Below are 72,089 nucleotides of genomic sequence, written 5' to 3'. Positions count from 1 at the left end.
GCCTCATGCTGAAGAGGAAGAATTTGTCTAGATAATATTTATTTCAACAGCCAAGTAGCATCTCACGACCCTTTGTTTTGTCACGTTCATACATTAAATCAACAAATAGAGTTGTAATGAAGCTCATTATGAAAGCGAGGCTAAGTGCAAAGTTTAGTTATAAATATTAGTTTTCATTCATATGCAAACAAAACTAATTTGCATATGAAAAGTTTTGTACTTAGCCTCGCTTTCATAGTGAGGTTCACAGCAACTCGGAAAGGGCCTATTCGATTTGCAATTGCCCCTTACACTTAACCAGAATAACGTCTCTGCGCCCTGTTGTTTGGAAGACAATCATCCTTGTTGATCGCAATTCCACAAACAGGACTAATGTTCTTGTCGATGTCGATTCATTACGACTTTGATATGAACCACCACAATACCGAAACACTGACCGGACTGTCGCGGTATCTTTCGCGCACTCGCCGGTTCACAAACTGAAGAGGACTGTATCTAATTTCCTTTCTTCTGCACCACATGCCCGCAAAGACTGAGGAGGCGAAAGAAATGGATCGATTTTGTGCTGGAGCGGAGGAGGATGTGGACGCCTGGAAGACCTCGTCCTTGTGCTCGATGCACTTCAATGACGAGGACTTCACAAAGCTGATGAATTCAGGTTTAAACTGAAAACAAATAGCCGCCAATTATATCCTACAAGAGAGTACAATCTCTTAAACATGCTCGTTAGGGCAAAAATAAGGCAGCGTTTATAAAAATGTAAACAACATAACGCAGTGAGTCGTGCAGGCCTGTTATTTCTATCACAGGTCACCAAAGCGTATATGACACAGGTTACCATGCAAGCGTGATTTAAGAGTTTGTATGGAGTTAAAATTAAATCGAAATTTAGACAACAATTTTCCCTAAAAAACCCACAAAAAATATACTTCAGTCTGAAAAAGCTTACCCGGTGTGTTTTGCTGTGTTTTCAATGCTTCTCAGTGCTTCCAAACGCTGTTTTGAGCGGTTTTATCTCTCAGCAGCTAGTCCACGTGCATCACTGTATTATGTTAATGACAAGGTAGGAAACTACGAGTCGAATTTCAATGAAATTTGACCCGTCATTTAAGGAGAGCACTTCGAAAACCTCGCTAAAATTTGCTTGAAACTTAAGCTCTCGCTTACCTGCCTCAACATATGGCAAGAAGGATGATGTGCGGTCCCTCCTGGGTAGCTCATTTACGGAAGAGTTCATTTACTGAGACACGGGCCTTCGTTGAAAACAAAGTTCATTTCAAATCGGGTGCCATTTTTGCCGCCGACAGAGCCGTGTCGCTGGAATGTTGGAACAAACTCACGGTCAAACCTAGGCACGAGTACTAAAATGTGCCCAGCCGGGGAAATCCACGGGAAGCCTTTGGCACGTAACAAACCACACACACCCCCTCACGGCTAAGTGCAGTTCTGTACCAGCCAGCCGACCTTGTTGTAGCTTTTTTTCAGCAACGCGTAAAACATTATTTCGTTCATCAGTTAGCCTGCAAGATGGTATATATAATTGAGCTAGGTTCGCATTAACGTGACGAGAGAATATAAATAAATATACAACTTATACCAAATTACCTCGACATATTTGCTCATCCACGAAAGTAACTACATCTTCCAGCGGATGTAACTTCGTACCAAAATTTGATTGTATTGACTGTAACCTACCGAAAACGACTAAACACTCATCGCCAGATCTTGTCAAACGACTTAGATTATGTTTTCTTCCTGCCCTCCTGCTCGCAAGGAATAAACCGGTAATGAGACTTCGAAATACAAAAGGTTTAATGAGCAAAACATTGACCTTACACGTTTTTTAAAAAATGTTGCCGTTCTCGGCAAAACAACAACTTTGCGAAATTCAAGATTTTTTTGAGAGCGTGTATACAAAGAAAAATTTTCAGTTTCTTTCAGTCAGCTTTTATTCAATAAAAGCCAACTCGTAAGTTAACGAGTTGGAAAATTGCGAAGTCAATTCATAATAACAAAAATTAATAATACAAAAGTCAATTCGTATTCTCAAGAGACGTTTCTTGCTGTCACGGCAAGCACGGCTGGCTGCACTTAGCTGGGAGGGGGTGTGTGTGGTTTGTTATGTGCCAAAGGCTTCCCGTGGATTTCCCCGGCTGGGCACATTTTAGTACTCGTGCCTAGGTTTGACCGTGAGTTTGTTCCAACATTCCAGCGACACGGCTCTGTCGGCGGCAAAAATGGCACCCGATTTGAAATGAACTTTGTTTTCAACGAAGGCCCGTGTCTCAATAAATGAACTCTTCCGTAAATGAGCTACCCAGGAGGGACCGCACATCATCCTTCTTGCCATATGTTGAGGCAAGTAAGCGAGAGCTTAAGTTTCAAGCAAATTTTAGCGAGGTTTTCGAAGTGCTCTCCTTAAATGACGGGTCAAATTTCATTGAAATTCGACTCGTAGTTTCCTACCTTGTCATTAACATAATACAGTGATGCACGTGGACTAGCTGCTGAGAGATAAAACCGCTCAAAACAGCGTTTGGAAGCACTGAGAAGCATTGAAAACACAGCAAAACACACCGGGTAAGCTTTTTCAGACTGAAGTATATTTTTTGTGGGTTTTTTAGGGAAAATTGTTGTCTAAATTTCGATTTAATTTTAACTCCATACAAACTCTTAAATCACGCTTGCATGGTAACCTGTGTCACATACGCTTTGGTGACCTGTGTTTCTATTTATAATCACAGTTCAACACGTGTCGTTCCTGTAGTTCCGTGAGAACAACGTCGCTAGTCAGCACTTCACAGCAGCCTTCGAGCTGCTTGAAGCAGTAGCACTCGCTGATATTTACTAGCAGATCACGGCTACAGTTACCAGAAGTACAAAAACATGGAAAATAATTCGATCGAAGATATGTGAGTACTTGGCCATAGTTTTGACAGATGATAATGAGGAGCGTGTATATGCAAAATGCGAAAAAGGTGAGACGGTTTACCATTCACCAACACGCACTCTATTCTCCAAGGGTTTCGTTAAATTTTCTTCGAGTCGTCGCTTCTCCTCTTGTTCCTTGCGATATCTTTTTTAGCCATTCTTCGTCTGCTATCGGCTCGTCCGCGTACGGTTCGAGTGTATCATCATCTTCACACGTATAACTTGTTTCGTGGACGCCATCTATCGCCTCGACTTCGACGCTTTCAAATTCGTCCTGGCTGCTTTCTTCAGCGGTTTGCTCACTTTCCGTGTCAGATGAGTTCTTTGCCATGGAATATATTTATTTGGAGCTAATTTTTTCCTTCCTACCGGTGAATCTGCGATTTTCCTTCTGCCGCAAAAGGACTTTACTGAAGGTCATGGACCACAAGCGTGAATCTTGTTAGCAGTTGATCATGACTGTATCATGCATAAGATTATTGAGATCAAAGAATTAAAAGTTCTTCGATTTATTGGTGTCACGAGTCCGCTTAAATTAGTTGAACATCATCATGTATTTGTGGGAAACTCCAACAATCAATAAAATATAACACATATAAGATTACCAAGGGGGTTGCATAAATTAGGCGTCTCCGCATTATTTACGGTATGCACGTGACCAGCCGATGCCAGGGTCTTTTCTCGTTCTTCAGTTCACAGTGGAAAAGGCCTGGGAACAAGGTTGCGAGAAAAGGAACCTGGTTGCAGCTGAGCGAAGACCCTAAAGCGAGTTTAGGGGAAAACGCTTCCGAGAAGGTGACGATTTGTTTTGGCTTTGCTTCTCGTTGGTTCAGAAAACGGGTTGACTTTGCTAGCCTCTTAGAGAGCGTGAAAACGCAAATCTGAACACTCGATTTAAAGCCATTGAGGGCTATTATGTAAGCTACTGAGACATCAGTAATTGATGTCACCCTCATTAAAGAGAGTGTTATTATTATTGTTATTATTATTATTATTATTATTATTATTATTATTATTATTATTATTATTGTTATTATTATTATGCGCAGTTGATAACTTTATGGATGCTAAAATAGAACCACATAGGGTGCGCAGCGTAACACGAAGTAGAGGGCGATGGGACGAAAACGACGGGGGTGGGGGAGAGGAAAAGAGGGAATGAAGAGGAGCCTGTAGTCATTTTCTTAAACACCTCATGCCGCCCACTTTTACCAAAAATGTGTCAACATGTCAAAATGTCAAACTTTTCGTTGTCCGGGTTTCGACTACTCACGCGAGTTCTCGAGTTCGCGCGGTTGTCCTTACATCGCTTCGATGTCGCGGACACCGAAAGGTTCTCCGGGTTTGAGATTTCAACCCTCAAAATCCTGTAGATTTTGCCAAAAAAATTTGACGTGTCTTGGAACGAAAGTTCCCCGGCTGTACTTGTTCAACGCCGTTCGAAATAAGGAACTTATTAACGCGACGTTATCGAGCGACGAGACTCTAGTGTTGGCAGATGTTGTGTCCTCGCTTGGTTGTATCTTCGCAAGCTTTTAAGAAACGAAGAGCTTTCCAGCGTCAGCTGCCTCATTTGTGCGAGGATCCTGGCCAGAATTTATGGCATGTTTAAATATGTTAAAATGCGGTTGACAGACCTGCACGACTCCCACTGTGTGTGCGTTGTTTTGATAAAAGCTTTTACAATGCAAGCATGTCTTTAAGCAATTTTCCTATTGTATAAGAGCTTCTTCCCTTTTGATCAAAACGTGATGCGACCGCTCTGCTTAATGGTGTTTATCTTAATCGTGAGGGGGGATTCTCATATATATTGAATGGAGAGTTTCTTACTGATCATTCTGAGCCGTTAGGATTAGATTTTGATATGCCATTGTGTATGCTAGCTCTGTGGCATTCGTTAAAGTTTAGCAGCTAGGATTAACTGCAAGATTTCAGGTAGCGCTAAATAAATTTTATCTGTGAAGATACAGGATCCGTGGATTTCTTTACTCGTGAATTCATGCTTATGCTATTGCATATCACTGCGGGGAGATTGAAACTGCCGCAGGATGTTTGTTTATCACGGATATGAGTGTCTAACAGGTCCTCGTCTTTCAAAGCTTATCATTGTTGTCTCTTGCTTTCGAGAGCTATAGCATTTGTTATACATTCGTCGCCAATTCCTATTGCTGCGGCCGAGAACCCTAGTTGTTTTAACTGCTCGACCTGATCTCTCATCACTGAAACCAACGGAGAAACCACTATAATGGTTGACAACGGCTTGACTTCACTTGAGCACAAAGCACTCGAGACTCGAGGAAACAGTTGAAATATCAAGCTCTTCCCGAAACCGGTGGGTAGAACGGCGAAAACGTCTTTCCCACGAGCTAGATTGAGAAGGCACGCTTTTTGCTCCTTCCTGAGTACTTTAACTTGCGGAAAATCTCGAAGACAATTCTCTAAAACTGCATTAAACTCAGTCTCATCAAAACCACGCGCGTGTGACACACTCGCCATTTTGACTCTTTCAGATTCTTTCGCGATATCTTTTGAGTGATGTCTGAACTGTCAAAACTGAGCAATCAGAGGGTATACCAGGAGCTGGTATACCGGCATGAGGTGTTTAAGAGAATGATTACAGGCTCCTCTTCTTTCCCTCTTTTTCTCTCCCCAGCCCCCCTCGTTTTCGTCCCCTCGCCCTCTCCTTCGCGCTTCTCTCTAGGAGCCTGGAACAGGCTACAAAAATCTACGGTTATCATAGTGAGTTTCACGGAGGTAAAGATGCAGAGACTGGCACTTAATTGAAGTATGCTTTAGTTGGAATGTTCTACACCTTGGGTAAATCGATATACTTAACAAATCGACGGCAGTCTTCTATGGTCTATACTCTTATAGACCATTAAATGACGTCAAAAAAATGTTCAAAACTCAAGTGGAACCACGAGCCGCAGGCGAGTGGTTTTACTGCCAACTTTTGGACATTTTATGGCGTCATTTTATGGTCTATAAGAGTATAGACCATAGAAAACTGCCGTCGATTTGTTTTTTACAATAACATGGAAAAAGTACGAGCGGAATTGGCAATTTTTTTTTGTTGTTGAGAAAGCGCGCGCGTTACATTTGACGTCATTTTTATTGTCTGTACTCTTATAGACAATAGCTACGAGCCAATCAGCGCGCGGGAATTTGGACAGTTATTGTAAAAAGTAGAACTGATGCCAGAAATTATATATGGAAAACGTATTTATAACTGAAGTAAGTTTATTGGCCTTTTTACTTATGTTAATCCTTCACTAGCAGCGTCATCTTTCGCCGTGGTTAATGCATAGACGAAGATACAACCTTATTGCATCTCGTATGTGTTGTATTTACAGTAGTTTCGCCATGCCTACTTTATTTGGTTATTGCTTTACTGCGAGAGAAAAAGTAGTCATCTATCTTGATCTGCTGTCTGAAACAGGTTTTGGTTTAACTCTTAATAATTCTAAAATAGCAGTGAAAGGAATAAAATACTTGTTCAAAATATGTCACTCCACTTTCAAGAGGACTGTATACGTTCTTTAATACACTTTAGGTTCGGTCAACAGTACAAAACACGCGCATTTACAATCTCGTTCGGACTCTAACACTCGGTCGCACAAATCCTTTTAGCTTTTTACTTGATACTCGTCAAAGTCATTCACATCATTCAAGCTACATGTCAATTAAGTTCACAGTGAAAATTCTCTTCATGCCATTGTCGCTAAATATAGACGGATAGGTGAAGTGTGACCAGATTGCGCTTGTGTATTTGGCATTGCGTGACGCTAATGTCTATCATAACTTTTGAATTCACATACCACTTGTTTCGGTCTTTTGACATTGTAAATCGATTGATTTACGTCATTTCCCTTACAATTTGTTGCCGAGATGAAGATTTTTCTCCTCTTTAGCTTTCCATTTCGAACTTTCCTTGTCCTTGTCTGATTCTGTTTGTGTTGTTATTCGTTCGTCTCTCACGAGCCATTGCGTTGGCGTTCCGAAATGGGGGTTTTGGATTGCTAACATGTTGACCGAGTGGGAAAAATCTTGAACTTCCCCCGAAACGAAAGGATGGTGAGGTACCCCATCTAGCCTTCACATGTAACCCCGGGGCGCTGGGGTGAGGTTTAAAAAGCTATCGCGTGGTCGCTAAGTACATATATCAACAAAGATGGCGGATGGAAGACACTTTTCGTTTCTTTGTTCTTACGGGCACGGCTTCACCTTCATCCAAGACCGGTAGATCAGCTTGATTATCAGACTCGACAAATGCACCTTCAACTCCTTCAGAACTTTCTTCAATGGCTTTGTTGTCGATGTTTTGAAGGTGATATCTGCAAAAAAGCTCGCCACGCTTGTACTGAATTCAGAGACACCTGCCCGGATGAACATCACCCCACCCCACCTCCAGCATTCACATGGAGAAAACTCACCCCAGCTATGCGGTTAATCCGCCTCGGTGAGGTACCCCACTTCACATGTGAACGTGATCAAGAAATAAAGGGAGATTGTATGGAGAGATTGGTAACCCCACCCAGGCGGGGTACCTCACCTTCCCGGGGTCCCCCACCTCCAAGTGGACAGGCCCTAATACAGGGATATTTTAGCGCGATTCAAAACTATGCGGGGATAGCAGAACTTAGCAAGTGCTCTTGGTATCCAAAAAGAAACTTTGGGGGTAGCCATGCATTTTTTCAGAGGTAACACAGTAGAGCTTCAATTTGAAAAAAAAAAAAACGCCATCCATTGCCTTGTATTTTACTATTGTTTTTTCTTTTCCTTTTTTTTTTTAGAATAATTGTTGCTTAATTATCTCTAAAAAAGAATGCATGTTTATCCCAAATGTTCGTTTAGGATTTCGAAAGCCCTTGCTAAGATCTGCTTTTCTCCGTAAAGTCATAAACCACACAAAAATACTTCTTTATTAGTTGGCACCCTCCTTAAGTTGGTTTTAGGACGGTGCCTTGTTAGACAGGTATTTTCGCGCGCTTTCAAGGAGAAAATTATGGGCAACCTGCGCATATTTCAGAGAAAATTAATCACAATATTTCTGATCAGTTTTAAAATACGTATTTATTTGCAAATTGAAGCTTGAATATCTTTGAAAAATGCATGCTTACACCCAATTTCTTTTTGAATTTCATTAGCTCTTGCTAAGGTCTGCTTTTCTTGCATAGTCATAAACCACGCAAAGATACAAGTGTATTGGTGGGCACATCCCTGATGCGTAGAACGTATGTGCAGTAGCAGAAGCAGGCACCATCCTTAAATTGTGCTTCAACATCGCTTTAATCCTTTAACCCCTAGTATCTAAGAACAAATTCTCCTATCTTGTTCCCATACTTTTCTTATAAAAGTACTGGGGAGAAGATAGTTCACTTACGGTGATCATATCCTTAATTCTCATGACCTAAGGGGTTCAATAAGCATTGATATTACAAGGACAAATTTTATGCTTATCAATGTTAGGGCTTAAAGGGTTAACATGCATTTAAAGACGCTTCAACTAAGTCGAAAGACTTTTCGAAACGTACTCGAAATTAGCTTCAAGGATTTCGACACAGTCATCCAACCGATTTTTGTTGGTAACAAAATCCAACAAGAACTAAAGATAAAGGAGAGAAAACCATCTATTGTAAATCAGAATTGTGTTGTTTATAAATATCAATGTGACTTGTGTGATGCAAGTTATGTAGGATTTAAAAATGTTGAGCGAAAATTGAAACAAATGGTCAAGTAGTTTAATCGTGTCAGAAATTTCTATTTAACCAAAGAACGAGTTGATCAAAAGGTTATTTATTTTCATGAGATTTGCGATGAACAGTAATGTATGTTCGTTAACCAGACTATAAACGTTTTTCATATAATCTGATGATTCTTAAAAAAAATGTATATTTTATTATTTTCAAAGGTGCAAAATGAAATGGAAAGACCCGCACAAAATTTATAGATCTGGCACTTGGTGGACCCTTATTTGGAGTTTTAACAAAGTAATCTATGTGGTCTGCTGTGGGTAGACTGTTGTAAATAGCTGAGCTAAACGGACGAACTTTAATTATGATCTTGTATCTTTTTTGAAGTCCGTGCAGGATTTTTCATGTCTTTAACATGTTTCTAATTACAAGTATTTGTCATTCGTTACAATCTTAATATATATATAATATTAATATTCCTCTGGTTAAAAATGAGCACTGTAAATGCTGAAAATGTACGTGTTAAAACCTGTTAGAATTCTTAATTTGAAGGTATTACCAGAATTTTTCTGAAGGCTCAATTCGTTTGGTCAGTTTTCAGTTCTCACGTTTCGGTGAACTTTACTCCTTATTGGCTAAAAGAAAAAAAATTCAGGCCGTAAGTAAGTCAAGTAGCATTTTATTAACTTCCTCTAAAAACAACCGTAGGTTCTCCTTTCGAGCTGGGTTGAACGTTGAGCAATATGGAGACCTGTAAAGTGCCGAATCGAGTACCGTGCCGAAAACAGTATGACGCATAAATTATGACAAATTATGAAATACCGGAATTGATGACCTCGCAATAGGTCACGACAGCTACTATAAGCTGACGGACCTGACGGCATTTTCTATTCAGGATGATATTTTAAGAAACTAAATTTAACCACAGCTCAACGCCATTTAGTAGTTTGATTAATACAAACTAAAGAAACCTTTCGTTCATTTGTCAGTCTCCTACTAAAATTAAAACTACAGAATGTAAGTCCTATCAGCAAAAGCCTGAGGTATAGTAGGTCGAAAACTTTAATCTTAACAGTACAAGAGTCAAAAACCGGCATACACGTAGGAACTGATTAGCCTGATTATTTTTCGGAGGGAGAGAAGCGACGATCGGAATACGTCTGCTGTTTGCAGGCTAAGGAACTGACAGGCAGACTGATCAGACCGCGAATTTGTCACGATATTTTGCTACTGTTTTATCTTTTCTTATCGAATCTAACTTCTACAACGCACATTCATAATGAACGATTTAACTTGTGGTTTTTATGAAAATCATATGAAACGCAAAACAAAAAGCAATGATAACGCCGTTTTGCGAGAAATTAGTGGTCTGAAATTTCAGAAATTTCTAATGAATTTCCAGTTGTTTTGAAATGAATGTAGCCACATAGAAAATGCGCTATATTGCTTTGGTTTTTTGAGTATTCCGTCTGCTCATCGTTCCTCTTCTAAAACCCTAGAAAGGTCTTTAGAAATATCAAGAACTAAATCAGTTATCAGTTCCCGATCTTTAACGGCGAGTATGCTGTCATAGCGGGAAAAAAATTTGTCTGGATGCCAGAAGAGGACAAGGTCCTTGATCCGTTTCCGTTTGGGTGCCTTGTCCTTCCCTGACAGCATGACGGCAACCATATCTTGTGCTGTTCCATCGCATGGCCATGGCACATCATCAAATTGATTGTAAGTGGCGTGTTCTCAAGGAAGTTCATCACTTTCACGTCATATGCTGCGCGAGCCTACACATCTGCCATGGACGGTACTCTTGCTCTTGGAAGAAGTTCGTACCACTTCTCATAGTACAGGGTATTTAACGGCTGGTCATGTCCAAACGCTAGACCCGTAGCAGTCTCATTACCGCAGTTTTCTCGCTCCATGATTAAGATAGTAACTACTTCCTCGGCAAGGACCTCCATTATATAGCTGCAAAAAGAGACAATTGTATTAGTTTTGAAGACAACCTATGGGTTATTGCAGGTGATTATAGGTGATTGCAGGCATCAGCTGCAAGACAGGTGGCGCAGTCTCCGTCATGAAGTTTGGAGATAATGGTTTCTTTTTCCAGTCATCCAAAACTTCCAAGATGATGCTATCAGGACAACGTATTCTTTCTTTTTCCCACAAGACAGATCCGATCAAAAAGAACTTGAAGTTCCTTTCTGTTAAGCTTGAAATGCCTATTTCATATCTACTCTGATATCTTGTGACCTCGTTGCAATCACCTTTTTCGCCGTATAAAATGCAGCCAGCTACTCCGAAGTCTAACGCCAACCGTAGCCTTTTCATATCCTCTTCTATTTCTTCGAGCACTAGCATTTTTTTTACGGTTGGGTTTGTGTTTCAGGCGAAACGAGTACGCAAACGATGACACTTCGACTGCAACGTCCCCAGGGAAAATGGTATTGGCTGGTGATTTTTTCCCGTCTCGTGATTTTGTGTCTTCAAGGTATTTGTTTAGCATACCTGCGTACAAAGTGGACAGTTGGGGTTTACCATTCTTCTCCCACTGCACTCGATAAAAGTCAAGAGCTCTTCTATCTTTCACGACGTCCAAAGCGTTTCTCGCCTTGAAAGGATCTTTTGCATTTTTTTTTTTTTTTTGCTGGTATGTTTTCTGGATCTTTAAAGATGACAACTTCACCAACAGAGAATCGCGAAATACGCTCCCCTGAAACACGAAAACGATGTCTGGTGTTGATGGCAATCATGCGTTCTGCTCCCTCGAGAGTTTGCAATCTCGTCTTCTCCCTTAGACGCGAAGGGCTGCACTCAATCTCCAATCGGTCAGCAAAGGATAAAACGGCTTCCACCGAGCCATCGTCAAAGGCACCATGTTCCTCATCATCGTTCTCTTGATCACTGCATCCACGTGTACACGCTTCGGATTCAGACATTACGTCATCTTCTCCAAACTCGGCGTCAGCTCCACAAGGCACTTCGTCAAAAAAGTCTTCGTCGACTGGATAACTAAACTCGCGAGTAGTACGCCCTTTAAACACCTTAAAGGGGACATCCTGAATGGTGTTATGCCAAGTTGTATTAATTTCCTTGGCAACAAGCGGTAGCAGATAGGGCCATAGTTTGGCTTGTTCATTCGCCGATCTTCGGCAAAGTAGTTTCGCGAGTTTTTTCTTGACCATTTTGTTGAGATTTTCCACCTGTCCTTGGCTATCTGGGTGGTACGGCCTTCCATGGATGATTTTTACTTCTAAAGATAGACATAGATTCTTGACCACCTCGTCAATAAATTCCGTGCCATTATCCGTCTGCAGGTACTTCGGCGGCCATTCATCATAACAGAAGAAATTATGCAGAATGGAATGCACCTTGCTCGCAGATTTCGTTTTTGTTGGTATCAACCAGCAAAACGTCGAGAAACAGTCTTTGATGACTAAAATATATCTATATTGGCCTCTGTTGTTGGTCATAAATGACCGCTTCTTGCCAGGGGCCATATCAATAATGTCAGCCTGTATCCTCTCCAATGGCCCGTAAGAGTGGATAGGGCGGGGTGGTGGGGTATGGCTGGAAAGGAAGTATGCATTTGGCATGCAGGGCACGATTTCAGAAAATCTTGATGTCGTTGCAATAGAAGCGAAGACAGAACTGCTTCAATAAGCTATTCAGACCGACAACCTTACAAACTCCAGATGAGGAAGAATGAATCTCTCGCAGTCGTTCTAGCGCTGCATCCTTAGAGAGAAAGGACACTGCTCCGTCTTGTACGAGGTCACCATCCCAAGTGTACTGTAAATATAGAATGCTTTGTTCTTCGTGAAGTTCAGTTGAGAGCTTGTACCTCGGCTTAGTTGTTTTCCCCTTCCAAAACAACCTATTTCTGTGTTAAGAAAAGAAAGCACGCACAACTTGCCACTCACTTTCACTAAAAGAATCGGGCTAAATTGCTCCGCTGCCTTTCAATCTCTCAGAATGGGCAAAAATTGAATCACTTTAAAAAGTGTCGACCAGCAGTCTGAACAAATTCGTCCTACAAAGGTACCACACTCCTTGCACCCTTAAATGGAAATACGCAATGGCTATTAATAACAGTAGGTCCGAATTAACTAAATAGTATCCCACATATACACGCATTGGGGTACCGATAATTACCATACATTTTCCGCTACAGACTGCTAAACTTTCAAAAAAAAATCATATAAATTATTGAGTTAACTTAGTCTCTATCTCGTACTCTATTCGGCACGCACTAAAAACCAAATTATACACTATCTTTTTCATAAATGTGACTGCCCACTGTAGTCTTAACTTAGTCTCTATCTCGTACTCTATTCGGCACGCACTAGAATACCGACATATAAAGTATCTTTTTCACAAAAATGACTGCCGACTGTAGTGTTAACTTAGTCTCTATCTCGTACTCTATTCGGCACACACTAGAATACCGACATATAAAGTATATTTTTCATAAAAATGACTGCCGACTGTAATGTTAACTTAGTCTCTATCTCGTACTCTATTCGGCACACACTAGAATACCGAAATTTACAGTATATTTTTCATAAAAATGACTGCCGACTGTAGTGTTAACTTAGTCTCTATCTCGTACTCTATTCGGCAAAAACTAGAATACCGACATATAAAGTATATTTTTCATAAAAATGACTGCCGACTGTAATGTTACCTTAGTTTCTATCTCGTACTCTGAACGGCACGCACTAGAATACCGACATATAAAGTATATTTTTCATAAAAATGACTCCCGACTGTAATGTTAACTTAGTCTCTATCTCATACTCTATTCGGCACGCACTAGAATACCGACATATAAAGTATATTTTTCACAAAAATGACTGCCGACTGTAATGTTAACTTAGTTTCTATCTCGTACTATATTCGGCACGCACTAGAATACCGACATACACAGTATATTTTTCACAAAAATGACTGCCGACTGTAATATTAACTTAGTTTCTATCTCGTACTCTATTCGGCACGCACTAGAATACCGACATATAAAGTATATTTTTCATAAAAATGACTGCCGACTGTGATGTTAACTTAGTCTGTATCTCGTACTCTATTCGGCACACACTAGAATACCGACATATAAAGTATATTTTTCATAAAAACGACTGCCAACTGTAGTGTTAACTTAGTCTCTATCTCGTACTCTATTCGGCACGCACTAGAATACCGACATATAAAGTATATTTTTCATAAAAATTACTGCCGACTGTAATGTTAACTTAGTTTCTATCTCGTACTCTATTCGGCACGCACTAGAATACCGACATATAAAGTATATTTTTCACAAAAATGACTGCCGACTGTAGTGTTAACTTAGTCTCTATCTCGTTATCTATTCGGCACGCACTAGAATACCAACATATAAAGTATATTTTTCATAAAAATGACTGCCGACTGTAGTGTTAACTTCGTCTCTGTCACGTACTCTATTCGGCACGCACTAGAATACCGACATATACAGTATATTTTTCATAAAAATGACTGCCGACTGTAGTGTTAACTTAGTCTCTATCTCGTACTCTATTCGGCACACACTAGAATACCGACATATACAGTATATTTTTCATAAAAATGACTGCCGACTGTAGTGTTAACTTAGTCTCTATCTCGTACTCTATTCGGCACAAACTAGAATACCGACATATAAAGTATATTTTTCATAAAAATGACTGCCGACTGTAATGTTAACTTAGTTTCTATCTCGTACTCTAAACGGCACGCACTAGAATACCGGCATATAAAGTATATTTTTCATAAACATGACTGCCGACTGTAATGTTAACTTAGTTTCTATCTCGTACTCTATTCGGCACGCACTAGAATACCGACATATAAAGTATATTTTTCAGAAAATTACTGCCGACTGTGGTGTTAACTTAGTCTCTATCTCGTACTCTATTTGGCACACACTAGAATACCGACATATAAAGTATATTTTTCTGAAAATTACTGCCGACTGTGGTGTTAACTTAGTCTCTATCTCGTACTCTAAACGGCACGCACTAGAATACGGACATATAAAGTATATTTTCACAAAAATGACTGCCGACTGTAGTGTTAACTCAGTCTCTGTCACGTACTCTATTCGGCACGCACTAGAATACCGACATATAAAGTATATTTTTCATAAAAATGACTGCCGACCGTAGTGTTAACTTAGTCTCTATCTCGTACTCTATTCGGCACGCACTAGAATACCGACATATAAAGTATATTTTTCACAAAAATGACTGCCGACTGTAATGTTAACTTAGTTTCTATCTCGTACTATATTCGGCACGCACTAAAATACCGACATACACAGTATATTTTTCACAAAAATGACTGCCGACTGTAATATTAACTTAGTTTCTATCTCGTACGCTATTCGGCACGCACTAGAATACCGACATATAAAGTATATTTTTCATAAAAATGACTGCCGACTGTGGTGTTAACTTAGTCTCTATCTCGTACTCTATTCGGCACACACTAGAATACCGACATATAAAGTATATTTTTCATAAAAACGACTGCCAACTGTAGTGTTAACTTAGTCTCTATCTCGTACTCTATTCGGCACGCACTAGAATACCGTCATATAAAGTATATTTTTCATAAAAATGACTGCCGACTGTAATGTTAACTTAGTTTCTATCTCGTACTCTATTCGGCACGCACTAGAATACCGACATATAAAGTATATTTTTCACAAAAATGACTGCCGACTGTAGTGTTAACTTAGTGTCCATCTCGTACTCTATTCGGCACGCACTAGAATACCGACATATAAAGTATATTTTTCATAAAAATGACTGCCGACTGTACTGTTAACTTAGTCTCTATCTCGTACTCTATTCGACACGCACTAGAATACCGACATATAAAGTATATTTTTCAGAAAATTACTGCCGACTGTGGTGTTAACTTAGTCTCTATCTCGTACTCTATTCGGCACACACTAGAATACCGACATATAAAGTATATTTTTCTGAAAATTACTGCCGACTGTGGTGTTAACTTAGTCTCTATCTCGTACTCTAAACAGCACGCACTAGAATACGGACATATAAAGTATATTTTTCATAAAAATGACTGCCGACTGTAATGTTAACTTAGTTTCTATCTCGTACTCTATTCGGCACGCACTAGAATACCGACATATAAAGTATATTTTTCACAAAAATGACTGCCGACTGTAGTGTTAACTTAGTGTCCATCTCGTACTCTATTCGGCACGCACTAGAATACCGACATATAAAGTATCTTTTTCATAAAAATGACTGCCGACCGTAGTGTTAACTTAGTCTCTATCTCGTACTCTAAACGGCACGCACTAGAATACGGACATATAAAGTATATTTTTCATAAAAATGACTGCCGACTGTAGTGTTAACTCAGTCTCTGTCACGTACTCTATTCGGCACGCACTAGAATACCGACATATAAAGTATATTTTTCATAAAAATGACTGCCGACTGTAGTGTTAACTTAGTCTCTATCTCGTACTCTATTCGGCACGCACTAGAATACCGACATATAAAGTATATTTTTCACAAAAATGACTGCCGACTGTAGTCTTAACTTAGTCTCTATCTCGTTATCTATTCGGCACGCACTAGAATACCCACATATACAGTATATTTTTCATAAAAATGACTGCCGACTATAGTGTTAACTTGGTCTCTGTCACGTACTCTATTCGGCACGCACTAGAATACCGACATATAAAGTATATTTTTCATAAAAATGACTGCCGACTGTAGTGTTAACTTAGTCTCTATCTCGTACTCTATTCGGCACGCACTAGAATACCGACATATACAGTATATTTTTCATAAAAATGACTGCCGACTGTAGTGTTAACTTAGTCTCTATCTCGTACTCTATTCGGCACACACTAGAATACCGACATATACAGTATATTTTTCATAAAAATGACTGCCGACTGTAGTGTTAACTTAGTCTCTATCTCGTACTCTATTCGGCACAAACTAGAATACCGACATATAAAGAATATTTTTCATAAAAATGACTGCCGACTGTAATGTTAACTTAGTTTCTATCTCGTACTCTAAACGGCACGCACTAGAATACCGGCATATAAAGTATATTTTTCATAAACATGACTGCCGACTGTAATGTTAACTTAGTTTCTATCTCGTACTCTATTCGGCACGCACTAGAATACCGACATATAAAGTATATTTTTCAGAAAATTACTGCCGACTGTGGTGTTAACTTAGTCTGTATCTCGTACTCTATTCGGCACACACTAGAATACCGACATATAAAGTATATTTTTCATAAAAATGACTGCCGACTGTATTGTTAACTTAGTCTCTATCTCGTACTCTATTCGACACGCACTAGAATACCGACATATAAAGTATATTTTTCAGAAAATTACTGCCGACTGTGGTGTTAACTTAGTCTCTATCTCGTACTCTAAACGGCAAGCACAAGAATACGGACATATAAAGTATATTTTTCATAAAAATGACTGCCGACTGTAATGTTAACTTAGTTTCTATCTCGTACTCTATTCGGCACGCACTAGAATACCGACATATAAAGTATATTTTTCACAAAAATGACTGCCGACTGTAGTGTTAACTTAGTCTTTATCTCGTACTCTATTCGGCACGCACTAGAATACCGACATATAAAGTATCTTTTTCATAAAAATGACTGCCGACCGTAGTGTTAACTTAGTCTCTATCTCGTACTCTAAACGGCACGCACTAGAATACGGACATATAAAGTATATTTTTAATAAAAATGACTGCCGACTGTAATGTTAACTTAGTTTCTATCTCGTACTCTATTCGGCACACACTAGACTACCGACATCTAAAGTATATTTTTCATAAAAATGACTGCCGACTTTAGTGTTAACTCAGTCTTTATCTCGTACTCTATTCGGCATGCACTAGAATACAGACTTATAAAGTATATTTTTAATAAAAATGACTGCCGACTTTAGTGTTAACTCAGTCTTTATCTCGTACTCTATTCGGCACACACTAGAATACCGACATATACACTATCTTTTTCGTAAAATGACTGCTGACTGTAGTGTTAACTTAGTCTCTATCTCGTACACTATTCGGCACGCATTAGAATACCGACATATAAAGTATATTTTTCATAACAATAACTGCCGACTTTAATGTTATTTTAGTTTCTATCTCGTACCCTATTCGGCACACACTAGACTACCGACGTATAAAGTATATTTTTCATAAAAATGACTGCCGACTTTAGTGTTAACTCAGTCTTTAGCTCGTGCTCTATTTGGCACGCACTAGAATACCGACATATAAAGTTTATTTTTCATAAAAATGACTGCCGACTGTAGTGTTAACTCAGTTTTTATCTCGTACTTTATTCGGCACGCACTAGAATACCGACCTATAAAGTATATTTTTCATAAAAATAACTGCCGACTGTGGTGTTAACTTAGTCTCTATCTCGTACTCTATTCGGCACACACTAGAATACCGTCATATAAAGTATATTTTTCATAAAAATGACTGCCGACTGTAGTGTTAACTCAGTCTCTATCTCGTACTCTATTTGGCACGCACTAGAATACCGACATATAAAGTATATTTTTCATAAAAATGACTGCCGACTGTAGTGTTAACTTAGTCTCTATCTCGTACTCTATTCGGCACACACTAGAATACCGTCATATAAAGTATATTTTTTATAAAAATGACTGCCGACTGTAGTGTTAACTCAGTCTCTATCTCGTACTCTATTTGGCACACACTAGAATACCGTCATATAAAGTATATTTTTCATAAAAATGACTGCCGACTGTAGTGTTAACTCAGTCTCTATCTCGTACTCTATTTGGCACGCACTAGAATACCGACATATAAAGTATATTTTTCATAAAAATGACTGCCGACTGTAGTGTTAACTTAGTCTCTATCTCGTACTCTATTCGGCACACACTAGAATACCGTCATATAAAGTATATTTTTCATAAAAATGACTGCCGACTGTAGTGTTAACTCAGTCTCTAACTTGTACTCTATTCGGCACACACTAGAATACCGTCATATAAAGTATATTTTTCATAAAAATGACTGCCGACTGTAGTGTTAACTCAGTCTCTATCTCGAACTCTATTTGGCACGCACTAGAATACCGTCATATAAAGTATATTTTTCATAAAAATGACTGCCGACTGTAGTGTTAACTTAGTCTCTATCTCGTACTCTATTCGGCACACACTAGAATACCGACATATAAAGTATATTTTTCATAAAAATGACTGCCGACTGTAGTGTTAACTCAGTTTTTATCTCGTACTTTATTCGGCACGCACTAGAATACCGACCTATAAAGTATATTTTTCATAAAAATAACTGCCGACTGTGGTGTTAACTTAGTCTCTATCTCGTACTCTATTCGGCACGCACTAGAATACCGACATATAAAGTATATTTTTCATAAAAATGACTGCCGACTGTAGTGTTAACTCAGTCTCTATCTCGTACTCTATTTGGCACGCACTAGAATACCGTCATATAAAGTATATTTTTCATAAAAATGACTGCCGACTGTAGTGTTAACTCAGTCTCTGATACGTACTCTATTCGGCACGCACTAGAATACCGACATATAAAGTATATTTTTCATAAAAATGACTGCCGACTGTAGTGTTAACTTAGTCTCTATCTCGTACTCTATTCGGCACGCACTAGAATACCGACATATAAAGTATATTTTTCATAAAAATGACTGCCGACTGTAATGTTAACTTAGTTTCTATCTCGTACTCTAAACGGCACGCACTAGAATACCGACATATAAAGTATATTTTTCATAAAAATGACTGCCGACTGTAATGTTAACTTAGTTTCTATCTCGTACTCTAAACGGCACGCACTAGAATACCGACATATAAAGTATATTTTCATAAAAATGACTGCCGACTATAGTGTTAACTTAGTCTCTGTCACGTACTCTATTCGGCACGCACTAGAATACCGACATATAAAGTATATTTTTCATAAAAATGACTGCCGACTGTAGTGTTAACTTAGTCTCTTTCTCGTACTCTATTCGGCACGCACTAGAATACCGACATATACAGTATAGATGAGTTAATCGTTTGTCTCACGATTGAGTCACAAAGATGTGGATCGCGACGTTTCGACCGCTATACTGCTGGTCTTCATCAGGCGATGGTGTCGACTGATTGCGTGACAGTATAAGTAGCACCTTGGTTTGTGTTGATTGGTGCGTTTCGATCCTCTCTTAGGCTGTTGTTGATTGGAGGATATCGATCCTCGTCGTTCAGAGTAGAAATTGTTCCCTCGGCCGTCCGCCTTGGTACTGATCGGTTGCTGTGTAGTTTGATCGTGGGCATCCACGCTTCCGGAATTTCAATTCCATTATCCCTATTGATGTTGTCAGGGTGAAGTCTTATGTGAATAGCCTCTTTAACCCTACGGCTGTACCAATGTGGGTCTCGGTCAATAAACTTAACCTCATCCCAGAGCGGATAGTGGCCCGTCGCATTGCTGTGTTCTGAAACGGCGGAGGATTGGGTTCGAGCAAGCCGTATGTCTCTATCGTGTTCCTTAATCCTTTCATGCATAGATCTTCCCGTCTCTCCAATATAGACCTTGCCACACTCACAGGGAATCTTGTAGACTACTCCGTCTTGTTTTGCAGGGTCGACAGTGTCCTTAGGTCGCACTAGGTGTGATCTAAGTGTTGTGTCAGATCTGAAAACTGTCCGTATGCCTTGCTGTTGTAGGCAACGGCGAAGAGCCTCTGATAACCCTTTGACGTATGGTAGCACCGCAGTAGATTTAATTTCAGGCGTTGGTTCTTTTGTGGCTGTTTGTTTCTTTGTTTTCGTAATGTTTTTCACAAACGAAAACGGATAACCGTTAGAAACAAGAACTGATGAGAGGTGTTTCTTTTCTTGCGAGATAACTGATGGTTTAGTTATGAGGTGTTTCGATCTATCGTACAGGCACTTGACAATACCGCGTTTTACAGATTGCGGGTGGTGTGAATCATACGCTAGGTATTGGTCAGTGTGTGTAGGCTTTCTGTAAACACTGGTAGAGAGGTAGCCATCCGAATCTCTAGTTACCAACGTGTCAAGAAAGGGTATGGTGTTGTTGGTCTCAGTTTCCATAGTGAAGCGGATCGTTGGTTGTTGACTATTGAGGTGTTGCAGGAAAGTGTCAACTTTGTCTCGACTCAAGATGGTAAAGGTGTCATCCACATAGCGTTTCCAAATCTTAGGCATACAAGGCGTAGAAGTCAAAGCTTGTTCTTCAAAATCCTCCATGTAGAGGTTAGCTATGACAGCGGATACTGGGCTCCCCATGGCTGCTCCCTCTTGTTGCTCGTAAATTAATCCATCATACTGGAAGTATGTGGATCTTAGAACGAAATCCAAGAGGTCCGCAATCTGTGCAGGTGTTAAAGTCGTGCGGTTAGCAAGACACGGGTCAGCTTCTAGTTTCCGTAACGCGGCCTGTACGGCGCCTTCGATAGGTACGTTTGTGAACAGTGATTCTACGTCAAAAGACACCATGATCTCGCTCTCTAGTACCCTCTCACCGTTGATAGTGGACACGAAATGAGCTGAGTTTTTAACTGTATACTCTGATTTCCCTGTTAAGGGAGATAACACATCGGCTAGGTAGGAAGACAGATCATAAGCAAAGGTGTTCACACAAGAAACTATAGGTCTCAGAGGTGTATTTACCTTGTGTATCTTAGGAAGGCCATAGATTCTAGGTGGTTGCTTATGTTTGGGCCTGATCTTATTATATACGGACTCTGTCAGGTGCCCACCTCGCTTCAGGTTCAGAAGCTTTTCAGTCAACTTTCGGCTCAAACGGTCCGTTGGGTCTTTATTAAGAAGTCGGTATGGACCCTTCTCAATCAGTGCTTTCAGTTTATCGTCATAGGTGTTTTTGTCTAGCACTACACTGGCACGACCTTTGTCTGCCGGGAGAATCATAATGTTCTTATCCTCTTTTAAACCTTTGAGAGCTTGTTTCATCTCCCTGGTGATATTAGGTTCAGGAGGCTTAGCCTTCTGGAGGATAGAGTTAACGTTTCTCCTGACAGTGTCTGCCTGTTCTGCGTCAAGACGTCTTATTGCAGATTCAACCTTGGCAACTATCTCAGTGGCGGGGATGCTTGTAGGTGTTACAGCAAAATATATACAGTATATTTTTCATAAAAATGACTGCCGACTGTAGTTTAACTTAGTCTCTATCTCGTACTCTATTCGGCACAAACTAGAATACCGACATATAAAGTATATTTTTCATAAAAATGACTGCCGACTGTAATGTTAACTTAGTTTCTATCTCGTACTCTAAACGGCACGCACTAGAATACCGGCATATAAAGTATATTTTTCATAAACATGACTGCCGACTGTAATGTTAACTTAGTTTGTATCTCGTACTCTATTCGGCACGCACTAGAATACCGACATATAAAGTATATTTTTCAGAAAATTACTGCCGACTGTGGTGTTAACTTAGTCTGTATCTCGTACTCTATTCGGCACACACTAGAACACCGACATATAAAGTATATTTTTCATAAAAATGACTGCCGACTGTAGTGTTAACTTAGTCTCTATCTCGTACTCTATTCGACACGCACTAGAAAACCGACATATAAAGTATATTTTTCAGAAAATTACTGCCGACTGTGGTGTTAACTTAGTCTCTATCTCGTACTCTAAACGGCACGCACTAAAATACGGACATATAAAGTATATTTTTCATAAAAATGACTGCCGACTGTAATATTAACTTAGTTTCTATCTCGTACTCTATTCGGCACACACTAGAATACCGACATATAAAGTATATTTTTCACAAAAATGACTGCCGACAGTAGTGTTAACTTAGTCTTTATCTCGTACTCTATTCGGCACGCACTAGAATACCGACATATAAAGTATCTTTTTCATAAAAATGACTGCCGACTGTAGTGTTAACTTAGTCTCTATCTCGTACTCTAAACGGCACGCACTAGAATACGGACGTATAAAGTATCTTTTTAATAAAAATGACTGCCGACTGTAATGTTAACTTAGTTTCTATCTCGTACTCTATTCGGCACACACTAGACTACCGACATCTAAAGTATATTTTTCATAAAAATGACTGCCGACTTTAGTGTTAACTCAGTCTTTATCTCGTACTCTATTCGGCATGCACTAGAATACCGACTTATAAAGTATATTTTTAATAAAAATGACTGCCGACTTTAGTGTTAACTCAGTCTTTATCTCGTACTCTATTCGGCACACACTAGAATACCGACATATACACTATCTTTTTCGTAAAATGACTGCTGACTGTAGTGTTAACTTAGTCTCTATCTCGTACTCTATTCGGCACGCATTAGAATACCGACATATAAAGTATATTTTTCATAACAATGACTACCGACTTTAATGTTATTTTACTTTCTATCTCGTACCCTATTCGGCACACACTAGACTACCGACATATAAAGTATATTTTTCATAAAAATGACTGCCGACTTTAGTGTTAACTCAGTCTTTAGCTCGTGCTCTATTTGGCACGCACTAGAATACCGACATATAAAGTATATTTTTCATAAAAATGACTGCCGACTGTAGTGTTAACTCAGTTTTTATCTCGTATTTTATTCGGCACGCACTAGAATACCGACGTAGAAAGTATATTTTTCATAAAAATAACTGCCGACTGTGGTGTTAACTTAGTCTCTATCTCGTACTCTATTCGGCACACACTAGAATACCGACATATAAAGTATATTTTTCATAAAAATGACTGCCGACTGTAGTGTTAACTCAGTCTCTATCTCGTACTCTATTTGGCACGCACTAGAATACCGTCATATAAAGTATATTTTTCATAAAAATGACTGCCGACTGTAGTGTTAACTTAGTCTCTATCTCGTACTCTATTCGGCACACACTAGAATACCGTCATATAAAGTATATTTTTCATAAAAATGACTGCCGACTGTAGTGTTAACTTAGTCTCTATCTCGTACTCTATTCGGCACGCACTAGAATACCGTCATATAAAGTATATTTTTCATAAAAATGACTGCCGACTGTAGTGTTAACTCAGTCTCTATCTCGTACTCTATTTGCCACTCACTAGAATACCGACATATAAAGTATATTTTTCATAAAAATGACTGCCGACTGTAGTGTTAACTTAGTCTCTATCTCGTCCTCTATTCGGCACACACTAGAATACCGTCATATAAAGTATATTTTTCATAAAAATGACTGCCGACTGTAGTGTTAACTCAGTCTCTATCTCGTACTTTATTCGGCACGCACTAGAATACCGTCATATAAAGTATATTTTTCATAAAAATGACTGCCGACTGTAGTGTTAACTCAGTCTCTATCTCGTACTTTATTCGGCACACACTAGAATACCGTCATATAAAGTATATTTTTCATAAAAATGACTGCCGACTGTAGTGTTAACTCAGTCTCTATCTCGTACTCTATTTGGCACGAACTAGAATACCGTCATATAAAGTATATTTTTCATAAAAATGACTGCCGACTGTAGTGTTAACTTAGTCTCTATCTCGTACTCTATTCGGCACGCACTAGAATACCGACATATAAAGTATATTTTTCATAAAAATGACTGCCGACTGTAGTGTTAACTTAGTCTCTATCTCGTACTCTATTCGGCACACACTAGAATACCGTCATATAAAGTATATTTTTCATAAAAATGACTGCCGACTGTAGTGTTAACTCAGTCTCTATCTCGTACTCTATTTGGCACGAACTAGAATACCGACATATAAAGTATATTTTTCATAAAAATGACTGCCGACTGTAGTGTTAACTCAGTCTCTATCTCGTACTCTATTTGGCACGCACTAGAATACCGTCATATAAAGTATATTTTTCATAAAAATGACTGCCGACTGTAGTGTTAACTCAGTCTCTATCTCGTACTCTATTCGGCACACACTAGAATACCGTCATATAAAGTATATTTTTCATAAAAATGACTGCCGACTGTAGTGTTAACTTAGTCTCTATCTCGTACTCTATTCGGCACACACTAGAATACCGTCATATAAAGTATATTTTTCATAAAAATGACTGCCGACTGTAGTGTTAACTCAGTCTCTATCTCGTACTCTATTTGGCACACACTAGAATACCGTCATATAAAGTATATTTTTCATAAAAATGACTGCCGACTGTAGTGTTAACTCAGTCTTTATCTCGTACTTTATTCGGCACGCACTAGAATACCGACATATAAAGTATATTTTTCATAAAAATGACTGCCGACTGTAGTGTTAACTCAGTCTCTATCTCGTACTCTATTTGGCACGGACTAGAATACCGTCATATAAAGTATATTTTTCATAAAAATGACTGCCGACTGTAGTGTTAACTCAGTCTCTATCTCGTACTCTATTTGGCACGCACTAGAATACCGTCATATAAAGTATATTTTTCATAAAAATGACTGCCGACTGTAGTGTTAACTCAGTCTTTATCTCGTACTCTATTCGGCACGCACTAGAATACCGACATATAAAGTATATTTATATATAAAGTATATTTGTCTCTATCTCGTACTCTTTTCGGCACACACTAGAATACCGACATATAAAGTATATTTTTCACAAAAATGACTGCCGACTGTAGTGTTAACTTAGTCTCTATCTCGTACTCTATTCGGCACGCACTTGAATACCGACATATAAAGTATATTTTTCATAAAAATGACTGCCGACTGTAATGTTAACTTAGTCTCTATATCGTACTCTATTCGGCACACACTAGAATACAGACATATAAAGTATATTTTTCATAAAAATGACTGCCGACTGTAATGTTAACTTAGTCTCTATCTCGTACTCTATTCAGCACGCACTAGAATACCGACATATAAAGTATATTTTTCACAAAAATGACTGCCGACTGTAGTGTTAACTTAGTCTCTATTCCGTACTCTATTCGGCACGCACTAGAATACCGACATATAAAGTATCTTTTTCATAAAAATGACTGCCGACTGTGGTGTTAACTTAGTCTCTATCTCGTACTTTAAACGGCACCCACTAGAATACCGACATATAAAGTATATTTTTCACAAAAATGACTGCCGACTGTGGTGTTAACTTAGTCTCTATCTCGTACTCTAAACGGCACACACTAGAATACCAACATATAAAGGTTTTTTTTTTCACAAAAATGACTGCCGACTGTAGTGTTAACGTAGTCTCTATTTCGTACTCTTTTCGGCACGCACTAGAATACCGACATATAAAGTATATTTTTCATAAAAATGACTGCCGACTGTAGTGTTATTTTAGTCTCTATCTCGTACTCTATTCGGCACGCTGTAGAATACTGACATATACTTGCTATACTGCAATGGGTATTTTTTTTGGAACGAATTCGTGCTTTTAAGTTAGTTAACTCCTAACCCCCTTTCCTTTTTTGGCTGGCACTACATTACTTTTAGGTCAGTTTTTTTCTTAAAATTGGACCATGTGCAGTAATCTTAATCTCGAGAGTACATATTTGGTTCTTTTTCGCCATGCATTGATTAATTTGGAATACTTTTCTTTCATTCAGAAATGTGAAGCACCTTAACAATGACGATAGCGTTCTTATATCAAAAATATTATAGGAGTAATACCATGTAAGTCGTATAGCTTAAACGAAAAAAAAAATAACATTTATGACCCTTTTTGATATTTATTTTTATATCAATCATATCTGATAAAATTTTCGCATCAGCAAGGGACTTTTTCTATAGCTTTTAAAAACTTATCTGATGTCGTAGACGCCTCGTTACTGATGATTCACTTGTAATCTGAAGGCTTGTAAATTTGAAAGTTTGTGACCTTTGACTTTTCGTGGTCTTTCTTAATTGGGATGTACAAGTGATAGTTACGTGCTTGTATATATACACAGAAGGTGAAACGAACACCTTGGCGTACAACGCGTTTAAGGATTTGTGTTAAGAAAACGAGTTACATGCCTTAGCAAGGAGTGACTGAGGCGTGTAGCATATGCGTGACATGTTGTACGTGATGCATTAAAAATGTTTCCCTGTCTTGATTGGGATATTTCAAATTGTGATTGTAAAAGGTAAAACTTTTGTCACAACATAAACGTACTTTTTGTTTAGAAATTGTTTTTAAAAATAATGTTAAACAAGTGAGTAGCACCAAGCAAACTTTTGTCTTTATTTTTGCTTACCTAACGAGGGATTTGATTGACAAGTGATAGTTACATAATTGTATATCTACACAGAAAGTTAAAGGAGCAGTATCATGGGAAATATCATGATTTTGGGCAAAAATTGACTAAATTTAAACTTTGAACACTGTGTTAATTAATTTCTAAATCGCAAATTAAAAGAAATACTAATAATGATTCTACTGAGACAAAAGGTTGAACCAAAATATAGGGACCTTAAGCAGAGACGACGACGACGACGACGAAGACGAAACTTAAAAAATTACCTTCGCGTCTTCTGAATAAATTCGCGATGATTTATACTCTCTCAGGTCCTCTCAGTTTGTGCAATGTAGCCGAACTATCGAGAAGCTAACGTCGTAGGGGCGCCTTTAAAGTTCAGAAAGAGAAAGGAAAATTAATCATCATGCGTTCACGTTCTCCATAAAACCTTAAATTTGGTCATTTCACGTTGTTGTTTTGCAGAGGACGACAAAGAAATGTACCAAAGTGCATAACACACGTGCAGAGCCAGTGTTTTGCTAATTAAAACTATTGTTTTCTGACGTTCTCGTTGACGTCGTCGTCGGCCCGACGTTTTCAAATAGGAAACCACTCTTATTTTGGTCATCTGCCGGCCAAAAAATATCCGTGGATAGTTTCTTTGCATTCTGATAGTCTTTTAATGGAATTTTGGTTATTATATCTTGGCTGCTATCAACCGAATAGCGTCTTTTCAATTTTCAATGTGTTACTAAAAAGCGTGATCTACTGTTCCTTTAAATGTACAACACGTATACGGATTTGCGTTAAAGGGCCCTGGTCAGCCACACCTTTGTTCTTGTTTGTATGCGAGGGTTTGGCTATTACATTTTTATTCGGAGCATGTCAAAATGAACGAAATCACTGTGAAACTACTAAAGATAATGAAAAATATTTTCAGGAACACAACTTACAGTAAAGCAATACGAGTTACAATACGAGTTACATGCTTGAGCAAGGCGTGACTGAGGCGTGTACCATATGCGTGACATGCTGTTACATGTACGTGTCGTATTAATCTGGGGGGTCAAAGCGTGACCCAGAAAGATGCAGATCGTGTGACCCGCGTGATGAGAGAAATATTATTCGCGTCATGAAATGAAAAAGAAAAGCCCTTTTAAACCATGTTAGACGGTACACAGAAAACCACGAAGTATGATATTTTGGTTTACTAGGGCTTTAATTCAATTATCCTGTCGCCGGGACTATTTACGTGCATAAGGGAATGAAATTTAGTAATCTGACTCTGTTAATACGTAGATAGCTTGTGTTGGCGTGAAACAGATAGGTCTAGATACTTAATGGCATGCTTACTGAGGGGATATTACACAATGCATAAATTTGTCATAATTTATGCGTCATACTGTTTTCGGCACGGTACTCGATTCGGCACTTTACAAGACCCCCATTTAAAACTAGGTTCCAGGCCTTACGGGGAAGGCCAAGTTTCACCGCGGTAAAACGTATACGCATGCGTCAGATTAGAACCATTTGGTGAATAAGTTTTCGGGATGCAAAGCATTCGAATAGTAAGCAAAGGTACACAACGCTGACCACTCTCCACATAATATACTTCGTTTAAAAAAAAATTAAGAAAGTCCCAGAATAAAAAAAAAAAAAAAAGAAAAAGAAAATTACAAGTATTCAGCTTTTTTAAATCTTTCCGCCATTCACACGAAACTTGATTTTTTTTTTTTGCGCAGCGCGGCTGTCGACCTGAATTATGGTCATTGCGCATGCTCTCCGTTTTACCGCGGTGAAGGGCTGGATTGAGATTTTGTAAACAAGATAAGTACATGAAAAGTTCTTGATATAAATAAGCTATGACTTGATGAAATTAAAGAGTAACTAGAGTTATTCATCCATACATTCAATATATTAAAGATACATTGAATTCATTTTATTTAAGAAATTTTATTATTTGAAAATTGGAATTAATTTAGTGACAAATTATTGGTAGCTACATGATGACTGTGAAGACCGTGCAAGCGAAAAATTAAATGCTTCTACAGATATCCAATATGCACGAGTGTCTTTTCTTAGTTACATTTATCCTGTTGTAGAAACGGTTGACGGAGGTTTGCCGTTTGGATCTTAATTGTTTATGTGAAAATAGAAATGTGTGAAGTAATATTTCAAACACGAGTGCGAGTGTTTCACCGGGGTTTTCAAACACGAGAATTTGTTTTTCAAGTATTTGGAGACCCCGGTGAAACACGAAGCACGAGTTTTTGGAATGGCTTTTCAATCGGCGTCCTAATTACAAACAAAGGATATTGTTCACGTTATCATTTAGTTTTTGCTTTCTTTTGTTAGTTAGCGCATAGTTTGTGATGAAAAATGTTTTATTAAAAGAAGCCACAATTTGCATGCATTGGCATCCTCGTTCTCTCGAAACATGGACGGGTTAGCGGAGTTTGAATCTGGCCGGTTTCAGCCGCCCAAAAGTGTGCAAGAAGAAGATTCTTTGTTTGCACAGCCCAAGCCTTAAAGTACACAGTACAAAGACAAGTGGGGCGTTGAGGTTTTCAGAATTTGTCAAGCAGCTCGCGAGCAAAAAAGCTCCTTCAGTTTACTCGGGAAGCGTGTTCAAAGATTATGATGTTCACCATTTGCAAAGTCTTCAAGAGAAGTTGTAGGACCTATATAGTCTATCCCTAAGCTATTGGCTCACAAAATTCGTTCAAGAAGTTGCCAATAAGAACGGTGGTTGGTATCCGCCTCGTTCCTTGTATGGAAGACGTAAACGGAGGGAATGCATTGAATCCTTTGGACAGCAGTGGCAAGAGGTAAGTTTGGAGTAGTTGTACTTTAATCCAATGTGCTTTACGTGTATGCAAATGTAGAATGGTTACGAAGTTGATGATTTACGACTTTTTAAGTTTCTTATTTTTCGCTCGATACTTGACGCAGAAGTGAGAACGCCAAGCGCTAACGTGTTTCTCTTGAAACCAGCAAAGATGAGAAGTAATAAAGGTTTGTTCAAGTTGCGTATTGATTTCCAAACACGCGTATTTCGATAAAAAAAAAAAACACTCTGTTCTTTACCGCAGTATCGTAATGCATCAGTATGTTACCTAAATCCGGGTACGAGATTGGTTTATCGATCACCTCATGAATAATTAACGCATCAGGAGAGGCGTATTTTCTAAACGTTGTCATACACTTTTGTATATCACGTTTCAGATATTGAAAAAGAAAAAAAAAACGGTTCTTTTGTTTTGGGTTTGGTTTCTAAAGATCTCACTTTTCGAAATGTGTGGAGTAACTTGAATTGTTCGGGGACAAAAGCTTTCAACCATAACATGAACTTCGATTATCTCACTTCTTTAATGACACGAGAAGCTCACATTCCAAATCTTTGATTGAGACGGTCAAAAACCTTTAACCTTATCCTCTGCGCTGCAGGCGCTTCGAACAACGCTTAAGCTTAACAAATCTGCTACTCGCAGTTAACACAATAAAGAATCTTCTTGCATATTCAATTTTGTCTACGCATTCCCCTGCCTTTCACCTCGGTTACGTTACCGAAACGAATTGATCGTGAGGGCCTGGGAGAAATCCGCACAGGGACAAGGCAACGGATTGGCCCTCCGTCTTGTGAAAACGGTCACCGTAAACACAATTTATTGAAAACGTTCTTCATAGTAGAAATTTTTCAAAACGCCATTTTACAATAGGCCTTATCACGGTTTTCGACGCCATTTTGACGAGTAGGCAAACAGGCTTGAAAAAACAGTATTTGTATGAAAATTGGATTTCAAATAATTTTCAAAAAACATCGCTTCTGAAAAATTCATCAATTGGAAACTTTTGACACCAGTGAAAAGATTTTAAGAAAAAAAATTGGAGGGATGTAGCTTTGCCAGAAAGCGTCCAGCTGTGTTTTGAAATTTCCATACATTTTTCTGTATAGCGAGCCAGCCGTGAACTGCTACTAAAAATAGTTCGCGGAAAAAATGCAGGGAAATGTATGGAAAGTTCAAACCACGACTGGACGCTTTCTGGCACTGCTACATCCCTCCATGGTTTTTTGTTTTGATGCTATTCACCAGTAATAGAAAGAATGGTTTTAGAAAACGAAATGGCGACGAAAACCGTGATAAGGCCTATTGAATAGGCCTTATCACGGTTTTTGACGCCTACTCGTCAAAATGACGCCAAAAACCGTGATAAGGCCAATTCATTTATTTTAGGCTTTTAAAATATGGTTTCTTCCAACATTCTCCCATTTAAAGTGCTTTTTAAAATAACAATTATCTAATTTAATGCGGTAATGCTTCAGGGAAACAGTTTTACTGAAAACAGAAACTTCTACATGAAAAATATAATCAGTCATTCGCGGAGAGTCAGGACATAATTATAATGAATAATGAAATTGCGAACGAAGTTTTATTTTCTTTTTTTTTAATAATTATAATTATTTTATTAAGCACCACCTGCTGCACACGTTCTCATTTGCTGCTACCCTTTGGTTAAAGTGGTCTCCTCATTCATATGCCATAATTTTCATTTTTGCTTTTTAAAATAACAATTCTCTAATTAATGCGCCAATACTTCAGGGCAACAGTTTTACTGAAAAGAGTCAGGACATAGTTTCAAGGTGAGAAATTCTTTAAAATGAATAATGAAAAGGCAAACGAGGTTTTATTTTTTTATCAAGCACCACCTGCTACACACGTTCTCCGCTACCCTTTGGTTAAAGTGGCCTCCTCATTCGTATGCTATTTCATTTTTCCTTTTTAAAATAACAATTCTCTAATTTAAGGTTACCTTATACCTTCAGAGGTGTTTCGCATCCAAGCAATGTAGCGGCGATGTAGCGCGGCCCGTTTAACCTGTAGATACCTAAACCCACATATCAAATTAAAGCTTGTAGAGCTGACTATCAAACTATACCAAGAATTTTGAAATAAAATGAATTGCCGAATTTTTAGCACTGTTTTCTCAAATCAATTTCTTTTACTTGGAGGAGACACTTTAAAGAGCTAAAACTCAAAGGGAATTTGTTCGTTTGTCTTCAAATTTAGACAGTAGCTAGTTTAACATATAAACAACAAAACGGTGTCTGAGAATTTTTTCTTTCGAAATATTTTTTCTCCGAGAGAGATTTTTGTACGACCACTCCCCATTTTTTTTTTATCCTATTATGAAAATGTTCTGTAACTTTTCATTGTGATTGAATAAGGCAAAACGCAGACACGTTTTTTTAGCGCTTTGGGTCCGGAAACTGAGGAGCAAATTAAATTAGCAAAAAATAAAATTTGCTTTGACTTGTAGCTTTCAAAAGGTGATTTGGAAGCTCACATTCAGAGGTCGCGAAAAATTCGACAATTCACTTAATCACAAAACTCTTGGTATACTTTGATAGCCTGCTCTATAGGATTTAATTTGATGTAAGGGTTCAAGTATCTACAGTTTAAACCGGACGCGCGACATCGCTTGGACGCGAGACACCTCTAAAGGTATAGGGTAGCCTTAATGCGCCAACGCTTCAGGACAACAGTTTTACTGAAAACACAAAACTTCTACATGAGAAATATAATCAATTATTTGCGGAGAGTGAGGACATAGTTTCAAGGTGAGAAATTCTTTTTAATGAATAATGAAAAGGCAAGCGAGGTTTTATTTTTTATAAAGCACCACCTGCTACACTCGTTCTCATTTTCGCTCTGATATGGTTTCGGCCATCATTCTCGCATTTAAAGAGCTTTTTAAAATAACAATTCTCTAATTTAATGCGCCAATACTTCAGGGCAACAGTTTTACTGAAAACAGAAAATTCTACATGAGAAATATAATCAATTATTTGCGGAGAGTCAGGACATAGTTTCAAGGTGAGGAATTCTTTATAATGAATAATGAAAAAAAAGGCAAACGAGGTTTTATTTTTTTAATAATAATTATTTTATCAAGCACCACCTGCTACACACGTTCTCATTTGCCGCTACCCTTTGGTTAAAGTGGCCTCCTCATTCTTACGCCATTTCATTTATGTGCCGCCACGAGTTGATTATTAAGGTTTGTAACGGAGATGAGCGTGGATCAGTTTGTTTGGTCAATCATATTTAAGCTTCAAATGGTCTGCAGTATTTTGTGACACCACAGCGGCGGAAGGGGCTCCATCCAGACTCCGCTCCACTTATTTACCAAAGAGAAAGAGAGCTTCTGGATTATCCTGGTTTCGACAGTTTTAATCTGGTTCACTCACGTGACCAATTTGTGAAAAATCGTACAACACGTTTTAACAGAGAGAAGCGTCAAAACAGGACAATTCCAGCACGCGGGATGGCTCTTCTTTCTCTCGCGCACCTCCCACTCAACTCGTGGCCTGTGTGGAAACTTCTCAGTAGTTCGCAGACTATTATTAGGTAGAAAAAGCCAATGCAATGTAACTGTTACCCAGTCATCGTGCCATCCTATATCGATTGAAAATTATAAATTTAAGATTAGGATGTTTGGCACAGCATTGATTAAGCATATTAAAAGTGAGGAGTAAGAATATGCGGCGCGACTATGCACCAAAACGTATTTATTTTAGGAAGCAAGGAGATCTGTAGACAAGAAAAAGTGAATCACGACTAGAACATATTTCTCAGAGATTTATGACACTGATAAACATACAGGATTTGAAATTGCAAGCTCTCAGAGCACATTTTTTATTACACCAAAACGTCTGTTTTAATTCACACATTGAGTAGTTGGGCTGCAAAATTTAATCTGCGCATGCCGAATTAGACTGATCGAGACGCTTGTCTTTTGCGTGGGTAGTTAAGCGAAGTAGTATCTACATCGGAGTGTCCACCGCTGCTTAAGTGTCGCAAAATGCGGCAGACTCTGTCGAGCTGAACAATTACAAAATAAATTGATCCCCACTTCAACCTTACTAGTCAATTAGTTTCAGCACGTCAGTGAAATGGTGTTCGAATCAGCCCTCTGTGAACAATGGCTACTGGTAAACAAGAATATGCGCAGTAGTTGGTGTTTGAGAAAATAGTTATTATAAAGGTAGAAACTATTAGTTTGACTTTTGACAAATGATGGTAAAGCACTTCTTACATGAGAAACTAGATCCTGTTGCTCCAAAAAAATATAATTGGTTATACTTCTCACGAAGGAGTTTGTGTTTTCGGTAAACGTGTTGTCCAGAAGCATTGGCGGAATAAATTTAATTTTTTTCTGCATATGACAGTTGTTATTCACCGATAAAAAGAAAAGAAACCATACAAAGAAGATAGTTTAAGTTATCTTTTATTGTATTTCACAAGTCTGTGTGCCATGTCGCAAAAGATGTGGTTCACAACAGCTAATTGTACAGCTCAGATTATTTGAACTAGCACGACATTGTATTTTAAATTTATTTCAAGCCTGTTTGCCTACTCGTCACAATGGCGTCGAAAACCATGATAAGGCCTATTGAATGTTTCCTGCATATGACAATTGTTATTCACCGATAAAAGAAAGAATGGTTTTAAAAACGAAAAGAAACCATACAAATAAGATAATTTCAGTTATCTTTTATTGTATTTCACAAGTCTGTGTGCCATGTCGCAAAAGATGTGGTTCACAACAGCTAATTGTACAGCTCAGATTATTTGAACTAGCACGACATTGTATTTTAATTTATTTCAAGCCTGTTTGCCTACTCGTCAAAATGGCGTCGAAAACCGCGATAAGGCCTATTGAATTTTTCCTGCATATGACAATTGTTATTCACTGATAAAGGAAAAAATGGTTTTAAAAACGAAAAGAAACCATACAAATAAGATAGTTTAAGTTATCTTTTATTGTATTTCACAAGTCTGTGCCATGTCGCAAAAGATGTGGTTCACAGCAGCTAATTGTACAGCTCAGATTATTTGAACTAGCACGACATTGTATTTTAATTTATTTCAAGCCTGTTTGCCTACTCGTCAAAATGGCGTCGAAAACCGCGATAAGGCCTATTGAATTTTTCCTGCATATGACAATTGGTATTCACCGATAAAGGAAAGAATGGTTTTAAAAACGAAAAGAAACCATACAAATACGATAGTTTAAGTTATCTTTTATTGTATTTCACAAGTCTGTGTGCCATGTCGCAAAAGATGTGGTTCACAACAGCTTATTGTACAGCTCAGATTATTTGAACTAGCACGACATTGTATTTTAATTTATTTCAAGCCTGTTTGCCTACTCGTCAAAATGGCGTCGAAAACCGCGATAAGGCCTATTGAATTTTTCCTGCATATGACAAATGTTATTCACCGATAAAGGAAAGAATGGTTTTAAAAACGAAAAGAAACCATACAAATAAGATAGTTTAAGTTATCTTTTATTGTATTTCACAAGTCTGTGTGCCATGTCGCAAAAGATGTGGTTCACAACAGCTTATTGTTGAGCTGAGATTATTTCAACTAGCACGACATTTTAATTTGCCTTTACAAAACTGTGTTGCTTATGAAGTTATATGGACGTCACGAAAAGCCTTGGAACTGAGTAACTTTCATAGATGGAAAACTTTAGAGGCCAATAAGGCGTGTCATGGTATTTTCTAAGCTTTCATAGCATTACCTATCTCTTTTTTTTAATTAAAAATGCTGTCAGTAACGGGATTGGAATTCACCCAGAAAATTATTCATAAGTACTGTATTCCAGAAATATAAGCATATATTAAAGAAAAAGAAGATGTGGTTGAATCATGCCATAGAATCTTGTATGGGAATCCGCGATCTGTCCAAAATGTCCAAAATGCGATTATTTTAAGATGAATTCAGCACAAGGGTATTACTTTATTACCAAGAGATGAGCTATGGTTTGGTATGACTTTGGCGATTGCTATTTTCAAAACCACTTCTTGTTCTACATTTTAAGAAGCACAAGTGTGCGTCTTACTAGAGGTTTTTTTTTTTTTCTTTGCACCAAACGCCAAAGGGACTGGGGCTGAGAGTGTCTTTACTCTTGACTCTTTTCCAAGGGGTTTAAAACACGTGGCGTGCCAATCTTAGCTTGTTTTCCTGTTATGGAAACTTGAAACTGTTGATCCTCCAAATGACCAATTGCTCGTCGATAGTCGATAAATGAGATCATCAGCATCCAATGGCAGATCTCCACGTCAAGCTGTCATGTCAAACAGCCTCCACCCTATGAAATCATCACCAACCAATAGCAAAGCGACATGTCAGCATTGTCCACACCCTGTTCTTTTAAACCTTTGTGCTTCTTTACTTCAAGGACATTGTCTTTGGGGAGCTCAAAGGATCAACTTGATTTGAGGTAAGTTCTCAAGAACATAATAAATTTAAACTGCGCTGAGGCTCAAAATGACGGTATCTTATCCTTCGCAAGATTTGTAGCTGTCTGTTGATACCGAAGTGGTAAACAGTGCCACAATTACTCTACGTGCTGTACTGTTGTATTCAGAAGAGGTTTATGATTAGTTAGAAAGGCTAAAATTATGTTGTCTTTGAGTCAGCATTTTAGTTGCGTTATAGAGTTGTTACTCTATCGTATCGAATGAAGCTGCAATTGAAGTAAATTATATATTTTATCTTTTTCATCCAAGAAAATCTCCAGTCCTTCTCAATTCGTGTTCGTGCGCGTAACTTGTTCGCTCCGTCATTGAAGGCGATCCAGCTGTGAGCTAGCGCGTGCGTCGGTCGCTCTCTCGCCTGCGGACTCTTCCGTGTAAGTTGTAAGTAAATGACGCTCGTGTGATCCTCGTTGTCTCACTCAATAGATGGAGTGATCCCAAATCAGACAAAATTTTGACCTTGCAAAAATTTGAAAAAAAAATTCTTTATGCTGCGTTTTATTCGATTATTTAGATTAGATTAGATCGTTCTATAATTTAATCCCCCTTTTTTCCTTTAATCTGTTTTGGTTGATGTCCGCATTCTGCCTCGTCCGAATACAAAGATAATTCGGATACTTCCATTGTTCAGTGTTCCCAAATTAAATAGCGAATTTTAAGACGTTTAAATGATGGACCTCCATGATTCCTGCGTCACATAAATTATCTACAGATAGTTTAATAAATCATCGCCTACAGGGCTGAAACCCTTTTCATGGTATCTCTTTCAAAAAGATTATTTTTAATGATAGGCTGTTACGTACTGTGGTTATTTCGTAATGAATGTTCTTTCGGAGCAGAAAATACCATTTTAACGTCTTGTTCTTAGTAGTTGCTTTTTCGCTTTAAGGCATAAGAGAGTCTAAAGTTGTTCACAATAATTAGCCATATACAAAAGGAAAAAAACACAAACTCAAGGTCAGCTATGAAAAATAGTCAAACGACAAAAAAGAAGCAAAATAAAATTGAGCAGTATTAAGTGTTAACGTATCCAAGAAGAAATATTAACAGAGTACCATGTAAAGGGAGGAACGTTATAACTATTTAGAACGATGAAATATATTTTCAATTGTTTTTATCTTGAGAAAGAAGTGTTAATGCACCTGACTACAACTGCACAGATTTAGAAAGTAGGAGTATTGTATTATGAAAACAACAATTTGTAACGTCATTTAATATTCATAACTGTTTTAATATAAAAAAGATGGCGCACTTGACTTGATGTTTCTATGGAAACAAGATTTGGAAACATTTGGATTGGCACAAACAACGAAGTTTAATTTTTTTTCTGTTAACCTTTTACATGTTACGTTATTTTGACTCTTATCAACTGTTTTTGAGAAATTTAGAATAATTCGGGTCGACTTTCTGTGATTAAGGGCATATTTTTTTAATTGAGACATAATTACTTACTTTACAATACTTCACATTTCATAGTTTTATGTACACACACACAGAGCAAAATACAACACTGGTCTTGTCCTTCAAAGAACTGCCAATAATTATCACAAAAAAGAGTTAATCAGTACATTTTACAATTCTTTTTTTTTTAATTAATACAAATTCACTTTTACGATGGATAACACAACGCAAACTACACAATTAGGTACAACTAGAAAAAAGGCTGTATGAACCTCTTTAGTAGAGATGAAAGTAAATGTTAATAAATATAAATTCAAATTCATGGAAATTTGCTCATACAAGTCATGGGAAAGAGGCTCAAGAAAGGATAGAAATAAATAATTCCCATCTAGTGTAATGTTTTAAGAGAGCGTCGTTTTTCTTTGCCATGAAAAGTTCTAAATTGTAAGTGGTTGTTTACTTCAGCTATAAAAACATCCATGGATGGATTGATTTTATCCAATACCTGTAAATATTAAATGTTCGGCAATAGCAATATATGATTAATTGCTTTGAAATCTTTATCGATATCAAATTTACCAATTGCTAGAGGCACGCCAATGAGAGAGATTTCCACTTCTTCATCTCCATAAATAGCTATCCATGATAGAACCTCTTTGTCTTTAAATCACCAAATTTGCAGTAAAACAGTAGGTGCACGAGGGATTCATCCTCTTTTTTTACAGAAGGTGCAAATGGGAGAGTCTACAATTTTAAACGCCAACAATTTATATTAAAAAAAACCCCATAACTTTGTGTCTAGAGTAGCTCTAAAAGATAACGAATAAATTTTCTTCCGTTCAACTGAAAGATGTAGGTATTCAGTTTTTAGTCTGGCTTAAGCATTAGGTGTGGTAGCTTTGTGTGAGCAGAATTCCTCATAAAGAGTTTTGGAGGATGTGCTTATAAGATCAACTATCTCTCCCTTTACAGGTAAAAGGAAAGTGTTTTCACTGAAAGGATGCGGGTCAGTGAACGTATTTTCTTTGATGATAGACCACCGTTCACCTGGTATAGCATTGACAATACCCATCAACGAAAACAATTGGCTTGGCGATAGCCGAGCTCTAATAACTTTCTCGGTTTTAAGGAAACTATGATCCTTTGATACCAAATCACCTAGTTGATACAGGGATTTTCCTTGGCTAAGCATAGTCTTATTATTCAGTCCAAATTACTTGGTTCGTTACATCCTCATAAGTAACAACATTCCTCTTTACGAGAAAGGACCATGCATCAAGACATTCGCATAAAACACAGGAAGAGCGACTGGTAACTTACGCGTGTTAAACTGACACTTCAGAACAAACCTGCTTCCTATTTTCCCCAAATAATGGTCCAAGAAAAACGTCCATTACGTCTTCCCCTAGTCTATCCACCTTCAAAAGAAAGCTTCTTAATTTCCACAGTTAATTGTATTATAGTCTTTATAGTCTTACCACCGTATGTTAAAAAATCTAAATACAATGTCTTGTCTAGTCTTACAGTCCTAACATATCTCCCAGGAAACCTCTCAGTATAAGCCAGGGGGGTTCTTGAGGTCTCCTCACCTTTTTTATTTCTTCTTTTACTATCATTATTCACTCTAAACTTATGTAAGATCCTAGTCTATTATTCACTGCAACTTTCTATAATTGTATGTCGTGGTGAATAAATAAAATAAAATAAAACAAAAAAATAGTCGTCAATGTACTTCTTTAAGCAAAAACCTCTTTGAGCTTTGATCATTCATTCTATATCAAGCATTTTTAGACCGCCTTGTTGAATATCATAAATTAATGCTGTACGCATACCTTATCCTTGCCGCTCCAAAATGAAGTAGTAAAATTAACGACATATCGAGAAATCCAAGATGGTGGCTTTGAACAACAAATGACGTAATTGTCACTACGTGCCGCATCCTCTTCCCCACTTCCCGCTTCACGTTAGGGGATGTAAAAAAAGCCCAGCCTGAACTTAATAGGGTTAAAATCTTCTGAAAAATGAATTTTTGGAGATGACGAAATATGAAATGCTTATAAAGACTAATACAACAGTTATTCCAAAAACTTTCAAACCTTACATTGTTTCCTCTCTTGATACATGGCACATTTTCAAACGAGGCAAATATTTGACTCATGTTTGGAAACATTTCTCTGTCGCATATTAAATATTTGAAATATAGCCTTCCATAAGTGTTATTTTGGCAATAATATGTGGCTTTTAATCAGCACATAAATTTAAACCCTCTTGAGATGAGAATATCTCTAGTACCTGCGCTTTAAAATAAAATTGCTTATCATTTGTCATTCTGCTCAGATTCACTCCTTGATTGTCTAATGAGCTACCCTAGAGCTAGGGTTTAGAAAAAGCCGCTTAAAAGTATTTTGCTTTCTCGGCTCAAGTCGCTCAAGATATTTGCCAAATTTGGCTTCAATTTTGGTCGCGCTATCATACCACATTGAGAAAATCGACATATCTGATCAATTTTTGCCCTGTTTTAGAAATTGAAAAACAGCCAAAATAAAAGAATGAATTGTAAATAACTTATGGATCAGTGTCACGAACAAAGTCACCGAAGAAATATGTCTTGGCTCTCACTTGCCATTCTGACAAAAGTACACTCTTATTTGAAAGCTGGCAATTTGACTATTATTGCTGACTTAGCTGAATTAATTTAGAATTTCATTGACAGTGACTTCGTGACCTATGGATTATATATCCCCTTCCTCAAAACAATAATGGTCCACCACGTCCTCAGATATAATGGCTTAGTTTCCTCTGGCTCAATGGTAGGGAACCCAGACTAGTAAAGGAAGGTCCCAGTGTCGACTCCTGTTGGGGGAATTCGGATTATAGGGTTTCCGATTAGCAAAGGGAAGAACCTCCTCCTATGGTTAAAATTTAAATAATCATGTTTTTTGTCATATGATAAGCCACATAATTTCTTCAGGGCACGGCATTGGAACAAACGTGAACATTCTCTGGGGCCATGTATTTTATCCCTCAGTTATACACATGCATACTCGATAAAAAGTGCGAGTTCTCCCAAATTGACTTTAATCTCTTATTAGCCTCTTACGCAGCATCCAGAGCATTAAGGCTGTTCATTGCAACTTGCAGTGAAACTTATATAGCTGGTGAAAAGCTCCTTCCCTTTATTAATCACTTCCCTTGCAACCTAGGCCCGATTTCCAGCCGCTGTTCGGGAAACAAGCCCGCGCTCCTTCTCTTCTCGGGGAGGAAAAAAGACCGGACTCGAAAGAGCGGCGGAAATCGATCCTACTTGAAACCATGATCTTAGATATCTGGATTTGTCCAACCAACATTATTTATTCCAAGCGAAACACGTAAATGGTATAAAAACGAACATTTAATAAGTAAATCGTGAGCAAGTTTGAAAATCATTTGAACGTGAATTCACGTAGTTAGCGACATGCTATGTCAAACTTTTACCAGATCAATCTTAGGCAAAAAACAACTTTTTAGACCATTTCTTAGCTACTGATGCTTAAAGTCAGAGTGGACCCTTTCTGTCACCCTCTCTCAGGATCAGTAAGGTTGAAGATATGACGCAATTTGTCCATTGGAAGTAGTTTGGGTTATCCCCCAGCCGACTAATTTACTGAAATTTCCTTTGCGTTGCAGTCTGCGATCAAGTTTGGGGCTATGAAAGCTGTACCTGTCATACTGTGGTGGGTGCTGATAGCAATCTACTGCTCGAACGCGAAGAACGTACGGAAGAGAAAATTTGCAGGTGTGTACCTCCTTGATCAGTGTAGAACATATTGCAATATTAAGCGATTTCATAACGACCTAATGGAAAACTCATTAAAGGTATTTAACAAAAGGTTCATTAAACCTTACCCCACTCTTCTTTCTTCCTGGCCTTGTGCTTGCTCCGTTTAACATAATAACTAAGGAGATAATATTTTATAGCTTGCCAATACCTAGCACTGGCAATACACTGTCCTACTTCCCTCAGCAGCTGAAGTCTGATAAATCAAGATTGTCAAATCAGTGATAAACGGGTGATATTTTCGGCAACTTTCCTGTATTTGGTATAATTGGGAAGCTTGCGCACTGGTTAACGCACATTCATGAATCCTAATTTTGAGAATGTCTTCATTGTTCCGTTGAACCTTATTACCTCTACTCGTTGCGCTTCAGATTTGGACTCCAGCAACAGCGATGCTCCTGAAAACATGAGCGACAATCCTGCCATACAAAACATGGATCAAGTCACGAGTCAACAGAGTGCGGCAGATACTGCAATCCCTAGCCAGAAATCCACTGAACGAGAGGTAAAGAGGGATAAAATTACACTTTGTATATTTGAGAATGATTTGATTCAGTCAAAACACCGTAAAAATGTTTTTTGTAGATAAGATTCGACACAACTTATAGTTAACAAGTAAAAGATTACAATTGTCGGCCAATTTCATAGACAACAAGACGATTCAAGTTTACGAAAAGTATTATGAGCGAATAACAGCTAATGCTGCTAACTGCACTAAACACAACAGCGTTAAGAGTGCCCATACAGTTACAGCTGTAAACAGCTACTTACAACAACCAACATATAGTATCTTTAAAAGATTTTTCACCTCGACAGGAAAATTACAAATTTACAAAATGACCAGCTCCCTGTTGGCACGATAGCTCAATTGAAAGAGCGCTGCACCCATATCGCAGAGGTCATGGGATTTTTGTTCAGGCTTTATTTTCGAAAAACTACTTAAGTTGCGTGCATAATAACTATGGTCATAAGTCACTTATTCATTTTTTATTCGCAGCTGTAAAAGTATTTGTACGTATTTCATATATTCTACTTCCGTCACTTCACCTTGACGGAATTTATGAATTCTAAAAGGACCAGCTCCCAGTTCGCTTGGTATCTCAACTGGCAGAGACCTTCACGAGTCTCGTGAGGTCTTGGGCTCGAATCTCGTTTAAACTTGACTTTTGTCAGGCTTTCTTTACGCAGCCACTTGAGTTGCGTATATAACCTACTTATTCATTGAAATAGGTAGGTTTACGTGACAAACATCTTGCATCCTGCTAGGATTTGAATTTCGCTGTGTGGCATATGCGCAATCAAAGAAATGTGATGTTATGTAATATGATGAAAAAATGGGAGAGGTAATATTTTGTTTCAGTGAAGTGACATATAGGCATAGTTGGAGAAACAAAATTCCAGTTCTCCCAACAGGACACCAACCTATCACATTCCAGTTGGCTAGTTCGGATGTTCTACCAATGGGGTATACCAGACTCGTGAGAGTTAGACCATTAAACTAGTTTTATGTGACAAATAACGAACATTTAATATAACCGATCAATGACAGCCTTCGAGAGTTACCAATGACTGCAGTAACTACCAACGACTATTAACGACTACTCACAAAATCCATAAAGAATTCCTGAAAACTAGTTATACACAAATACTCACAAACACTAACAACTGTTAACAGCTAACAACAAGTATTAACATTTCCAATGGCTAGTAACAAAACTGCTTGACAGCCACCCTCAGGAATTGACACCATGCTACCTGATATTAAACTATGGAGCTGTTTTCAAGTGAGTGTCCAGAGTAATTTCACATTTACTTGTATCACTTGCGACTCGTCCGAGCAATTAGGTGCTACAATACTGTTAACAACTAGTGTTTTCAAGCAACAGCTAATAATGACTGGGTACAACTTTTGATGGATATGCCATCTTAAAAGGGGTTTTCCAAAAGACGAGATATGTGAACTAGCTTATTGACTCTAGGCTTTATTTATTTATGGTAGCTAGAGTTAGTTAAACATAATTTGCTGACTACCGGATACTATATATTATATTACATCATGAATGTTATAATTTCAAGTAAAAAAGTTTTGCCATTTTTCGATTTTAATCTAAGTTAGAAGTGTTGTATTGTAGGTATTATTGTATAGTAAAGCTTTACGTCTATAAAAAAAAAGACTCTAGGCTTGCACTTTTGGGAAGAATAAATGGTAAAATACTTGCTTTTTTCTGGTGCAACTTTTACAAAGAGAACATGACCCTTTTTAATTTAATCTTAAACCTGTTGAGACACTTTTAAGGATAACTGTAAATTGCTACCATTACCTTCAATCATAAAGTTTAAGTTAAGTTATCTTGATATCTGCACTGCTTTTATTTAATTTGAACACAGAAACGCGTGCCACCTGCCGTAGCAGAAGTTGGAAAGGACATATTAACGGATGTCATAAAGCAAGCTATTGAGAAGCAAATGCAGAACATAGCAGAAGCACAGGCAAAAGCAGAAGCGCTCGTCGGGAGAAAGGTATCTTATAACAAGGCTATGGGAGTTTTTATTCACACGGACACGTTTTCAATACATACGTCTCTACCATTGGTTTGAAAAACGATTTTCTTTAGAGAAAAATTTTGTTAACAGAGGAACGTCTTTTAAAAAAATGATCTTAATTTTGCCTGCATTTACTTGTTAACCGCGGAGAATTTTCATTTGTTCATTCGACGTCGTAATCATTTATGTAAAACGTATTCCATTAAATCAATTATCATTAAACTTTTGTGATAAGACTACTATGCCATCAAGAAGGCAAGAGAATCCTTGAAGCTGTTCTTGGTATTTGAAAATCCACAAAACGTCTGCTAGAGAAAATTGTAATCAAGCAATAGATGGAGCACGACGGGTATAGGGGGAGGGGGTACTAAGGTATATTACTGACAGGGATGTGCAAATGCCAAGAAATCAGTAATCACTCCCCCCTCCTAAAATTATAGTGGGATGGACCCTAACCAAAAAAGCCAGTCCAATGGCCCAGAACGTGACCCAAAAAACGTTCCATTTGAAAAGAATGACCTCTAATGGGATTGTTTGACATAAAATTGAGCTTTCGCTTCAGTTGTCAACTTACCACCCTCAAAAAGTGGTTACCAAAAATATCTCAGCCTTAAAATAATTCACAAAGTTTCTAACCCAAAAAGGCACTAATTTCAAACTCAAAAACATAACTTTGCACATTCTCGTCACTAATATACCAGAGTCCCTCACCCCAACCCCTTCCGGGAGATGAGGAGGAGTAAAGCTTGGGACAAGAAAATTAAGCACCAGTGTTCAAACAAAGTTAAGCTGGAAGGTGAACACGGCATTCAGTGAGGTTGGCTGTAGTGTAATAATTACAAATCTAGGTGAAAGTCAAGACATGTGTAACCCATCGCATTATCTGTGCTTAGAAATTATGTCGACTAAAAATAGAGCAACTATTGTACCTGTCTGTCGCGGAAAACATGTAGGATTGGTGGTTTCAAATGTACAAACATTTTTTTAACCTACCAATTTACCATGATTTTTTAATACATAATACATGGATATTCCTTGGCTGACTTTCTTTTGATCAGCTGTTTCTTTTAATATAAAGATTTACCACATAAAAGAGCATAACAGTAATGTAACTAAGCAGTTGGGTTCTTTTCTTTTAATGAACACAAATTTTATTTGCAACACAACAATAGTCAACTAACAACAATACAGCATACTATAGAAGAAGCACGAACTATGAATAACAAAAAGATAACAATGATTAAGACGGGGAGGATTGCCATCAAACAGAAGAGCAGTTTTCTGTTTTTTATTGCCATTCAATTATCCTCTGTAATTCTAGAGAGTTGGGCGTCTTAAAAAGCATTTTACAAGTGTATAGATAATATTTTGTGTATAACAAGAGAATATCCAGTCTGCGTTCTTGGGCGTTCGTCAGCTTGCAGTTTTCATCTTTTATATGGAAAAGAATCTGTTCATTCAGGGGAGTAAGATTTAAGTTACTCACATTATTGAACCTATTCAAGATATCAGTGCAGATTGAGAACGTAACAGGACAGTGCAAAAAGGTGTGGAGTATAGAGTCTTGCTTTGAACATTGAGTGCATTGATCGTCGGCTGTAATTTTAAATATTTTCAGTTCTCGCTTAAAAACAATTATCCTATACAGAAGCTTAAATAAAAATTGCCTTAATTTATTGTCTTTAGTTATTTTGCATACCTTTTTTTTTTTCTTTTTTAACACTTTGTTGCACCAAAACAATACAATGCAATTGTTATCATTTATATTGCAGAAAAAAAACACCACATTTTCGTTACAATTTGCACTGCATTTACAAAAACAATAGTATTTACAATACTGATAGAATAGAACCGTATTATATGCTAACAGAAAAAAAATGTTCAAAGTTCCACTTGGAATTTAGATTTATGTTTTTCCATACCAAGATAGCTTTATGAGGAAAGCATGCAAAGAGAGCTTGCCAGATGTATGCTTCCTCTGTCCTTGATGCAGTATAAATATCGTAATTGGCTAAAATAACGCAGAGGTTCAAGCCAAGACGAAGAGTGGGGCAGAGAAGGAGATTGCTTCTGAATTTTTTGTGTTCCACCAATTTGTAAAATCTGCCCAAAAAGCCGGAGCGCAAGTACTAAGAACAAGTGGCAAAAAGATGTTTTAAAGTTTTTTTCTCGGTGCAGAAATGGCTCTGTTCACTTGAGATAAGCAGATAAGCGCACCTCTAAACAAGGTGGCATTAGTGGGCAACATGTGATGTGCAATCTTGAATTGAAACATAGCAAGTCTAGTATCTTTTACGACTTTAAAAGGGATACTGTGAATAAGACTTGTTCTTTGCTCACCAAAGCCAGCATTTTTCATTCATTCTTTTTTCGGCAGTGGGTGCTTCAAATTTCATCTTTACGTAAAATTGGCTGGCCAACTTGCAGCAAATTTTGTTTAATGGTGTTACCGTGTCTTTTGTTAACTTATCTTCATTTTTCGTCTTCAATTTTTTCTATCCATTTTTGAGGGATTGCATGGTATAATCCATGGTATCTTAGAAAGTTTGTCTTTATTGAAAATTTAGATGAAAAATCGCTGAAGGTTAAGAAGGAGCTTCCAAGGAAAACGTCGCGAATTCTAGTCACACTTGCCTCATGCAAACACCCTCATTGAAACATTCTATCATTTCTTCACTTAAAATAGACCAAAAGTGCAAATAAAATTCAACAGAGAGGCTGTCGCTTCTTGAATAATGGCCTTTAGCACATTGTTTCAATACATTATAGCATTCATCATTGGCAAGACGCCCCTCCAGCTTATCTTGTTGAGATTGATCAAGTTTCGGGAAAGTGGTACCTCCAAAAAAAAGTTCAAATGTTTCATATGTTGCAGTGCTGTGGGGAGTAGTGTATAAAGAAGAATAAAAAGATCTTTGTGTATTCAATATTTCATCAGAATCGGTGATTTCTCCCCCACCGTTACGTTTGACTTTTGTGATGTAACTTTTAGGGTGTTTGCGTTCAAAAAGTACTTGGTATTTTTCACCTTCTTCATCCCAGCGTGACCTACTCCTAACGATAGCACCTTTTGTCTTGTATTCAATAATATTATTCAGCTCAGATCGCAGACGGTAAAGGTTAGAAATATATTCCTTGGATCTGTTGGCTTTTAGCTCGTTCATTAAATGGTCAATCTGTTTTTGAAATTCTTGTTCTCTATTTCTCCAATTTCTGCTCATTCGCTTTGAATATTGAACAAGTAAAAATCAGGAATTTTGCTAGTGAGCTCGGATGTAAGATTTTCACAATGAGTTATTGAATTTCTAGAGTCCCGGGCCTCGTTTAGCATATCCTTTGAATTGCAAGGCAAGTAAAATTGCAGAATGAACAGAGAAACTTTCATTTTTATGCAAACTAAATGAACAAAGTCTCTTTTTTTTTGTTCACTAACATGGCGGCAATGCAAACCACCTATTATGTGCCCAACAAAAAACCTGCCTCTTCTCACACGCTTGATTTAAGCCTCTTGCGTTTAAATACAATAAGGATAATTTGAATGCTAATGCAGATTATTGTTGGAACGCGGAGACAAGATATTTGCAATGGTATGTAATTGTGAGTTATTTCAAAGGTAAAGCTTTGAACAAATGACGAATAAAACGAAAACAAAAAGACATGAAAAACCTACAAACAACAAACACACATCTCAATGGTCCTAATCCTAGCTCGAAAACCTGAGGAGACCAACGATAGTAAAAAATCTCAACCAGAAAAGGAGCCATGCTACTTTACTAAGTAAAGGAAGGCGAAGAAGCCGAAAAAACTGCAGTCTCGAATATAACCGTGCAAGAGCTAACAAAGCTAACGATCAATTTATAAATGGAAAAAAAAAAGCGAAACTTAACTTGACATTATCTTGGCATAGATTGGAAGCTTCTTGGTTTCGGGTTCACGATAAACCTGTCCAATCATCATTAGTTTATTTACAATGAACGAAGCTTTCGTCTTGTCCTGTTAAGCTTTTTTTAAGAACAGGCAGCAGTGCTTTCCTAATTTCTTCTACTTCTCTTGGGTAGTCATCTGTCACACCAATTTTAAACTCTCGATCGATATTTAACGTGTTTGAATATACGTCCTTTATCTTCGAAAAAGCTCAATTCTGCATAGCTGTTCACAATTTTCACAGGAAAAGATCGAAAACAGCAGCAAGCAAAAAGAATTTTGCAAAATGTTTTCTCCGAGAAACGAGTAAAAACACTTTCAGCTGATGAGACCGAATGGAAGCCGCGAAAAAAGGTGCCAAAATTTTAGCCTCGTTTGGTTCCAAGAATTTCGCCCAGGCTCTCAGCTTTCCTCGCTTATTTCCAGGCTACCACAAGTTGAAAGCTTGCATCTACCCAAGCAATGAAGGAGTCAGAATGTAGGGAGACTGTCAATTCCATTAGCAAGAGCATATATTCAAACCTCATATACGAGATTCCTTTTGTTTTCAACTCGATAAATTGCCGAACAGGAGTCATTCAACGGATTTGAATGAGTAGATCTCCGGCTTTATTTCCATGAAAAACAATAATGCTTCTTTTTAATGTTTCTACAAAAATATCTACAACCTGCGACATACCAATCGCTCTTTCATTGGGCTTAATGTAGTTTTACAAAATCCTAGCAAAATGTAATCATGGCCATGTGGTCTGGCATCCTCCTTGGCCTCAAACTGGCAAAGTTATTTGGCATTTCCAATTTTCTCAGTTGTAAAGTATTCTGGGAAAGTTCTTATTATAATTATATATTACTTTTATAATTAAAATACGCCTGTTCACTTCATAAACAATGTTCAAAGCTTCCATGACATTTAGTTGGAAGTTGGTTAAAACAGAAGTAGAAAATTGTCCTTAAAAATAGCTATATGTGAGCGGCCCAAAAATGACAAAATCCAATCAACCCATGTCGTCTACTTTCAGTTGGAGTTGAATATTGAGCCTGAGAAGGGTTGGAAAACAGAGAGCATGTTTGCACCTGCTGGTATGCATATTGACGCTGCGTATACTAAAGAGGAAGGCACGAAAAAATCGAATCAAGGGGAACCACCATTTACGTATCCCATGGGAGTTGGAGGTGTCATGATGAACGGATGTTATGGTTCAAACTATCAGAAAGGCGATCCTTGTTATGCTGCTAAGAGGGTCTCATCCATTTGTTCTGTAAGTGAATTTTAACATGTCTAAGCTTGAGTTAATAGTCTTCTATAATGAGTCTTACTGAAAACATCTTGAAACTTGCTCTAAACTTGATTGAAACAGAAGTTAAACCATCGCAACAATTCAAAGGCCCTAGGATGAAGCAATCCACCATTGACACCATGGTAAAAGGTTTGGGTCTAAAAAATAAGGATAATGGGACATTTCATTTATGAAAATAGTTATTAAGTGATTAAATTTCCAGAATGGAGGTACTTTTTGAGAGCCTGTGTGGGGAGCGGCTAAATAAATATTTCATGGTGTCTACAACAAATGTTCATATTTGGCTTTGGAATTAAAATAATCTAAACGCACGATGTAGTACTAGATATACAGAGTAACCGCAAACCTCAGGGACATGTAATATTTCGTCTCTGGAAGATGGTGTCGACGCCACTAATTTGGCCTCCACTCCCATCCCACCATGGATTTATACTCAAAGGAAAATACTCCTATCCTAATCGTTTATGTTCCTCTACATTTATTCTCTCGCAACATAACAAACATCTCTTAAATAAAATCCACTAATATTAACCAGGCACTTTTTGAACGACATAATGTGGGTGCACGAGCATAAATTTGGCTTTTATTCCAAAGGAAACATCACAGTCTAACTTTGCTACAAATAAAGTCAATTTGAAGCAGAACAAAAGTGTTCAACAATATGATAAAAAACAGATACGACATGCGAAAAGAATAAAGTAAGTATTTAACAACGGGTTTATTGAATTAATGTCTTATCATATAAACCTGGTAATCTTTATTTTACTTGATATAAAGGATCTGATCGATAGTGCTGCTTTCATCGGGGTCGGATTTGATGGACGGGGTGATTATAGCCCTGAATCTCGGAAGATGAGCATTGTACAAAGAGTTTGTGCCGGAAAGGCGACGTAAGTATATTCATTGTTGCAACTTCATAACATCATCAAGTCTTAGATTAGGGATTGGAAAGCATCTTGTTACTGTTGTGATCCTACATTTTTAAACATAAAAATTAACAAAAGGGGAGATATAAATAAATATCCAGGCTTCAAGAAACTTGTTTTCATATATGCAAGTGGGGTGGGGGGGGGGGGGGGTCCTAGTTTGAATTTGTGGACATTAGCACAAAATCTAGTCCCATATTTTTGTTTGCTCATCCCCAGAAAAAATATTATTTCATTAAATTCAATAAATCTCATACACGACATTTAATTTTTAGGTATGATGGCGCCGACGTCCCTGACACAATGAACGTGCATGGCGTATATGATACGAGCACCTCAATGTACAGCTTCTATAGTCGACAAGAGTACCAAAAGTTTCTACAACGGCAAGCAGGAATGTCAGGATCGGTTCTCGGTTTTTACGCCGGGGTAAAAAAGGCCTATGGAAGCTCCGAAGTCAGAGGATCAGAGAAATACCTGTCGCTTCTGTCTATTGATGTTGATAGGTTAGTAAAAACATGTACATTTTAAGTTCGAGTCAACTCAAATTTTATTTTTAACAAGTCCTTGAATTCACTCTGATTATACCCACTACAAAGTATGGACTTACCTGTCGAGCTGGGGGTGATTGCTTCGTGATATTTGAAATGGCGCAGGATGGCGAACACCGTGGGTCACGCTTGCAAAATACTACATGAATCATGGACCATGTCCCAGGGTCTTTGCCTCCCTCTGCCATCTTGAATATTGAGAAAATCCTGGGAAGGCACATCGTGCACCCCAACCAGGCGTCAAAACATATACATAAACTACTTATCCCTGATCGGTGTATCTAGGACTAAACCTGACAGACAGACAGACAGACAGACAGACAGACAGACAGACAGCCTATATTTTAGCACGATAAAAAAATTAAAGCTCTGCGGCTTGGGGGGGCGCGCAAAATATTTTGAATAAAAATATATAAACAGTAAAATCCTCGCACCTTTAATCCTTTTTTAAAACTCCCTATATATTATTTAAATTCGCACGTATAAAATTGGCTGTTGTTACTGAAGTCTCCTTAAAAGTTAACTCCTTGAAGATATCAATCGAGCGGATTTTCTTTGCCAGGTGCTTATAGTTCGTATCCGCGAAGTCCTTGTCCTGGGCAATGCTTCAGCATCTAAGTCTCTTCGCCATAATCATGTATACAAGGCTTGCCGTTGAGGTGGCAAGCCAGCTAGTGTTGGCTTCTTGGTCACAAGGGCTGTGGCATATTTTTTCCCTTGACAGTAGAAATTGCTGTCTAAATGAATGAATGAATGAATGAATGAATGAATGAATGAATGAATGAATGAATGAATGAATGAATGAATGAATGAATGAATGAATGAATGAATGAATGAATGAATGAATTAAAGACGGTCAACTCATCAGGACTTAAAAACACTATTTCTATATTAAAGTAAAACTACTATAATGCATCAAAATTATTATTACAAAACTTATTTAGGCTCAGAGCCTGTTTTACACAAGTGTCGTGTAGACAATTTTTAGAAGTGTTGTTTGCAGCCAGCCTTGAAGGCCCCAAGCGAATTTGCCTGCCGCAGCTCAATAGGAAGGCTTTTCTAAAGAACTGCTCCAGAGTAACTGAAAATATTCTTCGTAAAGTTTGTATGGGGAAGAGGAATAGTAAGATCGTCGTTGGTGTCTCTCAAAGAGTAACTGGAGACTGCTACGATAGGTAAATTTAGAAATAAGATAATCTGGAGCTAATCAATTGAGTGATTTATATACCATTGTAGCTTTATTAATTAGTCTTTGTTTATCCAGTTTTATCCAGCCAAGTTTATTGATAAGAGAGTCGGAATTGGTGTTATAACCTGCCCTTAATAAAATGCGTGCTGGACGATTTTGGAGTTTCTGAAGTTTAATAGATAGTGTTTTGTTGCAGCAACCCCAAACCTCGCTACAGTAATCGAAGTTTGGCTGAACTAAAGAGGAATACATATATTGAAGAGTATCAAATGGAACAAAAGTTCTAGAACGCTTTATCACACCAATGCCAGCAGCAATCTTTTTGCACAAATTGCTGACGTGAACATTCAAAGATAGATTTTGGTCAATGTAAACACCAAGGTTGATTTAGTAGAAGTCACTTGACTTACAGGTGCCCCATCACTTTTCTGGCTAACACAAGGTGCCTATTTTGGCCTCGGACCAACCTCCTGGTTTATTATTCGCCCCATTGAAAGCCTACTCAGAAAAACACTCAGTGATGTGATTCAAGGCATATCTACTGACAACTCTTTTTTCGAACGCAGCAGGTGCCCGCCTCCCTAAATTTTTTGTTGACCGGGTTAAAATGCCCTTGCACTTAAATATTTTATAACTGTCTTTCGCCAAGGATAACGGGGATGGTATTTTGTAACGTGAACAAAATGTTCAATTTCTCCCAAGACCACCCCTTGCGTCTTGAAAAATCAATGAAAGTTGATAATGGTTTGTTTTACTTTTGATAAAGTCATAAGTTTACTTGGTGTTATAGGAGGTTTTTTCACCAAGAAAATATTGCTCATTTTCTTTTTCAACACGTTATCGCCCAAAAACGAAGCATCCCCCAGGAAAAGTCCCTGAATTTTATGTAGTTTGGTTACAGTGATTTTCTACGTATAAAAAAGTAATTGACGTAAGGTCCTGTGAATGGGAAATTATGTCAGGTGCCAGAATTTTAGAATTCAAGCTGTACATGGCCTGACGAATACAAAAACGTAATTTGTCCCGATTATTATAGGTATGAGATCTATCTAGACGAAGTCAAGCCAAACGATCTCAGTGTGAACTTTCTTCAGGAGTTCATGGACCTTCCAACATCCTATCTGGCTCCTGGCGCTGCCACCAAGTTTCGTAAGTATCTTCTTTGTTTATCAATTTTTAAAATTATTATCATTATTTTTTATTTCTGGCAATTAATAGCCACATCGTGCTTTTGCATGTGACTTAATAGATTGTGCACACACGGCTTACCGTTTTATTATAATATTTTTCTATCGTCCTTTACATAGTTTTCTAGAGTCTGGGAAAAATTAAATAATGTAAAACGTAGTTCTCACGTCATGTGACGTTTTTGGGCCAAAATATTCTGGCATGTCAAAATTCGAATGCAAATTACTTTCATACCCTTTGATTTTCCCCAAGCTTCTGTATTCAGTTATCCTCTTTTCCATTCCTTTAAGCTGATCACATAACCCACACAGTTCTAAAATACACCTATTATGGTTCATAAACATTTTTTTTTTTACAGAAAACTTCATTCTTCGTTGGGGAACACACTACATAAAGTCAGGGAAATTTGGCGGCCGGCTGCAAATTTTCAAAACAATGGAAGCTAGTCAAGTCTCCAGCAAAGAAGAGTTCAGTCGAGTCATGGAAGTTGGATACAAAAGTCTTTTTGGAAGTTTTTACTCAAAGGATGAAAGCAAGGGCGGTAGCAGTGCCAAAAGTCAATCGAAAACGTCATCAACTTCTGTTAGCGTAGAAGGAGGAGACCAAAAAATTGCTGCTATCGTCACAGATTTCAACTCTCCCACTATAAAATATGACTTAACGAAGTGGTTGGCCTCAATTCCTACCTTTCCAAAGCCTTTCAAGTTTATGGTAGCGCCAATCACAGATCTTTTAAAGTTCAACCCTTCGTCTCTGTTTACTGATAAGGAGAGAGACTGGGGATGTGAAGCACATACCGCTGACATGAAAAAAGATCCAGAGACAAACGAACACTACTATGAGGTCAAAGTCAATGCAACAATAATAAAGAAGTTTTGTCCATACAAGGACCGTAACACATTGGTTTACTTGATCGACCAGAGGAGGAATAGTCTTGAAAGAGCAATTGCAGTCTACATGGAGGAGGTAACATATTATAAAGGTTATCATGCTCTTGTACATTCTGCAGCTAATTATGAAATAGCATTGGCATTTTGTTCGATATCAAATCCTTCTATTCGCACGGAATAATGATAGTTGCCTTGCGAATATTTGTTGTTCTTAAAACAAACATTAGTTCGCGAAGCATGAAACTTTCCAAGAGGCAACCATCAACCAATAGTTCGGAGAAAGAAACGATATTGTTTTTATTGTCCACCACTAAATTTATCCACACAAAAGTTAGTGAGACTAGCATTTCTGGAGCCAGATTTGACCTTAAAGTGAAAAAAAGCCAGGACAACATAAATGATAGAAATATAAAAAGGAACAACAAATAGCCTGCGTAGCAGTCGTTTCCGTTTCCTTCAAGCCAAGCGCGCGAGGGCATTGGGCAAAAAGGAGCAATAAAAGGAGGAGCGGAGGGGGGGGGGGGGGGAAGGAAAGGAAATGCCTGCCGCTGAGCCCAGACATTTTACTGAACGCCGTTCGTCAGCGAACCGGAGCCAATGATGTATTACCATTGGTCAATCGTCTGTCAATCAAACTCACGGACCAAAACGACATCCGGTTAACCGTTTATCAATAGTAACACTTGCCGAGGCGGAAAAGAACTCTCTCGAGTGTCCTTGCGATCTCGATTTTGCGAGTTCGCCTTGCTTTGGAAACGACTAAACTACTTTCGCAGGAAGATAAGTTAATTCAGTTGAAACCGGGACAAAGGACTGCTTTAAGAGCGAATGTCCATTAACATCAAGCAAAATGAAGAATTCTCAGTCACGCTCAAAATATAGCTTTCATTGCGCTTTGGTTTGTTGGTAGGTATTATCGTCTCAACAAACATGGTGTCATTCGTATTTCGAAATTCCCTCCGGAATTTTTAAAAATTTAAGAAAATTTGTTCTGGCTGTCGGCGGTCTCAAAGACACGACAACTCTTCGAAGCAAAATTGGCTGGTCTGGAAGCTTGATTCGCATACGAACAAAGAAATTTTTATTCAAACTCTGTTATTATAGATAGATTGAGGAGGCCTCAAGTAAATGTTTTGCAGGGAAATTTCAGTTCTAACCACGGTCTGGAAAGGAAGTTTTCGATATTTAGAACGATTTTGTGTTTCACGCTACATGAAATACAATTTTATCCTGGAAACGCGAGGAGGTATTTAGCCATGTAGGACAAGTTCATTCTGTCTGAAATTCCAGCTGTAAGCAAATGAGTTAATATTTTAAAACATTAGCAAAATTTGCCCAGGGTAATGTTATCTTCGCTTTGTTCGAGCGACGTAAAGTTCGAGAAAATAAGTACTACTGCTACTTGAAGTAAACAAGTTGCCCACCGCGATTCTGTTTTCGCTGAGATTTACCAGAAGTTAAAAATGATTGGTTCTCATGTGACATTTGACGTGACAGTGTAGGCCCCAAGGGAGCGAAGCCACTTGGGGGCGTTCGGTAAAATGTCTTGGCTCAGCGGCAGGCGTTTCCTTTTCTTCCCCGCCCCTCCCCCCGCTCCTACTTTTTTGCTCGTTTTTGCCCAATGCCCTCGCGCGCTTGCCCCGCTTGGCTTGAAAGAAACGGATACGACTGCTTCGCAGGCCACCACTAAATTTATCCACACAAAAGTTAGTGAGACTAGCATTTCTGGAGCCAGATTTGACCTTAAAGTGAAAAAAAGACAGGACAACATAAATGATAGAGATGTAAAAAGGAACAACAAATGGAAGGTTTATTCGCAACGAGTGATATCCACCGGGGTATTTTCGCCTTATGGACACTGTGTGTTAAAAGTGTTTCTGCGGCCTCCGAGGGTGACCACTTTCACGTCACGTAATAAATTTAAGCTACTTAGACTCAACTGAGTGACAATCTGTAATAGTCTATAAGATGTATTATCCATACACCTCGTTAAACAGGTAATTTATGTTTTCTTTATATTCAACACCAAAAACTCTAGGGTCCTATTTCTACTTCTGATATCATCCTTCCTGCTGGAAAACCTGGATGTCAGACAGAAAACTACAATTTTCAAAAAAAAGCAGGCAAGCCAAGCTGGAAAGAGATGGTCGAAAATAAAGTCACTTTTCTGGTTATCTTCGACACAAAAGAAGATCTGCTATTGGGATCATTTAATGGCCCAGTGGATTTATCGCGTCAAAATGAGAAATATGTGAGGTATTTTAAAGGTGAATGGCTTGTTGGTGACAGTCGGGATGACATTAATTACATGACAGGTTGTAACCACGGCAGCCTAGAACACAAAAAGATTTGCATACTTGGACTGCTCTTAACGTACAATAATGAGAGTGGTTTTCTCACACTTGCGAAGGAAGACCTCGAGTTTTCCAAGAAGAGCTTTCCGAAATTGACCGACAACATGATTGGTACGCTGATAGCACACGTGGAATGGCCATCTGACCACATCTTCCACCTGGAGACGGTGGTTGGCTATCTTCCATGCAACGTGAAGTGGTCCAACGTACTACGTTTTGACCCGAGCAACGATGAAGGAAAATGTCTTCACTTTACAGCAACTTCACAAGGAACAATATTCGTCATATTTGCTGCAGTTCCAAATAACAAGGACACATGGTACTATGTCCAGATCTCTCCTTATGGTGTGGGGATTTTCAAGGTCAGTTTCTTTGCTACAGGTTTACATAATATACAAACTTAATGTAAAAAAATATAGCAAAACTTAATACAAAACGTTTTCTTTTTAAAATAAAACTTAATATAAATAATTCTTCCCCCCCCCCCCCCCCTTGTTTGTTATCGTTCCTGGAAAGACCCATTGAGGAGGTTAAAAAGAGTGCGTAAGATATGTATGTCTGTATGTATGCCTAATATTTTACTTCCTGTTTGAGGAATCCCCACTGGAGGTCTAAGAAATGCAGGTTTATAGAAAGTAACACAAAGTAGCTCTCGTAGCCGTTCAAAAGACTTGACTTTCTTTTGGCATGGAAATATGGACTATTTGGTTTATAATCAATCCATCGATCGATCGATCAATTACTATTGGAAGATAGACGCTAGTTATGAAATTTAGATCATTGCATAATGCGTTTTCAGAGAATCGATTCGCTCAACGGTCATAACGCATCAGCCATAGTAAAATGCCCAAGAATAAGCGGCTATTAAATCGTCTTCTAGTCTTAATTACAAAAGTAAATTAAGGTCTACCAATACTTCTGTTGTTTTTAATAAAATAATTATTTTACTCGCGCTGAATAAATATGAATGATTGAAGCCACCTATATCTTTAACTCATATCCAAAGCGCGATTATGCAAAGGGTTGGCAAAGAGAAACTTCCAAAGTAAGAAAATCCGTAATAATGCAATAACACTAATTAGATAAGATGGAAGGATAACTATAATTCGGAATAGCAAAATACAATAATTACATTAAAAAGTTTTTGTTGTAACTACCATAAATGTTGTGTAAACATTTTCAGTCTCAAAAGCTTATGGTTTCCACCGTTGATGTCAATGCAGTTGGCTTGGGTACTGCCATACTCTACCAGTCCTACTTTGTCTGCCTAAAAGAGACTTCGAAAAGCACTGTGATTGAGTATGGGAAAAGCTTGAGTACGACTGAGAGTGGTGATGTGTATCTGACAATGCTTGACAGAGATGACCCCTTATTTGTCCGTTTCTATTCATTTGGAAATGGAGAAAAGCCTTTGCAGGTGGTTGATGCACACATAGTGTCACGTCGACTGACCCAAGCCAAATGCAGAGGAGACACCATGCGTGATAATCAAACAAACATATGCGTACAACACTGTCATGAATTGTGCGATCCTTTTCAAGGTATTCCGTTTCTTTTCCGTTCTTTTTTTTTTTTTTTTTTTTTTTGCAAACTTGACAGGCAATTTTTTTGTCACAATTACCAATATTCCTCTTGTGAGAAAAAAGAATCAGTCATGTCTTTATATCAACCTAGTGCTTTTCTATTAGTTTTGACCACATTTTCGTTCAAGTTGCTGCTTTTTAAAGGGGCAGTATCATGGGAGATCGATGGGAGATATCATGATATTTGGCCAAAATTCACTAACTTTAAACTTTGGACACTGTGTTAATTAATTTCTCAATCGCTAATTTAAGGAAACATTAATAGTGATTCTAAGACGAAAGGTTGAACCAAAATATAGTACAACCGGCGATTTTTAGTGCGTTACAACAGCGAAATTTAAAAACGTCTGCCAGACGTTTTCAAATTTGAACCCCTCTCTATCTTGGTCATCTGCCGGCGAAAATATCCGTGAATAGTGTCTTTGCATTCTGATAGCCTTTTAATGGAATTTTGTCATTATATCTTGGCTGCTATCAACCGAATAGCGTCTTTCCGATTTTCGATGTGTTACTAAAAATAGCGTGATACTGTCCCTTTAAGTTTTGGTCAAGATCTTAAAATCCAAGATGGCCTCCGTTTGGAATTTATGACATAATTCCTCCGTCATATGACGTAATGGATTTTTTTTATGTCTAGGGAAACATTTTCTGACGTATAAATATTTTCATAGCTTCAAAATTCTTTGAATTATAGTCGAGATGGGGTGGGGTGGACTGCCGATTCTCCCTCAGTCACAGAGAGCCCTGTCTTATAGCGTTCAATTTTACGGCTAAAACTAATGAAAGATAGGTTTCCCAGCAACACCATTCAGCTTAAAGGCCAAAAATCGATTGTAATAACAATTCCACACCATTTGAGGAGGGAAGGGCCGAGTTGTTTCTTTTAATTTTCACTTGTATTTTCAAAGTTTTCGCACGCCCGAGCCGCGCAGCGACGAGGGCAATTGGCGAAAACTTTGAAAATACAAGTGAAAATTAATCCTTAATTCTACGAGGACTCATTGCGCTTACGTGTTTATAACATAGACTGCAAAATTTTCTTAAAACTATCGAGACACTTCGTAAAACAGCCAGCCCCGGCCCGGAGTAAAAACACCCACCCATAAGCAAAAAAAATCACCTGTTTCTTAGCGTATAAAACAGACAAAACGAGAAAAGTTTATTGTTATATACATGTAATCAAGAGAAAATAAAAGTTTAATTTATGAGCAAAGTAACAACAATTAAACTAAATGTTGGGGATCAATAATTTTGATTCACCTGCACTGTGAAGCCTTCTACCGCTTGAAAATCACACGATTACAAATCAATAAAAATAGCAAACCGTGGGTCCAAAGAAGGAACTTGTAGTAAAGAGTGATTTTTTCCACTGAATTAGACCTGCTTCTTCCTCCCATCAAAAGGGCACTGTTATTATTGTTCGGTTATCGTTCGTTGGAAGAAGCCGTAGCGAGGTGAAAGCACTTGGTCGCGGCCATGAATGATTTCAGTTTTTCAACCAAACAAATCCGATCAAGTTTTTAGCTTTTGACACAAACAATCTCTTGCTGTTTCTTGTAAGAAACGAAAGTTCACCTTTAGGAATTTCAGGAATTTCCTTTGTAGATGTAGCACTTGATTTCCAAGTATTTGTGGCACAAACAATCTGGCTTAACAAGTCAAAATCCAAAGAACCTGAAAGAAGTCGTTGTTGTCGCGTCACAAAATGAAGAAACCAACTAAATGCAGAAATGGCGTACTTAGCCAATCAGGAGCAAGTATTTTCCCCGCTCGACTAATCAGGAGTGGGTTAGGAAAATTAAGAAAAAAATGCCTCTGTTTCGACCAATCAGTATTCAGTAATGTTGCCCTCTATGTTATAAAAGAAATAACAAAGCCAGGAAACCAAGTTAGTTAAAAAGGAAATCAGCAAAATTCTTTCCCTAGCCTAGCCTCAAAGCAAAAGCGTTAATGATTTGTATGTGAGGAAGAAATTATACGCAGTATTAACTTACTTTAGCATGAGATGTGTTATTTTCCCTGAGCCTGTGGGGAGGTGGATTTATAGCAAAATCCTCCGCATTTTCAACGCCACTTAAGCTGCGTCAAATTAAGAAACCTGGTGGTCATATCGCACTTCGGAAACTGGAACCATTTTTATTGACTTACAGTCGAACCAGGTCAAGCGTACCCCCCTAGACTCTATTAATGGATCGATTATTTGAAAATTGAAGCCGTTAGTCGTTTCAAAGAATGCATTCATTCATTCATTGTTAGCGCGGATCAATGCTCAAATTAAAATTCGATTCTTATTGGCTTTTAATTTGAACATTGATCCGCGCTAACAGTAAAAGCAATAGCCTGTAAAATTTAAACTATAGTACATTTGAAACAGCTCGTTCGTTCAAACTGTCCCCGCATGTTGTTGACACGTTCATATTTTAAAGCCATTATGCAAATTTGGTCATGGCAAGAGCACAAAGTCAAGCGCTTGCTGAAATGAGTCGGGCTGAAAATTCCAATTTATCTTTCATGAATAGCATTACCCACCTTGTTGCATGAAAAGTATGGTATATATCTCATCAGACTGTCCATTATACCGCGAAAAATAGCGCAACACATGTGCCGAAGGTCATTGCCATTGTCGAAGGTCAACTGAAATGAACATCTTTCACTGTGAGTTTGCATACTTTTCGCTGAATTAATTTGCATATACCTCAAAAAGAGAACTGCTTATTATGATAAAACGCTTCCAATTTTTTTTTCTCATTTTTTAACAACTAACGGAATAAACGCCAGTGTATAAACGTAAAATGTCCACTGATTTAGTGATCATTTAACTTACCCGACAGGACCCATTTTCACCGTGCCTGGTTGAAAATGGCGAATTTTCTCTCTGACAGTACGTGTTGACTGCTGCAAACTACGAGAATGCTTTTTGGAAAATCCGCTTTTATACAAATCAAGAATTTCCGCTCTGAATATGTTGAAAAGGGTTTTTTTCCGGCGGGCTTCGTTTTCTGGTTTCATGCATTGTTCGTATAATCCAATCAGAAATCGAATTTTGATTTGAATACTTGAAACGACTAACGGCTTCAATTTTCAAATAATAGATTCATTAATAGAATCTAGGGGGGTACGCTTGACCTGGTTCGACTGTAAAGACAATGACACTTTATAAAGCTATGGTAATATGGCATGAATATGTAAAATTTACGACGATACCCTTCTTTGAAATAAATAGAACAAGTTTTTAAAACGTGGCTCTCAGAATCTTGTTGTCACGAAAGCATCACGTCACGAAAGCATCACGTCACGCTTTTTTTAAAAAAGTCACAAAGCTCGGTTGCATTGCCTAAATATTAAAAAAAAGTAATGGATGTTGGAGGTCAGCTAGCACAGTTTGCGTCTTTTCTTTTCGCCTTTCCCCGGGTTAAATAGCGGTGAAGGTGGACATTGGAATGAAATGTAATCACCTTAAAGAATGGGAACTTAAATACGTCCGTGGCGTAACTAAATTAAGGCTTTGATAAAGTGTCAAATCCCAGAATGTTCTACCCCGACGGTAACAATAACACAGGTCTCGACCTTGCTCCTTCTGAAATGTTTTACATTCTCAAAGGTCTAATATGTATGGAACTTTTTTTAATACGTTAAGGCCATGAGCAAAAAAAGCTTTTCCAACTTGTTATAGGAATCTAATATTTACTATACATGAGGCGAACTCATGAATTTTCCAGGATCCCATATTTAACTCAGACAATAAGTCCTGGTTAAGCAAAGCTAAATGTTCGATAATGCAGGCAGCAACTGTCCCTGATTTACTCTAAAAACAATGTTTCCTGCCTTTTTAGAGAAAACGACAGTAGCAACAGAATCAAACTCTTGCAACGTTTGCCCTCAATAAGGGTATCGAGTGTCGTTCAAGAAAGATATCACTGTGTATTAAGACCTGTCAACACAGCGAACAAACATCAGTCGAAATTTATCACGTTTGTTATATATAACTGTTGACTGGCAGATTAAATAACTGTTCTGTACACTCGGCCAATATATTACTTAACGCTGAATGGTGGAACATTTTCTTTATTTGGAATGAATAGGATGCCGGGGAGGCTCAAGTGATAAACCTCTGGCAACAAACTGTAATGCATGCCGGTACTTTAAGGATGCTGTCACTGGTGAATGTCTGAAGGAGTGTCCAGACGGCTATGAGCAACAGGATGACAATACCTGCAAAGGTAAGATTGACCAGAACGCTAACTCTAATTCAACCTGGGAAGGCTGGGGGATAATAACAACAACAATAATAATACTACTACTACTACTAATAATAATAATAATAATAATAATAATAATAATAATTATTATTATTATTATTATTATTATTATTATTATTATTATTATTATTATTATTATTATTATTATTATTATGGTGATTTTTTTTTTAATTAAAATAATTAACTGTAATGATATGGAAGCTTAATGGAAGCTTAATGTAATGAAATAAAAGGACTGGTTATTCTCAGAAGAGGCGAGTATATTCACGTGATTTTGTTGACAAAATTCTGCAGTTTTGCAAGATATTGTTTTTCTTGCAGTGTTGACACTGCAACTTGTTTAACTTTAGTAAGCTTAATACTGCTAACGTACTTCAAAGCAGTCTTTTGAGCTCATTTTTTCGGTTCATGTTCGTTATTTCCCTTGGAGTCAGTTTATTTTCTAATTTCGTCCATTTTGCTTTATTTAATAAAATTTGATTCTTAGTTAAAATAGTCAGTCAAACCCGAAACGTTTTCCGACACTGTCTCGTTGGCATAAACTACTGACAAATTTTTCTCGCATCTACTTCTAATTTTAGCAAACAAAATACTTAAAACAATAGCATATAACGAGTATGTTTCACTGAAAGTCTTTCCAAAGAACGTTAAAAGCTAATGTAAAATTTAAAAAAAGTGTGATTTTATTTTCATCAAAACAAAGCTTACCCAAAACATTTATTCGGTGTTTGTGCGAATTTTTCAAAGATTGTTGTTTTGTTTACTTCTGAACTGATTTCTTTGAATTATCACAGTTTGTTAATTTCGATCAATTACTTCAGGATATATTTGAACTCTATTTTACGAATCAAATTTATGCAAGGCTGGACTGCGTAAAAAAAACTTAACACGACAGCGACATGATAGAGACCAAACCGAGAATCAACAGAATGCGGCAACCGTGGACAGCTGTTTCGAGCTGGTTGGCTCTCGTCAGCACGGTGTAGCACAGCAAAAAATAGAACGCCAACGCGAGTCGAGTGTTCTACTAAATGCAGGGTCTCTGTAAAACGCAGACCGGATGGCGGCGGATGGCGGATGGCGGATGGCGGATGGCGGATGGCGGATGGCGGATGGCGGATGATAAAATGCGGATGACAAAATGCGGATAATAAAATGCGGATGACAAAAAAAATTAAAATAATAAATAAATAAATAAACAATTTTTTACGCCCAATTTCTTTTAGAAAATTATGTAAAAATTACGTGAAGATTAAGTACTGATTCATGCCGAAAGACTTACGCTATGGCTTGACCGTTTGTTATATGTTATGAAGTTGCACTAGGAAATAGCCGGAACAAATTTTTCTAACTTGACTTGAGGCGAGGGTACATCTGAAAGCTGTTTTTACGCCGCTTAAAATCGATTTAACGGAAATATCTCGCTCGCTTTTCAAGCAATACAAGAACCTTTAGCTCATAACACAAATCAATGTTTGATTAGTTAAGATTTGATGTAGTTTAAAAATGAACTAACCAGCAAATCAAGTAAGTTATTTTGCTTACGATATACTGTCTACGTGCGGGTCTAGGGGTAAGCTAAGCCTTCAGTGGCCGTGTAAAACAATGATAATAAGATTTACCTCGACAGAAGCCGGAAGACATTGGTCAGAGCTACAACTAAAATGCTACTATCGCAATTTTGTAACATGCATGAGGCCGTCGATAAAACCCGGAACATGGAACATTCCGGAACATTCCGGAACATCCCGGAACATTCCGGAACATTCCGGAACATCCCGGAACATCCCGGAACACGAAAACAAAAATTGAGATAAAAAAAAATAATAATAATAAATTAAACAAAAATAAAGGAAAACATGAAAAAAAAGTGAGTATATTTACATAAAATGAAATTACATTGTATCCGAAAAAAATTCATATAAGAAGAAGTACGGAGTAGATGGGAGGGTAGTATAAATGGAGTATGTACTTCAATGGTATGTCCTTCATGTATCCCTTATTATAATAGGGGATATATGAAGTACCTACGATAAATGGGGTGTTATAACTTACCACACTGAATGAAGGCGCAAGTACTTTCCCGCCATTTGCAGCACGTGCTTATCGCCCGCTACGCCAGAATTGGATCAGTTCCGGCTCGGCTGACCAAAGAATCAATTTCCTGATGTTCAGAGTGGAACTAAAAGTCGTTCGCGCAGTCTTTTTACCAAAACCCTCCCGGGCTCCCCGCGTCTTGTTCTCTATGCCTATAACTATTTTTCATATGAACAAAATTTCCTGTTAGGCCTGTTTGTTTTTAAGATAAAATCCACTGAAAATAGCCAGAACTGATCAGTTTCTGGCGTAGCGGACGATAAGCACGTGCTGCAAATGGCGGAAAGTTCTTGCGCCTTCATCCAGTGTGGTCAGTTCAACACCCCATTTATACTACCGTCCCACCTCTCCACCTACTCCGTAATTCTTCTTATATGAATTTTTTTTTCGGATACAATGTAATTTCATTTTATATAAATATACACACTTTTTTTCATTTTTTCCTTTATTTCCTATTTTTTTTTGTTTAATTTATTATTATTATTTTTTTGTCTCTTAATTTTTTTTTCTTGTTCCGGGATGTTCCGGAATGTTCCGGAATGTTCCGGGATGTTCCATGTTCTGGGTTTTATCGACGGCCCATGCATTACACTCAACCCAGGTCACGCGTGAAAAGTTTTTCCAAGAATGAAATGAACATTCGAATTTCTCTTTGTAATGTCCGACGTGTGAATGGAATGTTGGACATTTCTCTGGAAATCGTTTCGAAAAAGACGCATTAACTGAAAAAAAGATTCAAAATACTTGGGAAACAATTGTTATTCTTGAAATATTTAATTAAAATGACATGTAAATTTCAAAACTCCGTTCAAATTTCAAAAATATCGTTCACGCGTGACCTGGGTTGACTGTAAAACGCAAAAGCCATAAACAATCCCTACCATCGTGGGCTGGACCACCATTTTCACCATACATGTACAGTGAACACAAAAAAGGTTAACAAAAATTGCCTGACTTTAAAAAAAGGTTGAAGATCGATTGAGTTTAATCAATTCATTAACTTAACTCACCTCTTTCAAACAAAAGTTGGCTGGCCCAAAACCGCGTAGCTTTCCGACAACTCAGATATCGGTTAATCCAGGTGCACGGTTCATTCACTCGAGCTATTACACACGCTAACAAACCTTTCTACAGGTGCCGTGCACGTACAAACGCTCGGTGCAAAATCGACAACTATTTAGGGTAGGGTGGTGTGTCGATCAAGTACTGTAGTGGTAGTAGTGTAGTTTTCTTTGTTAAATGTTAGTTACTAATAAAGATGGGGGGAAAAAGGACTGTAGTGGTGATGTTAAGTTGAAAAGTATGGATCCCGATCAAAAAGTACTTCTTCTTCGATGAAAGTGCTTTCTTTTTTTCGGATCCGACGATACATAAAGAAAAAATGTGGGAAATTTGTGATTAATTGATTAATCAATCAATTTATTTATTATTTTAATTTTTTTGTCATCTGCATTTTATTATCCGCATTTTTCCATCCGCATTTTATCATCCGCCGTCCGCCATCCGCCATCCGCCATCATCCGGTCTGCGTTTTACAGAGACCCCTAAATGCACGTGGTAGCCGATTTCGGATGGTCCCAAATTCAGACATCCGTCCACGTCATAGCCCGTGACTACGAACAATGAACAAAAGAACTGAAATATCATGTCGCTGTCGTCAAGTTAAATGAGAAAAGCAAAACTTTCCTTCACAGGTACATGGCCAAACCATGTTAAAAGGTACAGCATATCGGATCTAAAAAGATCTACGGTCCAAAACACAAAAGCAAACTATAAGCAAGGAACCGCACAACGAAAATGCTGTGGGTATACGCAGGATCTGTAAACTGAGATCTAATCAGCCAAAAATATAAATGAATCAAATTTATGCAAGGCTGGACTGCGTAGAAAACTTAACACGACAGCGACATGATAGAGACCAAACCGAGAATCAACAGAATGCGGCAACCTGCGTATACCTACAGCATTTTCGTTGTGCGGTTCTTTGCTTATAGTTTGCTTCTATTTTACGGTTAGGTCTAGCCTTTTCCTGAGGTTTACGTATGGCTTTCTTGATAAGCAAAATTTACTAGACAGTGACAGTGCTACGTAGCGCCCGTTGACTGCCCACAAACCGGTTCGCCTCGATCCGTCTTAAAAACTAAAAAGAATTATAAAAAAAACAATATCATTTGGAACCCATTGGACAAAACTCTATGCAAATGTCGTTTTTGAACGTGAAGAAAACTACCGCAACTCGATAAATAGGCGATCCTGTCCCGAATATTTACCTACAGTGCACATAAATTTAATACTTGGATATTTTTTTTAGGCCACACTCACATACTCATGTACCTTAGAATGACAGTTCTACTGAAATGTTTTTTTTTTTTTGGGGGGGGGGGGGGGGTGTTAGGGGAATTTGGCGAAGACTTTGAAAATACAAATAAAAATTAATCATTAATCTACGAGGAATCGTTGCGCTTTTATAACAAAAAGGGCAACATTTTCTTAAAACCATCAAGGAACTTCGTAAAACAGTCAATAAAACACTCACCGTAAGCAAGCAAACAAGCAAATTATTTCTTTTTTTCGTAGCGTACAAAACAAACAAAACTGAGGAGAAAAATTACCATTACATACATGTAATTAAGAGAGAATACAATTTTAATTCAGGAGCAAACCAACAACGATAAAGCTTAATGTTAGGCATTAATTATTAAATTGTTCACCTGCGCTCTGAAGCTTCCTATTGCTTAACAGTCACAGGAACATAGATCAATAAATATAGCAAACGGTGTATCCAAAGAAGGAACTTGCGGAGTAACTTCTTCCACTGAATTTGACCTACTCCTTCCCCCCATATGCATCAAAAGGACACTGTTATGCTCGGTTATCGTTCGTTATACGAAGAAGTAGCGAGGTGAAAGCACTAATGGTCGCCATGACTGATTTCAGGTTCTCAGCCAAACAAATATCAATCGGATCCAAGTTTCTTGATTTCCATGTATTTTTAAACCCGGCTTAAAGAGTCGAACTCCAAAGAACTCGTTGATTTTGGGCACAAAATTAAGAAACCAGCAAAATGTAGAACTGGCGTGCTCAGCCAGTGAGAGGCGAGTTTTTTCGCCTCTCGACTCATCAGTAGTAAATAATTTTGCCCGCGATGAAAGGAAAATTAAGAAAAACTGCCCTCTGTTACAACAAATTAGCATTCAGAAATTTTGCCCTCTGTACTACATTGTTATTGTTGATAAGCAGTTTGCTGCATATGCACTAAAATATTTGTAATTGCAGAAAGTATGGGGAACTTGTAAGGTTATTACGTTCATAATATAAGCAGATTTCGATAAATGCTATGAAAGAAATTGGAGCTCCGCTTTTAGGCTTGGCTAAATATATTATTATTATTATTATTATTATTATTATTATTATTATTATTATTATTATTATTATTATTATTATTATTGTATTATTAATATTATTATTAATATTTTTCTGGGGGGGGGGGGCTTTTTGATGAGAGATTTAAGTTTAACACCATAAGTTTGATATGTTTGCACCTTTCCTTAGCATTTCGCTCTTAGTTTTCATAACTGAAAAGTCAGCATGGACGATTTCATCCGTTTTTTTTTTTTTTTAAAGAAATCGACAATTCAAAGATGGCGTATCCTACATTGGGGTTTTTCAAAGCAAAGAGCACGATTATCACGTAATATGGCATCATGAATTCACTCTGTGAACCTCAAAGCACGAACATTTACACGCTCTCTATTTTTCATTGCCGTAGCTTTAATGGTACTGAAGTGAGACCACTTTGTGTCCCCCTCAACCCTTAATGTATGTCTGCACCATACCGAATAGCTCGTGTGCCGGCACCAAAAACATATCGGATAGGGCTTCCGTTCACACACAAAACGCCAATATTGGATCGATTTATGTGCCGGAGCGATGCTGCGCTGCTTCGGTCTTGAAAGTGAATCGTCACATAAGGCCAATAGATTTTCGTAATACTTTCTTGAGTAGTGTAAACAGGGAATCGAACCGAAACGGAAGTCAACAACGAGATAAGAGGAAGATTGGATCCTAGTGAAAAGATGGCGGCGTTGTTCAAGTTTTGGGCCACTTCTGTTCACACCAGGCCGGAGTATTTTTTCACAACGGCATAAAATGCTATCCAGCATAGTGTAGACATAGCCTTAGGCTTAGAAACTAGACAAACAGCTCTGGCTAATAGAACTTGACTCTTAGTCGAGTCACAGTATCTGATCAAAATCTAATCAAAAAGTGAGATATGACAATTTTTTTGTGCTGAGCATCTCGAGACGCGATGCCTCACAAATAAAACCATGCCCCAAGGTTTCGTGATCGGCAACGCCCTTAGTAACAAAGACCATGAGATAGTTTTTAAGCGGTTATATTGTCCATCTTATATTCTTGCTTCCTTTTTTGTTTAAAAAGAAAAGATTCCATGTGATGGGGTAAAATGTTTCAACGGAGGAATATGCAAAAACATGGCAGACGGGACATTTAAATGCGAGTGTGTGAATTTGTACTTTGGAGTCTACTGCGAGAAAGGTAAGTGGAAACTGAACAACACTCTATTTTTTCTATTTCTTTTTCTTCTCTCACTTTTTGTCTTTCTATCTGTCTGATTTTCAGTCTTATCTTTTACGTTTTCTAAAAGTTGTATATTTTAATGTTCCAGAAAAATAACAATGATAAGAAAAAAAGGTTAAAACACAATTTAAGAAACGAGAAGGCCAAATTTTGCATTCATCAACCAAGGTTTATGTGGAAATGATTTCTACTGATTTTCTTAACATAAGAAAGAAATTATCTTTGGGTTTCAAGGTAATCTCTGTTTTTTTTTTTTGTTTTTGTTTTTTTTTGTTTTTTTACTGCCTCTAAGCTTCGTATCGAAGTACGACTTTTAATGAATCGAAATTAGTCACTCCATGCTTAATAGAAATCTGTCGGCGTATCACTACTATCTAACACAGGCATACTCGGAAAAAAGGAAATCCAGGAGCTCCTATCAGGAGTCGAGATTACTGTTTCGGATGCTCTACCACTGAGCTACAGGAGACTCGTGGGAGCTAAGGCCATAAAACTAGGTTCATGGGACAAACATCCTGCACACAGACAGTGCCTGTTCACGGATTAAGACTAACGAAGTAAAGATTTGCCTGGCACTGTGGACCGCCGGCAATGACACAGTTAATGAATAACAATGCATGAAAGAAAATATCGCCTTTCTCCACTTTCAAACAGTACTTTATTCTCAGCGTTCTCTCAACCCAACCCACACATTTGCAGAATATGTCAATAACAGCATCTAATATTTCAATTCACTATGATGTGTGACATTGTATGCAAGTGCTTAGCATAATCACCAAAGTTGGTGGCTTATACAGAAACTTATCTGGAAACCATTTTTCACGTGCTGTGTTATGATAATCTTCCTTTCAAACGTTATTGAGTTTATCAGTTATAATTACTTTTCCTTATTGCTTACACATATGAGTCCTTAGAGCCACTGACCTACTTTTCAAAGTCCACGCAAAATTGTTGTAACTTAAATACGAGGTATCCCTTTAAGTAAAGCACGTTTATTGGCGTATCAGCCGCGTACTCGCTCTATTCTCCCTTCTTCCCTCGATGTTCACTCTTCGTGGACGGACTCTTTTTGTCTTCTGTGGCCAGGAAATGGGAAGGGGGGACGAAACTTGGAGGATGGATGTTATATTCCAAGATGTGTCTATTGGGGTCCACATCGGGAAGTGATGACTAAATTATTGCCAGATAAATGTTTGAAAAATTCACGAAGTTCTGTCCCGCTCGCTGTAATATTAAAGAACTTTGTATTGCAAAGAAAGGATTGTAAAGAAAGTTGCAGAGTCCGTGCGGCAAGATACAATAGGATATTGACAGAATAAATTTAAAATTGGTATGCGTCTTTGTCTAGTGAATAAAGCTAGAGATTTGCTAGTTTGTTTTTGCGGCTCAATGGCAATTTATTTTGTCCAAAATATTCTTTCAACAGTTTTTTATTGTGCGATCCCTGTTTAAGGTAAACTTTTTGACTCTCGAACAGAGAGTACAACTGTAATTTGTCTTTCTCATAAATTACGTAGCTGGCAGAAGCATCATCGCTTTATATCACATTTAATTATTTTTTAGCCGAATTAGCAAATTCAGCCATCCTGAAAAAGAACAAAAAATACCTGACTCCATTGAACACCTGGCTAAAGCCCGTAGTGCAAAGGAAGTCATCTGCCTGGAAGCGATGTTGGCGAGCGTCTGTTGATGGTTGGGCTGCATCAACCTTTCACTCCGGGTGCGATAACAAGGGTCCTACCGTGACGATAATAAAGGTCGGCCAGTATATATTTGGAGGATACACCAGTGCCTCATGGAGTAAGTGGCATATTATTCATTCATGCATCCATCCATCCATCCATCCATCCATCCATCCATCCGTCCGTTCGTTCGTTCGTTCATTCGTTTGTACTTTCGTTCATTCAATTTAGTAATTGTTAATTACTTATTCGGTTAGTACTTCTCCACGGTAATTTCCATTTTATGAACGACATCGAACGAAACTCTATTAAAGGGGAATAAACTGAATTCTCACTGAACTTGAAAGCCTTTAATCATTTTAAACTTAAAATCCAAACTTCACTGTTAGCCTGCGAGCAGAGGTCTCCAACTTCCTTTCTGCGAAGGAAAAAACCATAGCGGCTGCGCATTCTCGTCCCCAGTACACTCTGTTTTTTATAAGAACATCTAACTTAGAAGCTGAGGCTGAACGTTCTAATACCTTTTTAAGATTTGAGGCTGAAAACATTCTTCAGATGTTCTTAAATTACATGGTATACACTACATGTATTTCAGTAAATCAATGTGGACATGACCAGGAAACCTATCAAAGCGCATTGCCTTCTGAGATATGGCATGAAAAACTACTGATTATGACAACCGAGATGTGTGTCACCATTGTTAATGTTCTACAAAACATGCCCTTAAGTGTCCCTGACTGAGAAAGTGGTCCAGATGTTGGAAGTAGAGGTCAACCGAATTTGATGAAACTTGCTGCAGAAGTTTGCCTTGGTGAGATATTCCAAAAGCTATTTGGGATTTGTTTTCCAACCTTTGGTTTAAAAGTTTCAGGGGGGGGTTCCCATTTCGGGCCTCCGAATCAGTGAAAATCCTGCTTTTGAGGGGGTATGTTTGTACTAGTATAAAAATAAACACATTAAAATACTGAATATTTTTCTGCATAGTATTTTTCTACTTTAAATACCCTTTCAGGTCGTATGTAAGAATTCAGCATTAAGGCATCCGACTGTGTGGGGCCTGGTGCTAGTTTTGGCCAAACTTTAAAGAGAAAATTACCACCAAAAATTGCCAAAGTTTAGCAGTTGATAATTTTTAACTGCCAACTTAGCTAAAACGGATTCTTCCGTCAGGAGTTACTCCAATGTAAGTACAACCAAAATCAACTGTGAAAAAATTGGCTTGCTAACTTTAAGGGGCTTTAGCAAAGCATTTTAGAGTCACACCCCCACAAAATTTACATATTACCAAAAGCAACAATTTAACAATCATGGTAGCTTTATTTATATTTTAACATTTCAGTTTGCTTTGTTAATGCTTACTTTACTCACAAAGTCTGTGATAAGCAATAACTGTGTGATTTAAAACTACCTGGGACCCTTAAATTGCCTTAGAACTGGCAAATAGTACTCACAAAATCAATGTTTGTTCTATTTGAACGGGAATATTCGTAAAAAGTAACTGATGGGAACTCAAATAACTAAATAGGCGGCGTGATAGTTATACTGACAAGCATAACCTTGCTTGCTTACCTTT

At 37.9% G+C, this 72,089-nt stretch overlaps 2 protein-coding genes and 1 pseudogene across 2 annotated transcripts; 1 reads left to right on the top strand and 2 right to left on the bottom strand.

Moving 5' to 3' along the window:
• Positions 1-19,746: 19,746 nt before the first annotated feature.
• Positions 19,747-21,753, bottom strand: LOC146452128 (uncharacterized). The gene has a single exon (XM_085098181.1). The coding sequence runs from the start codon at positions 21,676-21,678 to the stop codon at positions 19,825-19,827; it is 1,854 nt and encodes a 617-aa protein (XP_084954307.1). The 5' UTR covers positions 21,679-21,753; the 3' UTR covers positions 19,747-19,824.
• A 19,532-nt stretch (positions 21,754-41,285) lies between these two features.
• On the top strand, positions 41,286-70,838 carry LOC146452126 (uncharacterized). The gene is made up of 14 exons (XM_085098177.1): positions 41,286-41,390; positions 41,804-41,937; positions 43,821-43,952; positions 48,920-49,159; positions 49,976-50,088; positions 50,400-50,630; positions 52,901-53,013; positions 53,411-54,018; positions 55,981-56,658; positions 57,480-57,837; positions 61,962-62,099; positions 68,676-68,792; positions 70,398-70,634; positions 70,774-70,838. Exons 1-14 carry the CDS (start codon positions 41,303-41,305, stop codon positions 70,836-70,838), a joined length of 3,252 nt encoding a protein of 1,083 aa, XP_084954303.1. The 5' UTR covers positions 41,286-41,302.
• LOC146452127 (uncharacterized) lies at positions 51,660-52,685 on the bottom strand (annotated as a pseudogene).
• Positions 70,839-72,089: the final 1,251 nt, after the last annotated feature.

This window comes from Pavona decussata, unplaced genomic scaffold, assembly GCF_977016875.1.
Source record: "Pavona decussata unplaced genomic scaffold, jaPavDecu1.1 SCAFFOLD_380, whole genome shotgun sequence".
NCBI lineage: Eukaryota > Metazoa > Cnidaria > Anthozoa > Scleractinia > Agariciidae > Pavona > Pavona decussata.
This window is presented reverse-complemented; position numbering and strand designations above follow the sequence as displayed.

Bases quoted from the DNA above. Each gene is read 5' to 3' on its own strand.
- LOC146452128 (XM_085098181.1), bottom strand. From the start codon at position 21,678: ATGAAACAAGCTCTCAAAGGTTTAAAAGAGGATAAGAACATTATGATT.
- LOC146452126 (XM_085098177.1), top strand. From the start codon at position 41,303: ATGAAAGCTGTACCTGTCATACTGTGGTGGGTGCTGATAGCAATCTAC. The intron at 50,631-52,900 runs GTTAGTAAAAAC...CGATTATTATAG, and splicing joins CTGTCTATTGATGTTGATAG to GTATGAGATCTATCTAGACG. The intron at 70,635-70,773 runs GTAAGTGGCATA...TTATTCGGTTAG, and splicing joins ATACACCAGTGCCTCATGGA to TACTTCTCCACGGTAATTTC.